General features: G+C 42.7%; 1 long non-coding RNA gene across 1 annotated transcript; it reads left to right on the top strand.

Annotated features, from left to right (window-relative positions):
- Positions 1 to 12,666: 12,666 nt before the first annotated feature.
- On the top strand, positions 12,667 to 41,792 carry LOC142831156 (uncharacterized). Its single transcript, XR_012906823.1, has 5 exons — positions 12,667 to 13,738; positions 13,811 to 13,926; positions 21,068 to 21,228; positions 39,080 to 39,188; positions 40,619 to 41,792. It is a non-coding gene; the product is annotated as an uncharacterized LOC142831156 (long non-coding RNA).
- Positions 41,793 to 63,881: the final 22,089 nt, after the last annotated feature.

Genomic DNA, 63,881 nt, shown 5'->3' with positions numbered 1-63,881 from the left:
CCTGGCATTGCTCGGATACTTCACTCAAATTTTGTGTGTGTTTTTCTAAGTAAACTAAAAATGTGCATGCTTCATTTGAATCATTGCGCTGGGGTGGGGTTGGGAACGAGGAGTTCAGTGTGCAGGCTGCCCCAGGGAGAGGTGTACCCCAGCCCACTCTCACTGAAGCAGCTTGGGGGTAGGTGAGAAGCATCTCTCCATGGCCACTGCAGCTCTAGTGGGCACAGCTTGGGGAGGGGTGCATGTCCCCTGGTTGGGGCAGGTCCAGGTTCATCTGCCCCCTGTGCTTCCCAGTCAGAGTTAGGAATGCAGCAAATTGAATACCCCCCCCCCCCCCCCCGGTTCCCTAATGAAGAAGAACAATCGTCAACTTCCCAATACAAAATAGGGGAGGGGCGTTTCAGCCCCTCCAGACTCGCTAAATGGTGCCTGGAAGGTGGGAGACTTGGGGCTGGAGCATTCCAGGGTGGGGAGGTGTGCCCTCAGTCAGCCCCTTTCACCTGCCCTGTGATTGTCTCTTTTCTGTATGGTTTTATCAGAAGCAATCCCATTCCCGGCACATCCCATTTTCCTGGAAGCTTGACGTAAGTTATAATAAGTGGAAGCTGCACACAGAGTTTGGTGGTCCTAGCTCTTATGCTTAGGAGACATTCTTGAACAGACAGACAGACCCACAGACAAACTCATGCACAGATGTAGAGACAAACAAACTCAAATATATAGTTGATATAGCCTCACAGTAAAATGTCTGACCAACTAGTCTACAATTGGTTAATAGCACTGTACAATCAATTTGAAGGGTTAATTACTTAGGTTGGTTAATAATTAAATCACACATTGTTCTAATATCATATGCAGCAAAGAGCTGCAGGAGACCTATCCCAGAGCTGCTTGTGGCTCCCAAGCCTCAATGTGAGTATCCCTGTTATAGTATAGAGCACACAGATGGTTCTGCTCAGCTCGCACCCATGTGGTTTTTCTCAAGGGAGGGTAGGATTTTGACCAGCAAATATCTTCATACCATGCATGTTGTGCTGCAAGTTCTTCTAATGGGGAACCATTGGGCTGGTCTTAGGACTAATGAAGTAATTTAGATTTTTTTGGAAGAAGGACACCAGGACTGTGCAAAGATGATAGAACTGCTTACAATGGCTTATGAGTTAATTCTGGAATTCATTTCCTGGAACACTGGTCATTTAATAAGTCAGGTGTGTTTATAATATGCACACCTGCCTTTTCAAGATTTGGAGATTTGAGGTCAAATTTTGCTCTGAGTTAGAAAATGTATATTACCTCTGAATCTAAGGCCCTAGTTACTGCACTGTTATCTGTGACACATTTACAAAATGCTTCTAATTTGGGTCTGTAGATGGGCCTTGTCATGTTTTAACTGTGGTAACCTCCTGGGTAAAGCCAAGGTTTTAGAATACTTCAAGCACATACTAAAATGATGGTGAAAAACGTTTTGTAACTGAGTCCCTTTGATAATTGTAATTAATGGATCGTTTGGCCCTTATCCCTGTTTAATGCAGGAGCAGTTTCACTGAAGTCAGCAGGCCAAATTCTTCTCTTAGTTATACTGGCACACAAGAGAAAAATTTGGGCCAGAATTGTTAATCACTCACTAGTGCTGAGGGATTTCTACTAGGGCTACAATCATGGAAAATAAAAATTCCTAAATTGTTCAGGCCCAAGTGCTAGCCAGAGAATTACAGTGCAAGCTTTTCTCTGCTCTTTTGCCAGTAATCACACTCCACTTCAGAGGGCTAGATTCTACACTTATTTACACCAGAGTAAGCCAGAGTTGCTCTACTGATGTGAAGAGGGTTACACTGGTGTAAAACCAGTGAGAGGGGAGAATCAGGCCTACCACATTTAAATCTGGAGGAAAAATTCAGCTTTCATCCAGATTTCATCATTGTGTCATTTCCTGTGCCATAGCTATCAGTTTGACAAGCGACATAGGGAGCTGTTGCCTATAAGCTGTACACCAAGCTCAGACTCCTTTCAGGCAAGCTGTGTTGGAATATGGTTTTGGCACTCAAAGATTTAGCCTCATTGATTGAACTAGCATGTCCCGAGGAGTAAAACTCTTTAGTGAATGTTGAAAAATAGAGGGAAAACTTTAGATGTGGAGTTCTGAGCAAGCAAGTGCTGATGCAGCATACGGTCAAATGAACAATGGTTAGATAAGTAAAACTTTCCCACAGAATTTGTTCTTTTTGGTTTTGAACATTTTTAAACATTTTGATTCATTTAAAGGAGCCCAAATGCATGAGGAGTAGGATTTTTAAAAGAGGATGAAGAAGTGCTAGTTTTCTGATAGTAGGGGGAAAAAAGGAGCTTTAAAAATGGGTATTTGCCATCCTAGACCTCTCCAGGAATAGTAGCAATTTCTGCATTATGAAATGATAGTCTATGTGACTGGTTTTGGTTAAATGAAGTAATGTAGTGAAGCTCACTTAAGTGATAAATAAAGAGCCAAATTTTCAGACAGGGCACCTCTTTTTGAGTTCCAGTAGAATTTGCATATGCAAGTCCTACTGCACAACTCTAGTAGATGTCCATCTGATAACCTGGTTAGGTGGACAACTCTTATTTCCATGGCCACATACTACAGTTTGCGACTCTACATGCAAAAAATATTGACAAAAAGTTATATATTACTGGTTAAAAATGAGACAGCATGAGTGGAGGTACCGTTAAAACACAGTTGCTATGTCTAGACTACATCTTTCTGTCGACAGAGAGATGTAGATTAGGCATGTCGAAATTGCTAATGAAGCAGGAATTTAAATATCCCGCACTTCATTAACATAAACATGGCTGCCATTTTTTTTCTTGAAAACCCCCCTGGCAGTCTAGACACGGATCTGTCAAAAAATAAACCCTTTTTTGAGAGATCCCATATTCCTCAAAAGATGAGGTTTACAGGATCTTTTGAAAAAGGGTTTATTTTTTGACAGATCCGCGTCTAGACTGCCGTTTTTTTAAAAGCTCCGTTTCGAAAAAAAGCGGTGGCCATGTTTTTGCTAATGAAGCATGGAATATTTAAATCTCTGCTTCATTAGCAATTTCAACATGCCTAATCTACATCTCTCTGTCGACAGAGAGATGTAGTCTAGATGTACCCAGGATGTTTCTGTATACCTGCCAATTAAACTGTTAAATAAACTACATAGTCATAGCTATGGTACAAAAGCAGAATGTCATGGATCCCCAATGGTGATGTAGGAGACATTTGGACCTCACAATCTGGCTGGTAATAGGAACCGATGAATACTTTGCCACCTCCCCCATCATCTCCATTGGAGTGGCTGTCAGCAACAGTACTAGTTCTGTGGTGACTCTACTGTGCCTGAGCTCAAAGGTGTATGTTGTACCCAGCATGAACATCCTGTGATCTAGCTTTGTTCATGAACATATTGTACCATTGCTGTGATCTGACGTGTGTTGTTATGGCTAATGGAAGAGGTCAAAGCAAATGGAAATGTACCGAGTTTAGCTTGGTGTTCGTATTCTTTCAGATTCTGCTAATTCTGAAAGAGCACACTACCTTCCCCATAGTCTCGCCATAGAAGAGGAGAAAAAAGTAGAGAAAGAAGGATACAAGTTCCTACGTGACTGGCCACAGCCACCCATTCCTTATCTCAGCCTTTTCATTGTACAGTTTCTTTGCTATTTGTGTGGAAAAAATCTTGCATTTCAAATGTCTGAATGTTTTCTTTCTTGAAAAGTCCTCCATTCTTTCAAAGTAAAAATAAATACTCTATTTACTGTGTCACTACCTGGCCCTCTCCCTTTCTTTGGATGGACTATTTCCATGGGAAAAATTAAAGTAAATGAAGTGAAATTAAATGAAAAATTAATTCTATTCTAAAGATGAATTTATATTTTGTTTGGTTCCCAGAAAAAAAATTACTTTTCTTATTGTCCCTCCTTTTCCTCTCCTCATTTTACTTGCCCTGGTTTTTCCACGGGAAGTAGGGGAAAGAGTATAAAGGAAGAAACAGAAGAAAAAAGACTAGAAAACAGATGTTTTTTCTTTTTTAAAAATGAAACACAAATTTCCATTTGAAATGAAATTGTTTAATTTGATTTGAAGTTTTTCTTTGAAAAAAATCTACATTTTATCAAATTTAACTATTTTGGTGAAACATTTTGATTTAAATGAAACTATTTTTCTATGTGAAAGTTGAAAATATTTCTGGTAGCTGTACCTACAGTTTCTGGACAAAAGGAGCTGAGAAATTTTGCTGGGAGTAGGAGCAGCATGCAAAGCCTCCTCCTTCTCCACCCATTCACCTCCCATTGGAGCAGAGCCACATGGAGCAGCCTGGGACTGCAGCAGATAGGCCTCAGGTTGCTGCAGGGCTGCTGTCTGGGAGCCATGTAGGTAAGCACCTTTCATCCAGAGCCTACCTCTGGCACCCCACCCCTTCTCACCCCCCCAACTACCTGCCCCAGGCCAACACCCCTCTTCTGCTCAAGGTCATCACCCAAATCCTCTGACCCACCTTTCCCCCCTTCTCCCAGGTCACAACTCCCTGCCAGATCTTGCACCCCCCTCACGCACTCTTCTCTAGTCCAGAATCCTCTCCTGCACCCATACCCTCCTCCTGGAACCTATACCCCAAACTCCCGCTCCAGATCACAGCCACCTCTTTCAATCAAATTCTCTCTCAGACTCCATGCCCTCTCCTGCACCACAGTCCCCAACCCCAAGCTCCCTTCTGCACCCGAACTCCATCCTAGACCCCAGACCCCTTCCATAGAAGTGCAGCCCTTGACTACTTATTAAAATCTTGGAATGGATCCCTACTAAAAGTTATTGCCCACCCCTGCTTTACAAATTTGTTCGTAGGTACCTGGAAGGGAGTAGAGCAGAGGGAAGTAACAGCTGAGTCATAGCAGAGCATGCTGGGCCCAGCAAGTATAAGTTTATTACACTTTCTCCAAAGAGGATGATGTACTAGTCTATAAGGAATCAGAGGAGTGAAGTTCTGGAACAGCCTTCCAAGGGAAGTAGTGGGGGAAAAAGACCTATCTGGCTTCAAGATTAAGCTAGATGGGTTTATGAAGGGGATGGTTTGATGGGATAACATGATCTTGGCAATTAATTGACCTTTCACTATCAGTGGTAAATAGGCCAATGGTGGGAAGACAGGAGTTACTATAGAGAACTTTTTTCCGGGTGTCTGGTTGGTGAGTCTTGCCCACATGCTCAGGATTCAGCTGATCGCCATATTTGGGGTCGGGAAGGAATTTTCCTCCAGGGTAAATTGGCAGAGGCCCTGGAGGTTTTTCGTCTTCCTCTGTAGCATGGGGCACGGGTCACTTTTGGGAGGATTCTCTGCCTCTTGGGGTCTTTAAACCATCGTTTGAGGACTTCAATATCTGAGATATAGGTGAGTAGTGGGTGGGTGAGATTCTGTGGCCTGCATTGTGCAGGGGGTCAGACTAGATGATCATAATGGTCCCTTCTGACCTTAAAGTCTATGGCTGTGTCTAGACTGGCAAGTTTTTCCGCAAAAGTAGCTGCTTTTGCGGAAAAACTTGCCAGCTGTCTACACTGGCCACTTGAATTTCCGCAAGAACACTGACGATCTCATGTAAGAAATCAGTGCTTCTTGCGGAAATACTATGCTGCTCCCGTTCGGGCAAAAGTCCTTTTGTGCAAAAGCTTTTGTGCAAATGGGCCAGTGTAGACAGCTCAGATTTGTTTTGCACAAAAAAGCCCCGATTGCGAAAATGGCGATCGGGGCTTTCTTGCGCAAAAGCGCGTCTAGATTGGCCATGGATGCTTTTGCGCAGAAGTGCTTTTGCAGAAAAGTATCTGTGCCAATCTAGATGCTCTTTTCTGCAAATGCTTTTAATGGAAAACTTTTCCGTTAAAAGCATTTGCGGAAAATCATGCCAGTCTAGACGTAGCCTATGAGTCTATGAATTCTGACTGGACCAGTCCTCCGTGCAGCTAGCTCCTTTTCACTCATTCGCATAAGCCTTGATCTCCACAGAGCCCGCCAGTGAATGTTGGACTGATATTCCTGGGATTAAAAAGAAACAGAGCCCCCCTCCCACCGCACCTCAAATACACAATTTTTCCATCCCCCAACTTTCAAACCTTTTTTATACATCTTAGCTAAGCCACAGACACTCACCCTTTTTTCCCTTTTGCAGATCATCTTTAATAGCATTTTTTTTGCAAGGTCAAACTTGAGATCAACAATGTTACTGCAAATTGATTTTAAAACACTTTATCACTCATAATGTACCAGTCAAATATGCAAATTCAATATCATACAGGAGGCTGAAAATACTGTGGCATAAGAGGTTTGGAAGATGTTTTTTATAGGTGCGAATACTGATAATTGTAATAATAGAGATTAACCTGTTCTAAAAAAGAATGGGAAAGGAGCTAGTTTAACCTTCAGAAAGGTTTATGTAGGAGGACTGCATGAATTAAAAAAACGAGACCTGCATAGTAAAATATCTAAGCTTCCAGAAGTGTGTTTATTCTGGCCATTAGGTATATAGAGCTACAACCTTCCACAAATCATAGTTAACTGAAGGATAAATGTCATGGGAGAAATCCTGGCCCAACTTAATTCAATGGGGCTAGGTCTACACTGTCTAGTCTTGTGCAAGAACATATGCAAATGAGGCATGGCGATGAATATCTCCACGCCCATTTGCATACTTAATGAGTTGCCATTTTGCGCAAGAGGCTTTTGTGCAAGAGCTGTTCTGCCGTTTATTTTCAGGCAGAACGGCTCTTGTGCAAGAGGGGGCTTTTGCACAAGAAGGAGCAGTGTAGACTGCTTCTTCTTGCGCAAAAGCCCCGTGCGCAAAAATGGTGGCTCATTAAGTATGCAAATGAGGCAGTGATATTCATTGCCATGCCTCATTTCCATATGTTCTTGCACAAGACTGGGCAGTGTAGACGTAGCCTTGTGGTTTGCCATCTAGTTGGCTAAGTTGAGTTCACTCCATCATAGCCATGATGAGTGCCATTCATTAATAACTTTTCTGAATATGGTATATTAAAAACCCCACGTTAGTTACTGACCATATTTTGTAACTGATGAAGAACAATTAGATTTATAGAGCCCCTCATTTAACAGGAGCTGTGAAAGGTTATTTTGAATGGTCATAAGGTTTCAGAATCAGCTATTTCCCCTCTCATAGCTTCCATTCTGATTTTTTTTGATGCCTGAGAGTTTTTGCTTCTGACAAATCTTTGCTGCAGCAAGAGGGCTGCATTAGGGGGCTACTGTGTCATAAACTTCTCTCTGTAGCATGCGACTATGCAGCAGCTGTCCAGAGTGTATTGAGAATGTCTAGCAAATACTGGTAGAAAACTGGTACCTTATTGACTGCTAGGGAGCTGTGGAGAGCTCTGCACAGTCCTAACACTTTCACGCGCTACCTAGCAGCATCAGTAACCACACATGGATTAATCAGTTGGCTGTATACTGTAGCAAGGTGAACACATGCCTATCATGCTGGTATGCCTGAAGCATGGAAACAGCCTTAAAAAGAAAGGATAAACAGGCAGTCCCCGGGTTACGTACAAGATAGGGACTGTAGGTTTGTTCTTAAGTTGAATCTGTATGTAAGTCGGAACTGGCGTCCAGATTCAGCCGCTGCTGAAACTGATCAGTTTCAACAGTGGCTGAATCTGGACGCCAGTTCTGACTTACATACAGATTCAACTTAAGAACCCCAGGCATCCCCAAGTCAGCTGCTGCTGAAACTGATCAGCGGCTGATTCCAGGAAGCCCGGGGCAGCGGCTTCCTGTAGTCAGCCACTGGTCATTTTCAGCAGCTGCTGACTTGGGGACACCTGGGGCAGAGCAGCTGGGGTGCTGCTGGGTTGGTCCAGTGGCGCCCAGAGCGGTGCTACGGGACCAACCGGCAGCGCCCCAGCTGCTGTACCACAGGCGTCCGGAGCAAAGCCGCGGAGCACGGGGCAGCGGGACAGCCCAGACGCGCCGTGGCTATCCTGCTGCCCTTGGGCTCCGCGGCTTTGCTCTGCTCTGCTCTGTTCCCGCTCCCCTTGGTCTGCAGACCAGGGGGAGGGGGAGCAGAGCAGAGCAGAGTGGCGGAACACGCGGCCAGCTGACAGCCCAGACGTGTCTGGGCTGTCAGCTGGCCGTGTGTTCCGCCGCTTTGCTTCCTCTCTCTGGTCTGCTGGAGACCAGGGAGAGGAAGGGCCCCGTTCGTAACTGGATCCGCGTCGGATACCGTCGGATCCGCATAACTCGGGGACTGCCTGTATGTCAAACTCTGGACAAACACTTGAATTCATAGTGGGTGCCCATCCTTCCTGCGCAAGTACTTGTATTTACTTTAGGGAGGACAAGAATTGATTCTATTACCAAGACAATATCTCCCAAAGACAAACCAAAATTCAATGTCATAAAACCAGTGTAATCACCCAGCATGCTGTAACACATGGCTTAGAATCACAGAATCCTAGAACTGGAAGGAACCTCGAGGGAATGTTGCTTTTGCTGAGGTCTAACCTAGTCAGTAGACTTCCAAAGCTTTCCTTTAAATGCCTAAAAAGCATATTATACCACCATTCTGCACTTTCTCAGTATGTAGTTGAACTGTTCCTTACTGCTGTCCAGACTGATATGGCTCTGAAATATTAAGGGACTTGGCAGCCAGCACTCAGTCCCTGATCCTGGGTCCCCTGCCAATCCACCTGCCCCCCCCCCCCACCCCCGGGCCACTGGCTTGCTTTATATATTCCTTAAGCAAGACAGACAATTCATTAAATACTTGATTCTGTCTTGGAATAACAGGGAATTTTTCCAAAGTAATTTCTTTATCCTTATGGGAAAAGCCTCAGCTGTGTCATGTGTTCTGGTTATGAAATTCACAAGACCCTTGCAGAATGTTCTCTCTCCACTGCTTCCCCACTTTTCTCCTGTAAATTGTTATACCTTATCTGAACAAATCAATGTTAGGCCTTCTCCAAACACTGAGCTTGGAAAGAGAAGACTCAATTTTTACTACTTATTTTGTGCAATTTTCATGGAAGAGAACTAAAACATACTTTGGGCACATTATTTTATCACAGTTTACCCCCTTTAATACCTTCAGGAAGCCCAGGACCCTTTTTTGGCATGTGCCAATAGCAACTAGCTTAACTCAGCAAGGCATGTCAGACTCTCTTTTGTTTGAAAAGGATAGGTTGGTCTGAATTGTAGGTCTACAAAGAAACAAGCACACAGTGTGGAGGGTCTTGGGGAGGACGGTCCTGCAGAAAGTGACTAGGACTGGACTTTCAATACTCTACTATGTCTCAGCGTTTTCCATAATCATCAAAGCCCCAGATTATCCCTTCCAAAGAAAAACCCATGGAAGGGATATCCAGGGGAAGGAAATGTCCATTGAAGTCTTGCCTAATGGGGAACCCATCAGTACTGCCCCCTCAGGGTGAAATAAGTTTTGCATATCCCCATTCCCCCCAAGTAAACAGTTACAGGGCACATCCCCAAAGTCAGAGGCCCCCCCAGGATATTATATAAATTAGGGACATTAGTGCAGAGGCCTGAGATCTCTATTCTTGCTCTGGCCTCTGTTACTCCAAACCTCCCCCCCCAGCTCCTTGGCAGTGCAACTCCATTGACTCTGTCTACCATCTGCCCTTGGCCATTGTGTCTCCCCCATATAGATTCTAGCCCCTTTGGAAATGGCTTCTGTGGGGTTCAGTGGGTGGGGGTGATATTGCAGCCACATATTAGCTTAAATTTATCCCATTACATTTTTCAAAACTTTGCAATTCCTTTTAAAATAAAGTTGTCCATTCCTGCCCCCAGCCATTATTCTCCATGGTGACACAATCTTTTTAGCTGACCTGTCTGCACACCATATAAACTTCACCCCCTTCAAGGCCTGTGTTAATTTATACTTTCCAGTAAAATCTCCCGGGTCCTAAACACTCTGTAAAACTAAAAAGACCTACTTTAACAAGCACTTCCAGCCTGACACTGTAGTGACAAAATTGCTGACTTGCAGCTGTTCTGAAATCATTGCTGAGACAGCACTGCTGGAAAAGAAATGGTTCAAAATCACAGCAGTGGTGTTGGAACAATTTTTATGGTTAGGGGTGCTAAAGACATAAGCCATGTATTTGGCTTGTTATTAAAATGTCAAGACAGGGGATGCAGCAGCACCCCCAGCACTCCCAGTTCCAGGAGCTATAGGTCACATGGTATTGCTTAAAGTGAGGTGTGTACCACATGGAGAGTATCAACAAATGGATATTTGCCAGTTACCTCATTGCCATCCATTTTCATTGGAGCTAAATAAACCATTTAAAAACACTTTCAAATCTTTGTATTAAATAGCCATGATTAACGAGCGCCCATATCACTGTTCAGTTCAATCTTTTGATCTACCTGATGCAGAATCACTGTTGGTTCAGCAACCTCAGATGGCATAAGGAAATCCTTAATTTATCTGATCCCCTCAAACCTTTCATGTTCTTAGTAGACTTCCTTGATATTTTTAGGACACCCATTGAAACTTTGCCATCTGCAAGTCTCCAGTTTGTCACTTGAATGACAACCATTGGTGGCCTTCTCGGTGCCCTTTTTGCCCTTTATGTTTGAAATGTGAAAAAGAGCCTTTGCTGCTTTTATATAATCTGGACTTTGTCCTTCAAGCCATCTGCTCATTACAAAATCCATATTATTAGTTGAAATGTGCCTTGCCAACATCTGGTCAAATGTCCATATATATCTTCAATGCACTATATCACCTTGAAGCGTCCTTTTAGCAAGTTTAGTGTTTTAGTCCTTTTATGCTAATAATGATGGATTTTTTTCAGTGCAAGAATTATTTTCCTCATTGTGAAGAGTTGTTCTTGGTTATGTGTTCATCTTTAAGATAAGATATATATATATGGAAAGTTGTAATAACAATGTGTCTCTTAGTTTTGTCTACATGGAAATTTTCTGGCCCTCACCCATCAAAGGAAATTTTTAACATCATATGCATTCTCCATAATTCCACTGACTACCAGTATGTTTCATATGGAACTCAAGGTATTGTTTTTTTACCTATACAGCTGTGAATAATATGTGACCTAGCTAAATCTAAGGAAGATGCAAATGAAGCAAGCAAAGTAATGAAGTAAAACTCAGAGAATGGCAAAATGGGATGTTGAGAAAGATGGTTAATTTAAAAAATGTAATAAAAAAATGGAAAAGCTAGAAAAGTGAAATTATTCTTTCTAGTGCCTGATAGGAGATGGTTAAGGAAAATTAATATAAACTAGATAAAAATCTGAAGTGCCTGTATTTTGAAAGATGACTAGTTGACAGTCTTGTCAAATAAAGATATGATTACCACTGATTAGGTCAACATTTTCTCAGTACATTTTGGGGGCGTTGCAGACTTAGGCTGTGTCTACATTGGCAAGATTTTGCGCAAAAGTGGCCGCTTTTGTGCAAAATCTTGCCACCTGTCTACACTAGCCGCGAGTACTTGTGCAAGAACACTGACATTCTAATGTATAAAATCAGTGCTTGTGCAAATACTCTGACACTCCCGCTCAGGGATAAGCCCTCTTGCGCAACTGTTCTTGCGCAAGAGGCCAGTGTAGACAGACAACATCAATTTCTTGCACAAGAAAGCCCGATGTTTAAAATGGCCATTGGAGCTTTCTTGCACAAGAGAGCGTCTACACTGGCACAGATGCTTTTGTGCAAAAGCACATCTCTTGCACAAAAGCACATGCCAGTGTAGACGCTCTCTTGCGCAAATACTTTAAGGCAAGAGTTTTTGCATCAAAAGGATTTGTGCAAAATCTTGCCAATGTAGACGTAGCCCCAGTGTTTATCACGTCCTGCCCATCCAACATGGGGTGGAAACCAAAGGTACAGGAGGTGCTGCAGCACCCCCAGGTTTTGTACCCTGCTTCCCCATGTCTAGGGATGGGCCCCTACTGCCAACCCTCTGCTGGGTTCACCAGACTCGGGTCCTGGCCTCTGGGTGGTCCCTCCGAGGTCCTGCTGTCCCTGCCACTTCCTGGGTTCCATTGCCCACTGACCCCATGTGCTCTGCAGCCTGCCAGTCCAAGGGTCTGGGCCACCAGACCTGGATGCTCTGCTGCTTCTCAAGGTCCTATTGCCAGCCTGGGGCTCCTTAGCTGCCTCTAGCTTTGGCTGGGGTTGCCAACTCTCCCAGATCGGACGCTATCTGAAGCAATGGCATCTGGTTCGGGAGAGCTGGCAGTCTGAGTTGTGATCCTAGCCTGGGGCTGTGAAGTACAGAAGTTTGGGGCGGGGCACAACTCAGCACTCCTCAATGGTTCCAATGCCGCTGTCATCCAATTCATCCTATAAGACCACAAATCTACTGAGAGCTAGAGAACGAAACAACTTCCGTTTAAACGCATTAATTCCCAGGCAAGTAGGCTGATTTCTCCCTGGGGCCAATCTTGGCTACCAAGTGAATCCAAAGGTTCTATCCTATATTGAAAACATTTTACAAGAAGGCAAAATTATTGCATTCTCCAGCAAGAATACCTACAGCCAATGGGAAAACTGAGGCCTGTGGATGGGGGGGGGGGGGGGGGGGGCAAAGGGAGCAATTGCCCCGGGGTCCTATGATTCAAAGGGATCCGGGGCTCCAGCCACTTATGCTGCTGCCCCGGGCCTTTAAATCACTGCTGAAACACTGTGTGGGAGTGGAGGGAGGGCACACTGCCTTCAGCCCTGCTTCTTCCACTCTCAGGCCTGTGTCTTCTGGGAGCATGGAGCCACCATCAGCACCCCATCTTGCCCAGGAGCCCACAGAGACTGTCAGCTCTGCTGGGAAAACTATAGCAGTAGATATTTCCCACCTACCCTTGTTCTAACAAAATGTACCACATTACCCCCCATCGTTCCATTCAACTCAAATGGAACTACTCCTGTAAAATAAGGCTGGTGTGTGCACAATTGGGCTTGACATGCGGAGTGGACCAGGAGTTGGATTTGTCCTCTCTGACTAATAGGATCATGACTGAAAAATAATGGTGCACAATGCTCATAAGCAGACCAAATGTCAAAATGCTCTTGTAGAAAAAATACGTTGATGGAGCTTAAGTAATCTCATGATGCTCCATGCAAATAAGAAACTGGATGTGTAGGTTGGCAGACTGAGACGTTGATGTTGCTTGCTGGGCATTTTTTAAGTCGCCCCGTTCGGTCTTTTGCTTATGAATATTTCAAAAGCCTCACCCTCCCATCCTGCCAAGGCACACCAGCCTGACTCCAGGACTGATTCTCCATAGGAATAACTTCAGGTTTGATCCCAAGGACCTCTTTCTCATTTACTTTGGCCTAATTCTTACCTTAAGGCCCCTTTACACTGCTGGAGTCTGGGTTTTCATAAAGTAACGGGGCCTTAGTGTAAATACGAATCAAGCTTCATGGCACCAAGATTTTCTGCTACTGCTCAAGCAGTTTTTAATGATCACTCACTTAATATGAGAATGCTGTTGAACTCACAGTAACTAAATAATTGTTGGTAGCAAACATTACAAGGCACTTCAGAATTTTGTCATGAATGGAAACTGATACCAACTGGTAGCTTTAGCACAGATGGGGCTGAGTCCTCTAATCTTCCCTCTTATCCAATTCTAGGTCTGTTTACTTGGAAATCAAACACAGCATAGCAAAAGTGCCACCAAGCCCTTCTGATCTGATCACCACCCTGAGCCATAGATTCACAGGTTTGGTTTGAATGTCTTAACATGAACTCACAAAGTTCCTTCCCTCACTCCCTGCCATTGCTGTTTCCTTAGACACCATCTGACAAAGCCCCAATGGTCAACTGGCTCCTGGTCAACTCTTTGCACAGAAGCTGAATTGTCTACTTGGGCCAGTGAAAAATGAGTCTTTTTTTTTCTCTGCCTGATTGGTAAATAAGGAGGGTCCATATAGGAATAATTGCGTTAGTTTTAGAAGAGCATGAAAAAACTCACCAATCCCAACTCTGAGCCCTAGTCAAACTAATCAGGATCGATGTCCCAATATCCGAGTGGTGCTCTGGTAAAGTCCCATCTTTTGGTACATTAGCGATATAAAAACACTGACTCAAAAGGTAAGAAAAACAAACTTCTCCAGTACAAATTAAGTTCTAAAAACTAAAGTGATTTAAATGGTATAAATCACAGTAAGAATATGTAAATTTGGCCATAACTTCAGCAGTTTTGCATATAGCATTACACGCCACCTGCATGATTAATGAAGGAAATGCTTCCCAATTATGGATTGCTGAAGGTGCAGGGATAGCTGCATGCATATAATTATAGACCCAACTGAACAGATGGAAATTTTGCAACATCAAACCCATCTCTTATTATTTGCTGTTCCTTGCTCTGTAAATTCTAAGAGACCATGGAGTGCTATACATCTTGATATATAATTTCTAAGCAAAACATAACGAAGATAAGATAAAGCTTTGGACATGACAGAGTGACTTATCAGAGCGATGTCATTGGTGATAATCTGAAAAGGATCCAGAAAGCAATGAAACAAGGGACAGATGCTGCTTTTACAATCAGCAGTAAAGCATAGCTGCAGGGTTATGATTGTAATGACATTTCCAGATATACTGTATAATTGGTATTTAAGGCCAAAGTTAGGCTAAAAGAGCCTGGCTCCACCATTGCATTGTCATTCAAACATGCAAGTTTCCCTCCCTCTCCCACTCCATTAGATAATTTCTGCACAAATAGAAACAACTCAGACACCTTTCCAAAAATCTGAATGTCAGCCCTTTGCCTAGCAGCATGATCACAGAAGAGAGGAACTGAAGAGACTTGTGATTGGACCCCAAAGCCAGCCTCATGGGCCTAACCAATAATGCTAAAGTTGGGTCTGCCTGGTTCTAAAGCCAGGTAAAAGTGTCCTCTGTGTTAAAGTGAATGTATGTTTCACATGTTTTGTAAAAGGGTGGTAAGTTTTGACCCTGTTATGAAATATGCCTGCTGAAAGCGTTCAGTTTGCTGAATCACTCGTAGTGCTGTGTCACACACCTATATGTCTAAACTAAACCTAAGGGACAGCTAAAAATTGCATGAAGAAAGAAATTAAAATAGGAGGCAAAGGAACATTTTAGGCAGATGATAGGCCAGGCAGTTTCAACGAAACAGGGTTGCCAGATGGTTTCAACAAAAATACCGGACATACTTGACATATTACAATCTATCTTTGGAAAATACCGGACATTTATATTTTCTCAATTTGTTTCCTGAACAGAAAGCTCAAATACTGGACTGTTCAGTTCAAAACGGGACACCTGGCAACCCTAAGGCCAGCTCTTCAGCTGGTGCAAATCGATGCAGTTGAAGATGTGGCCATAGTCTTAACTAGCTTCCAATGAACTCAAATGGGAGTTTTTCAGTTGACTCTAATCCATGTTGGATCAGAGCTTTTCTCCTCAGCATGCTGTTTGCTAACACAATTTATCTCTCTAAAATAATAAATGCTGTCATTTTTTCTGATTTGCTATCTCATTTGAATCTTTTTGCTTAGTATTTATTTTTTATATTTACTCAATAGGTCAAATATTTTCTATTCAAACATTTTTGGAGTGGAAAATAGGGTGGAAAATGGATTTTTTCAGTAAATGAATTTTTTGGGAGGATTCTTTTCATTAAATATTTTGGGGTTTTTGCCAAACCTTGCCTCCCTTTTTAAAATCAGGGTTGGTTTTTTTTTGAGTTGTGGTTGTGATAACACTGGCTGCAAATCTAGCTTTGGTCAATAGTTTGGGTCACACTTGATAGTGAAGTTTCATTTAGAGATGCTTTTTAAACGGGTTAATAAATAAACAGCTAATAGATGTTCTAAGTATTGTACCGGCATGAATTATAAGTGCATCAGTAAAAGGTGGAATAGAGGACGGTTAAACATAGCTATAAGCACCTTGTTAGACTCTGTCTATACCAATTGATTAACAATTAATATATCATTTATTAGCCCTTTATAAACTACTTACAAATGGAACCTCACTATGTAGTGCACAGTATGAAGTACTAGACTCTGTCTTTAAAACTTACCTGGCTCACATATGTCTAAGTAACTGATACCATCCAGGAAAGAAAATGAAATCACAGCATGAGAGGAATCAGTTCAGACTTGATCTGTACTGATTTGCTGTGCCAAGTCTACGTTTATACTCAGAGACTCTCTGATTCTTTGACCCATGGTCTTGAACCCCTGAAAAAATGATGGCTTAGACAATGTGAAGTTTGCCCTCCTCCTGCAGAACTCCATCATCTCTTCATCATCTTTATTACCACAGCTTCACCATCTTTTCCCCTTGTCCTCGTTTTATATTGATAGTGGAGTAGCTTCACGTGGATGAAATTTACAATTTTGCAGAAAGCTATTACAAGGCATATGCACTCTTTAAATGAGATGTATGCAGTATATCAGCCCTTGTACTGATCCTCTGCATTCATCCTCTGCAATTTTAGTACTTAAGCCTTTGACTTTTTACAGTGACTCTTGCTGCTCTAAAAACTGTAGCATAATGAGGAATAATCATAGAGTATGATAGCTCTATGTTAGTTTAAGGTTTAAGAGTTATAATATGTCAGCTGGTATTATTAGAATATCTATGTTGTAGGTTATTGAACAGAATATGATTAAAATACAATAATTTCAAGAGAGCCAATGTTTATGTACATTTAAAGGTTCAATGAAAAGTAAATTAAGAAATGATTTTTCAATGTTCACTGGATTAGAATCAGAGATACATAATTCCCCAGCTGCATCGTTGTCTTGAAATATTTCTGCAGTTTGTTACAAAGATGAATATCAAGTTCTTTGTTTAACAGCAGCTTGAAAAATGAGCTTAGATTTTATTTCCCATCCTAGACAAATTATGCCTTTTATCACATATTTTAAATGATAAGCTCTATTAATAACCCAAAGTCACCTCACAAACAGCTACAAGCTGGTACTAAAAATACAACATAATTGATTACACTTTCTTCTTTTTATAAGAAAGGTAAAGACATTAAGTAATTTTGCCCAAGTGTTTCTAATTTTCTAGCATTTGCAGGTTCCTTTACAAAGTCTTTTCTTTTTACACATTTTTTTCACATTTTCCAGTTCAGGATATCACTGGTGCCAGAAAAGGGAAATTGACACCAACCTGTTGTTTTCACATAAGAGCAGTTATAAATATAATAATCCATACCACACCTAGAGGCCCGCGGCCCAATCCTCCTACTGGATTCCTGAGGGCAAATCCATAAGCCCCACTGAGGTCTACATAAGCTCCGGGGTCAGCCTGCACAGAGCTAGTTACAGGATTGTGGCCTAAAATGGAAAATCAAGGTTGTATGCATGACACTCAAACACCAATGTGAAATGAATCAATTCACTGACTATTGTGGTTCCTATCCAATCCTAGTTGAACAAACTGAAGTTACATCATTTTTGTACCAGTGCCGAATTTGTTCTGATAGATGTAGTTGTTCTTGATGAGGGCTCTGTACAATTCTTCATATGTTGTGTCTAATAATTAAAATATATGCCGCTAAGTACTCTGCTCTCCTAGCTGTACCTGGGGAAAGTATGGCTTGGAGCTTTCTCTTGTGAATGGCAGAACTCTGAGCTTTTCCTATGTGCAATATTGTGTGAGGTACTTATGCTATGGACAGACAGTTCTCCTCCCCTCCCCCTGCCACACAGTGTGTCTAGAAATTCACTTTTTTTTCCTTCTGAGAACGAAACTGGCTGGTTAGGGAGAGATTTGTGGGGATTCATGACGTGATTTTTCACAGAGGCCATTTTATGTTGTTTTGTTCCCTCTATCACTGTCAAGCTAAAGCACGGTGTAACAACTCCACACTGGACCTGAAGGGGTTAATGAGTGCCTGTGGGCTTTATCAGCCTTAGCCTTCTTCTCCTGCAGTAGGTGTCAAGCCTGCAAGGAGGAGTTAAAAGAGCTGAAGGTGACTTGGAAGGGGGCTGACTGGGAAGGAAAGCAGAGTGTTGGCTCCACCTCAGCAGGGGAAAACTGACTTGCTGAATGTTCTGCGCTTTGGGACTAATGGGGGAAAGGGACCAGGTGAAGGAGAACTGGCTATGACCCTGCTGCTGGCCTAAGCTACAAATCCACCTCCAAGGAGGAAGCTGGTTGGAAAGGTGAAATTTGCCCCCTCCGCCCCTCTGACTTTCAAAAGATCCTAAATTATTGTCAAGAGACCAAAATATGTACAAAGTCCCCTAGTGTTAAGTAGTGGAATAGCAGCCATCCGAAGTCTTTGTCCTTTATACAAATTACAGCAACATACTGCTATAATAGTCAAATGTTAGCTTTTTGAGGAAAACTCTTAAGATCCAAATATTTCAGGAGCTTACTAGCCCCTGGATGCCCGGATGGCTGGTTATTGTTATTTTTTTCTTAAATAGCTAAAGTGTAGGGATTCCAAGATACCCTCTTGCACCTTAGTAATGGGCTCTGGCCGGGGGAGAGGAAAATGGGACAGACTGTTTAAAATAGAGCCCAGCTGCTGTCACAGAGCTTGGGAGTGGCTTTGAGGAAGCACCTCAGTAGCTATCTGAGAAGAAGCTTAGGGGCGCCATGTATCCATGGCAACATTCCCAGATCAGTGGAAGGTACTGACAAGAAAGGAAAGGCAAGTACATGTCAGAGAAGTATTTAGGGACTGAAAGAAAAGTCCTTAGCTGGATAAATAAGGTTCTTGGGCTTAGAGATGGTGGATGTGGGTTTCATTATTGCTTTCCAAACCAAGAGGAGAAGTACAATGAAAGACTGAAAGAAGACAGGAATGATAAATCTGATTGGGGTCAACAGCCTGGCACAGAAGCCATGAGACTTTGCGGTTTCCTGTGGGTTGGACTGAAAGGGATGGGACTCTAGATAACTTGGCCAGACAGCTGAGTCACAAGGGAGAAGTAGACCGCTCCAGGACTGAAACAACTGTCAACAAGGGATATAGAGGAGAGGATGCTATGCCAGCCTAGCTGCAACAGTCAAAGTAACATGCTTACCAGTGCCCATGAAGACTATGTGATTTCAGTTACCTTGGAGGAGGGGATCTTTACTTTATTAAACAGTTTTACATGCTCCTTTTTCTGCCCTAGTGAAACGTTTTGGTGTTTTGCCCAGAAGGGGCTGGAGTTTGTCCCATTCTCTCACTTGAATTTTTATAACAACCTTTTCCATGTAACAATGATATTCAAGTCACCTCTCTTGGGGGACTCCAACATGTGCTTGGGATTGTGGTATTTCCAGTGAATTTATCTGATCTATAAAGGCATATATTTGCAACATGTGTCCCCTGTAGCTGAACAATCGCTAACTGAGGCATAGCTGGGAAAAAATAACATCTTTAGAGATGAGCCCAACTTGCACATTTTCAAATCCAGGTCTGAATTTGAAACATTCAAATTCAGGAGTTTTCAGATTTGATACTTTTGTGTAAAGAGCACTTTGAATCTTTATCTAGATACCTAGTTCACAAAGTTTTTCACAGACCTAAAATTTTGATCCTGGGTTTTGATAGGGCTTTCAAAGTTTATTTGTTGGGTTGGGTTCTCTAGCATCCCCAAATTTAGGCCAGAAATAAGGTTCTAATCTGGATTCAAATCTGTATTAAATATTGTTTCTTCCCTGTATAAAACTGATTATAGAAAGTACTATGCCCATTTCAAGTTAGTTTCTTATATCTGACTATGTTTTTAAGCTAGCCCTTGGAGAGATAATATTTCTCCTTTGTAATGATTTTACTATTGAAAAAGTTCATTTTGGAAGACGCCTGAAAAACAATGGGGCCACTTGGGGAATTATTTTCTTCCTGAAGAATCTATCACTCTGTGGTAGCAGAGTCACTGAGATGTGTTATTTTGCTACATCCTATATCAATCTCTGTTTGATTATTATGTTATTGAGTTGCTTGTACCTTGAGAGATTAAAACACAGCTAGGTGAGTGAGAAGCAGAGAGCTACTGTGCACTTTGAATACAAGTCAGACATCAAAATAGTTTCTGAAGTATAGAACTACTGAGCTTTCGCTTTGTCACATGAGCAGAAGTTGCCTTAGGCAAAGAGGAAAGGAGCTATTTATTAAATCTGCTGCGGCTCTTTGCACTACCTGAAGAATCATACATTGTATGGAGCTATGGTTCAAACCCATCTTCTGCCTAAGGGCTATCAGATGTGGCGCTGAAGTGAAGAGAAAGGTTTTTCCCATTGTGAGTCTTTGTAAGCTGCGAACCTGCTGCTTGGTGCAGTAAGTCAATGGTTGGGCTGATTTAGAGCAGGACAGAGCTTTATTAATTTAGGACGATGGCAAGATTCTTCTTTCACTTTTCTCTAATTTAAGGAAGGCTGTTCTGTTCCAGGAAAATTTAGCAGAATGAGAATGAGTTGCTAATGAGCAAGGATGAAGCATCTCTCTGAAAAAAATTCTTTCTGCACAAAGCTATTCAAATCAGGGATCAGGTTAATTTAGCTTTAGAAATTTAGAAATCCCTACAATATTCTTCCCCCTCCACATTTCACTGTGATTAATTGTGGCTCTGCCATAGTATTCATACGCCATACTACTTCTGACAACTTTCTTCTCTTCTTCCCTAGGGCTGTGTCCAGACTCCATGCCTCCGTCGACGGAGGCATGTAGATTAGCCAGATCGGAAGAGGGAAATGAAGCCGCGATTAAAATAATCGCGGCTTCATTTAAATTTAAATGGCTGCCCCGATCTGCCGATCAGCTGTTTGTCGGCAGATCGGGGGAGTCTGGACGCGATGCCCCGACAAAGAAGCCTTTCTTCATCGACACAGGTAAGCCTCGTGAAACCAGGCTTACCTGTGTCGATGAAGAAAGGCTTCTTTGTCGGGGCATCGCGTCCAGACTCCCCCGATCTGCCGACAAACAGCTGATCGGCAGATCGGGGCAGCCATTTAAATTTAAATGAAGCCGCGATTATTTTAATCGCGGCTTCATTTCCCTCTTCCGATCTGGCTAATCTACATGCCTCCGTCGAAGGAGGCATGTAGTCTAGACACACCCTAGGTGTAACTTCTCTTTGCAGTACCTTAAAAAGCAAGCCTCCCCCTACTCGGAGAAGAGAGCCGCAAGGAGCAGACAGCTGTTTTGAGGAGCCTGGGGATGCTGGCAGGAGGCAGGGAGCCTGCCTCAGGGTTCTGCAGGGCTGCTGGCTGGGCACCACATACGTAAGTGCCCCTCGGGCACAGCCTGCCTTTAGCACTCTCTCTCTCCCCTCAACTCCCTTCCCCAGGCCACCCCCACTCCTGCCCCAGGTCACCACCCAAATTCTCTGTACCACCCTCCCTCCTCCTCCAGGTCACAACTACCTCTCAGAACCTGCAGCCCCTCTGACATTCCTCCCGCAGGCCAGAATCCTCTCCTGCACCCCTACTCCCTCCCAGGCCCTGCACCCCAAGAACCTGCCCCAGATCACAACACCCTCCTTTACCAAAACACTGTCTCAGACTCCACACCCTCTCCTACACCACAGTCCCCCACCCTGAGCTCCCTTCTACACTCAAAATCTGTCCCAGACTCTCCTGCTCCTACATAGAAAAATGGCCACTTACCAAAATCTTGGAGTGCCCTCTCCCCCTCCCAAAAAAACCCCTAGTGCCCACTCCTGGTATGTACAGACTGCTGCTGGGTTTTCTTGCTCTGCTTTATCTATCTGATTCTTGTCTTCCCCTTTATCTTTTTCACACAAAAACACACTCACCAGGTTGGAACAGTACCCAGTGGAATCCTCTGCCCACATAAGGCTAGTTCCTGGACAGATGCTATTAGGCCTTGTTTTAGAGGAGTCCCTTTTAACTTTCCCTTACAACTCTCTTATGAGAGGAGTGCATTCTTACCTGAGTTTCAAAAAAACCTAACAAGGCTTAAACCAGCTCATAATAATATCAAAAGGCATGATGTCAGAACAGAAGGTCTTAAATGAAGTAATGTAGACTATCTACAGACTTTTTAATTGCTACTAATTCATAATCTCCTATTAAGAGGTTACATTTTGCTCTTGTAACAATTTTGTTATGTTATTAAGTGTAATACTGGCAATTGGTACTATAAATATAATTGGTATCTCCTAAAAGCATGTTCACAATTTGGTTATTAACAAAATCTCCCCAACCTCCCCCACCCCCCAAAAAGCCATACCAAATAGAAGAAAAATAAATAAAACCTATGAAAATCAAAAGTATATGACTTGAAAAGATAGAGCCTGTTCAAAGCTTCAGACTTCATTAGACAGATGTCCTCCAGGCAAACATCCTAGCATTACTTATTGTCATAGTTTAATATTAGACTCCTCAGTCTAATTCACAAATGGTTTCTGCATAAATCTCCCTACATTATAAATGTTATAGTCATGAATATCAGTAGCAAGGATAGCCAAATTCATTCAGAATTTGAACCTACTCAATTGTAGTGAGGCTAGAAGTTCATAACCAAACCACATAGGCCTGGTCTATACTAGACCCAGCAGGTCAGCTTAAGGTATGCAACCCCAGCTACATAAAATGTGTAGCTAGATTCAGCTTGCCTTAAGCGGAGCCCTGGCAGTGTCCAAACAGTGGGAAGTTGACGTGAGCACATGCTCCTGTCAGCTTTCCTTACTCCTTGGAGACTGAGGAGATGCCAGTGGGGGCTGCTCTCAGCATTTGATTTATATGTCTATATTAGACCCACTAAATAGAACGCTAGACGATCAACCTCTGGAGGGTATAAGTATAGACATTCCCTTAGAGACAAAGAAAAACAGAGCAGATGAAGCGGGCTGTGTCCGTGAAAGCTCATGATACCATCTACATGTTTTGTTAATCTATAAAGTGCTACCAGACCATTTGTTATATTTGATCAGGTACTCATAATCCAAGCTCACCTACCAAATGAGGCTCTTGTCAGTGAACTTGCATAAAACACTCTGAAGCACAGGGAACACATCCCTCAACTCTTAGGCCAGTGATTAGGGTATTTTCCTTGGATACCCCTAGTTCAAGTTTCCCACCACTTGAGAGGTGGACATGCCACCTCTCAGGTGAGTGCTATAACGAATTAACTTTGGGATATTCTGGTCCTGGGCTTCCTTAGTCTGTTGGAACTGTTCTACTGCAGCTAAATAGTGAAAGAGTCATTGGACGAGAAAGAAAGAGCAAGCATGAGAATAACTTTGCAGCCTGGTGATTAGAGCACTGGCTGACAGGAGGAAGACCCAGGATCCATTTTCCCTGGTCCAATGACCCTTTAACTATTTATCCACAATCAAGCACCTTTACAGGGAGAGACTGATGGAGCCAGGATGATCTGACATGCCGATATTATCAGGATCATCCCCATATTAGGGCTTTGTCTCCTTGAGACATCTATACACCCACTCCCAGCAAAAAATAGTGTCCAGGTCACAAGTGTGAAAAATTGACAATCCTATAGGGAGCCCCCTATGAGAACAGCCCATAGCTTAGTGGTTATAGCACCCACCTAAGAAGTGGTAGTGCTCTGTTCATATCACTGAAGGGAAAAGACTAGGCAGGAGAGTACCCTATCCAGGGGGCTAAAAGTTATAGGGGAAGTTCACCTGCACAGCTGGATAAAACAGAGGAGGCACTTAACATCACAAGAGGGTTTATAGTTGAGAATCACAAGCAGCGGAAGGCACCTCCCTGTAGTTTGGATTTAGATGCTTATCTTGTATCCAGATAAACACAGACCCTTGCTGCCTCCCATTGCCTGGTTTGGGCAGGGAGGGTGTCTCAATTCCTGGCTTGTGTGAATTCCACTGGGAGATGCCCCTCCCTCTGATTGTTGCATAGGGAGCCCAGGTGTGGAACTCAGGCTTTAGGAATCCCAGTGACATTCAACCTCATCACACCTAAGCTTTGACAATGCAGTTAAACACACGTGGTTGGTCCGTGTCCACTGACTTGGGCTCAGGCTATGAGACTGTTTAGATGTTTGGTCTAGGGGCCCTCCATACTCACAAGGTCCAGTCAGAGCCCAAACGAATATACTGCAGTTAAACTGCCCTGTAGCCTGAGCCCCATGAGCCCAAGTCAAACGTGGGTGTTTATTTGCAGTGTAGACATGCCTGCAGTGAATCTGGTCCTTAGTGGCGCTTATCTTAGTTTCCCATCTGTAATGTGGGAGGTAAATACATTAAAGATTCTGAAGTGCTGAGAAACTATAGCAATGGGGTCCAGAGAAGTTCTTAAGACAGACGCCTCAAATGAGCTAGTTCTGTTGACTTCAATGGAGTTAGACCAGCAGAGATTCTGACCCTGTGTATGAGGTGTGTACTTGTGTGTGTGTGTGTGTGTGTGTGTGTGTGTGTGTGTGTGTGTGTGTAACATTTCATTTACTTAGGGATTTAGGGTGGTTGCATTTTTTAGTGTTTTTTTTGTGTGGGAGGGAGAAGGTATTATTTCTTAGCTTACAAAATGTCATGGGGTGAAATCCTGGCCCCATCAAAGTCAACGGGCAATGATCCTGTTTTAGATTGAATTAGTTGTCCAAACAATGGCTGTACACTACACATGAAATGGTTCATGAACTTGATCTAGATTTGTTTACCTGATACAGAGAGGGAGAAGTTCTGTGACCCTCAAGTTGCACAAGGTGCTCTCAGCTCTGATAAAGAGGGAATGGCTACAGTTTTCATAGGGGAGCGAGCGCGTCTCCCAGGGTGACTTGTCTCTAGTCACAAGAAACATTTTGCCTTGAGGGGGTCCAGCCCTCCAGCAGTGAGGTGTTTCCTTGAAGCATTCACCATCTCTGCAGCTAGGGAGGAGGCTGGTGCATCACCTGAGGGTGAGCATTTCCCAGCTCCTGCCTGCCCACAGAGTGACAACTTTGGAATTCCTTGCCTGTCAGGACACTGGATTTTACTAAGAGCCCAGAAAAGCTTTGTTTTAAATTTCATATTTATCACTGTGCATAATGAAAATGTATTTTACTAAGGTAATAAAGGAATAATATATACAGTAGCCAAATATAAAACTAATCTGAACAACTGGCACAGTAACAAAAGAGGTCTTTTTCTCAACATGGTTAACAGGGATATTAAATGCAAACAGGTTATCTCTTCTAGTGCATCTATTAGAGTCATTCCCATTCTTTGCTAAGTGCCTACCTATGAGACTCTGTGTGTGTGCAATAAAACACATACTTTATTAAGCATTTTTTCTATTTTGCTATGTCAGTCTAAATTCACTTTGAAGGCAGGGATGATGGAATTGTTCAATATATGGTGTGCAGAGGGTTATGACCTTTACAATCAACCTCAGAACACTATTGTCTCTTTACTTCTGGGACAGCTGAAATGAATTATAAAGTGGCCTCATAAATCCATAATATTTTGCTAAAGCTGAGGCATCTGATTTATGCAACATTTAAGAGGTTTTTTTTTCTCATTTCCAATTTCTTTTATTTATATAAACCTCAGTTTTGGTATTCATACTTCTGACCTCAGTGATGAAAATTGAAGAAGGGTAGTCTTTTAAAAATGATATCCTAATAATGGCCCTGATCCTCATGCATTGAGTCAGTGCACGTAAGTGAGCAGTTTGTCTGAGTTCAACACAGATCTTGTGTAAGGTTATAGATGTCTGTAGGCTCAGGGTCTTAAATTTGCAGAGTTATGTCACTGAGGGGGCTATTGCAAGCTTGGGAGTACTCTTATTTATGCTGGGGGAAGTGCAAGGATGATATAAGGCCAGCTTTGGTCCCCTGCCTTCCTGCACAAGGTGAATCTCAGGTAAGGTGGAGAATTGGAGGGCCAAAAATCTATTACTGCTCCCCCTCCGGTAAAACAAATGATAACATGCAATATCAAGACAGCAAAGAAAAAATGTTCACAATGCTGGGGTAATAAGCAAGTGTCTGGTAGTGCAGACTATTTAATTATTGTAAAGAGCCAAAGCACAAGCCTCACTCAATAGGACATCTCAGCTGGTTTCCTGGGGATGACAGTTCTTTCTTGACACCACATCACTGTGTGCCTTAATCAGCTCGAGACACAGACAGCAAGGGTGTGTCTAGACTGCCAAGATTTTGCGCAAAAGCAAACTTGCCAGCTGTCTACACTGGTTGCTTGACTTTGCGCAAGAGAACTGACTTTGTAATGTACAAAATCAGTGCTTCTTGCGCAAATACTTTCACACTCCCACTCAGGAAAAAGCCCTCTTGCGCAAGAATACTTGCGCAAGAGGGCCAGCGTAGTCAGGGAAGAACTGTTTTGTGCAAAAAAGCCCCGATGGCTAAAATGGCGATCAGGGCTTTCTGACTCAAAATCGCGTCTAGACTGGCCATGGATGCTTTTGCGCAAAAGCATCTGTGCCAATCTAGACGCGCTTTTGCGGAAATACTTTTAATGGAAAAACCTTTCAGTTAAAAGTATTTCCGCAAAATCATGCCAGTCTAGACGCAGTCCAAGTGTTTAAGCTCTTTGCTGATTCGAGGCCTTAAGCTGAAGTCATGGAAAATGTGGCACTACTAAAGCTGCTCCTCTCTTAGACCTCAGTGGAGGTTGTGCTTGCCTAAGCATCCGCCCATTACTATGCTGGTTAGTTCATGTGCCCCTCTGTATGCTGAGGTGAAAGCCTGGAAGAAGAAGAGGCAGTTGTGACCACGTCTCCAGCCACTGTCACTACCTCAGCTATAACTATTGGAGGTTTTGTCTCAAGACTGTGCCTTTACTAGCAGCAGTGAAAGCCTGCATCAGGGTGGCTGTCCCTAGCTCCAGGCCTGGGCTGGCGTTCAGGTCTGAGTAAATTTGGTGCTGAGTCCTTCAGAAAATAACACCTGGTCTGAAGTATTAAATTGAGAGGATAAGTCCAGGGAGTAAAAGTAATACTGGGCTAGGCTACGAGCAGCAGGGAAGTGTTTGTTCTGTGCTTTGCTTATTTCAGCACCCCGTGTCTGTGACACTGTCTGACACTGCTTGATTAAGACACAGACACTGTGGTGTTGTCAGGAAAGAATAAAGAGGCCTCTCAGTGCCCATGGTCACTCACAAATATTCAGCAGGGAAACTTCTAACCTCCAGTTTAGACCAGAGCAATAGAGCCCTGCAAATCCACACATATCTGCTTTATATGGGTGGGTATCTGTATCCACAGATGTGGATGCAGATATGAAATGCTCATTTTTGCGTAACTGTCTATACATTTTGTATCCACGCAGGCCTTTCCAGCACAGTGCTCTACCTCCACCATGCAATCTTATGGTCCAGCCTACCCTTACACAGTCAGAAATAGCCTTTTTTAAAAATATGGACGTTGCCTCTTGCCCCACACACAAGTTCCAAAGGCTAGTTTTTATTGGGAGATCTGATGTGCTGCATTTTGTTCTCCAAAAAGAAAAGGCGAGTAAGGGTTCGGTAAAGAGTGATCACAGAACCCCGTGCTACGTTGGCACCTAAGAAAAGGACTCAATGGGCAGGGAAATCAAGCTACCCACTTATCTTTCGAGGTGGTGCCTTCATAAGAGGGAGGAGGCATTTTTGTCAGGGTGTTGCAAAGAAGTGTCTGCTTCTTCTGCAAATAACGACAAGTCTTTAGTCTCACCAGCTCTCCACATGGCACTTCTTGCAAGCACTGAATTCACATTTCCTCACTTTTTTTGTTGGAGCTGTGCAACCAGCACCTCAAACTACACTTAGAAATTGGTTTGGCTGCTGACATTATTCAATATATTGAGGTTTATTTCTGCTCGTTTTGAGTGGTTGGAAAGGGCTTGGCTTTTTAGTTAGTTTACTTTCCGGACAAAACTTGGACAGGACATCCCCCGCCTACTTCTTTATATTCCTCTCACCTTTACAAAATGGTATGAAATATGAGTCTCTCCTCTCACTTAAGGTTGCGTAATTGCAGGCTCTGTCATCACAACCTTCAGCTGAATGAGGATTCAGAATGCGTACACATTTGCATGTCCTCAGTATCTGAGTAGCTATCTGACCAAAGTCTGTGTGTTCTGACTGTGACGGGTTTCATAGACTATAAAGCAAGAAGGAACCAATGAGTTCATCTAGTCTGTCCTCCAATGTAACACGGGTCATTTAACTTTCCTGAATTAATTCCTGTTTGGATGGATCGTTCTCTCTGCCTCACTGCCCTCATGTTAGGGCTGCAACTAGTGGGAAATGTTCTTCTCTTCCCACCTCTGACTCTTCCCTGCACATCCTGTCAGTGCCAGGTGTTTTCTCTCCCCTTACTTTTCTCCTGACCTATGGAGAGTTGGAGAGCCCAGAGGCATTCTGCTTCCCCTACCACCTATCATAGCTCCTCTTCATGACCCTTGAGATCCAGGGATCCATTTTCGCCAGTCCACTTCAGTTCTTCTCACCCCAACTCCTTTATGAAATACATGGTGGGTAATTCACCTTTTCCTCCTGCTCTGTACAATAGAGCTGATTACTGCCAGGGTCAGGTGGTTATCTGAGCTAATTAATATTTCCAGGAGCAGTAGGAAATATGTACAAACCTCATCTCCTTGGTTTTAATTACAATATCGGTGCAATCAAATTCCTTGTGGATATACCTCCCGCATCGGCTCCAAACAATTTTTGACTTGTTCATTAACGGTATCACCAATGTCTTTAACTCATGTTCTGCTGTCATTACAATATAATTACTCTAATGCATCTTTTCTGAGCAACAGCCTCCAAAGCCAAAAGCCACTGAACATCCTATGTAATTAGGGACTAGAGATATTAACATACAGTATCAGCTTATGTCAACAATACTCCTCTGGCTCCAGCGTTTTATATATGTAGGCAATCTGGCACAAATCTACTCTGCCATGTTCTCTTGTTGTAATAAAATATTTACCGCAACACTCAAAGAGCCCAGTGGAGCTTGAGATACCATTGTTCTGCGTGCTTTACACCCCTGTAAAAGTCATGGTCTGCTCTGAAGGGCTTACAATCTGGAACCAACAAGAAATGAATGGCAGGAAATGGCGGACAAGGAAATGACCCAGGTTAAGAATTGCCCAGCTTTGCTAGTTTCATGGACTGTGTTTTTAAGCAGGGTAGAGGTAAGGGAAAAGGAGTCAGAAAAAAGGAAAGAAGCAGAGGGTGAACAGTAACAGCTTTGTCCTCTGGCTAGCCATGATCAGCAGTCTGGGTTTTGGTAGACATCACAGCAGAGGAGTCGTGAGGAAGGATTAGAAGAAATACCAGGTAGTAACTGTTCAGATTACACCAGAGAGGATATCTCTGTGCAGTATGGGAGAATCATGGAGGTGTTTAAGGGGAAAGCTGACTGGTGAATGGTAAAAGCTGGTCATATGAGTGGAGCAAAGGCCAAGGTCAATGCCCAAATTGATACCAAATCAACTAGGTAGGATGGGGTTAAGTTATGAAGAGCCTTAAAGGTAATGACAAGAAGCTTTTGTTGGATGCAAGCTCAGAGAGGGATGCAAGCTGGTGTCTGAGGGAGCTCAGAGAGGGATGAAAACAAGCCAAGATGGACTGTTTGAACTGAAGCTTTTTTCTCCCCTCTCTTCCTACAGAATTAAGGAATAAAGGAAACATTTTGACTGTGTAACGATAAGCATGGGCTGAGATTTTCAAAGGAAGTTAGGGAATTTAAATAAAAATTATGTGCCTAACTCCCTTAGGTGCCTTGGAAAATGCTAGCCAGGATCATTATGTACATCTTGTAAACATGAATGTGTAGGACATTATGGAGTATATATTTGGGCTATTTTGGAATTTGACAAAAAATCATTAAGTCTTACCATTTAAAGAAAGTCGTACATTTAAAATTGTAAAATTATTTTTAAATGTACAAAAATGTGCTGCTCTGGATGCTTCTGGGAACACTTGCAATAATCCTAGTAGTCCCTGTAAGTGGAACATGTCCTATTATGAACTGAAAAAAGGAGTAAAAACAGGTAGGATCATATTTATGGCCTTTACAAAATGCAGCTGGGGCTTATACTCTCCTCTGCAGGAAGGCATAGAAAGATGAATTGAGGAGGACCCCTGGGTTGTTTTGCCTCAGAAAGCTACTAAGGAAGAGCAAGAAAACCAGGATGAGGTTGTCCCTGGAGCAGCTTTAGAGGAATTGGCCTCTAAGAGCATGTCTACACCAGGGACTTGTTTCAAAATAATTCCCCTTCTTTCAAAATAACAAGCAGAGCGTCCACAAAGCAAGCTTATTATTTTAAATAAAGGGCTGGTTATTTTGAAATAATAGCTCTTGCTTTCCTTGGGGAATAACAGGAGTTATTAATTCAAAATAAGTTATTTAGAAATAATTCCCTAATGCAGACATGCCCTAAGTGACTAGCTGCTAGCCTGGTGACCCTTCCACAAGGCCCTCCCAGACTAGGCAAAATAAAACTCCTGGATTGTAATGAATAAAACATCACTCCATCATAATTAATAAATGCAACATTTTGATCAGGGTCAATCAGCAAAATCTCACCTTTTCCCAGACATCACCAGCCTTTCTCCAAAAGGCCAAAGTAAAGAGTTGGGCTATAGATTGTGCTCTGAACACCTGACAGATCAAAGTCTGTTTAGGACAGTCATCCTGCCTCTAGGCCTTTAGGGACAACTAAGTGTCCCAGCTGATGTTAGCTGTCAGATTCAGATACTATATCTATACTGCAGCCGGTGGTGTGATTTGCAGTTTGTTTAAATATACCTGTACTAGCTTTAATCTACCTAGCTTGCTAAAAATAGTAATGAGGACATGGAAGCTTGGTATATCAGAGTTACCTGTGAAATCCTGCACTCCCCGTCCTACCAGATATGTACTTGCTTGTGCATTCCATATGGAAGCCTATGCTATAGCATCCTCGCTATTTTTAGTGCACCAGCTAGAGTAGAGTGAGAGCTCCAAATTGCACCCCCTAGCCCCCAATTTTAGATGTACTTAAAGTTTAGGAGCATTGGGATGTAGGACTTTGCTGTGAATCTATCCCTGATTTCAAGGAGCGCCCACTGTATCTACTGCAGACAGCAGAGAGTTTCAACATGTAAAAGGGAAATACTGTTCTATTATAACATCACATTGGCATTGTCAGATGATTCATGGGCTCTAGAGATCACAGACATTACTAGCTCAGCACATCTTTCCCAATCATCATTTGTCATGTGTGAAAACCTCCCATGGTCCTGAAATGGATTTGTTTTCTGTATTAGCTGCCGGAAATATAACCAACTTCTTACTGGAGAGCAAAATAAAAACAGCATTTTATTGTTTTATTGAATATTTAACTATTTATTTTGGAAAACGGCATCTTGTCGCTAGGAGAAAAACATGTCCACTTAAAAATACAGCTGCCTCCTTTCCTGAGAAAAGCTGTCAACACCCAATGTCATCTTCTGCATCTTGAGTGAAATATTTGCAAGTCCCAGTTCCATTTTAATATCCAAGGCTCTTTCCCATCTGTATGCAGCTGCAGAAAAGTAGTTTTTGCCTCATTTAGAAGAGCCAAATGATGGATTTCTCTCTCCAAAAAGCTGAACAAAGCAAAGCCATGGACTTTTCTATCCATTTTTCCTAGGACACTGCCATTCCTCATGTATATTTGCCCAATACTCATATCCTCATAAAGTGCTGATACCTGATTTGTCTTACTAAGGATTACACCTGATCCAATCAGCCATTTTTCCATTTTATTCTCTCTGCATAGCTACTCTGTCATGTAAGATTGCCTAGATTACTTATTTGTGTTAACCTCACTGTAATAAGGACTAAAGACCTGGGAACAGCCAGCCCTGTTTACTAATCAGATCCATCTGGGAATCTCTGCAAAGAGCCACAGGAAGGAGTGAAGGGGAAAGGTAACTTGGAACTACAACAAGAAGCTGCAGGAAAGGACAGCTTTTGCAGTAGTCCCTGAAGAAGGGATACTCCAGGTGGGAAGCCCTGTGGGTCACATGGAAGCCTGTGAGCCACACGGAAGCCTGTGCCATGGCATCCTCATTACTACTTTTGTGTGTTGGTGGTGGTTTGGACCAAACAATGTAACCTGGAGGGAAGGGCTAAAGACTGATTTGGGCATGGCTGAAAATTCCCCAAGCTGGTGAGGAAAGTTGCCACCATACACTTGCTTCTGGTAAACATACTGAACATGATTTCATCACATAACCTCCAGCAAGGAACATGTTGTCATTTGCTGAGTTTGCTATTTGGCTTCTCACAGTAACTCTGAGACAGCACACTAGGGCCCAGTGTCATTTCCTTCCTCTAAGTAGATTCATTGCAGCCAGAGCGATAATGCTAGTGATACAATACATAATACTCTTTTCTATGAATGGGTACCAAATCAATGTTCAGCCTTTGCCAGTGGGCAGGGTGTGTTCAGAGCTCACAGGAAAACAATAGTTCCATTCCTCTGCAGTTTTTCAAGGTTTCAAATTTAGTTTTGCATGTGCCTTTGAATGAGGTGGAGACACTCATCCTGAACAAAACTGACCCTTCAAACACTCCTGCATAATGGAATATGTTGAAATGTCTATTTTCAAAGGAAAAATCTGAGGTTTTAGGCAAAGGTTCTGAAAAGTCAGAGAGAGAGTGTGTCTGGCCTGGTAGTTAGGCATCATGCTTGGTTCAGAGCCCTACTCTGCCTGATTCAGAGCAAAGGTTTCCTATCCCTGATTACTCTGCTCAGAAAACACCAGGCCTTGAACCTAGCCAGTAAGCTGATCATGAGACTTTAGCATTAGCATCTTCCCTTTGACCCAAAATTTGTTTGGACAAAATCTTCTGCAAGCCGTTTTGGCATTGACAGAATATAATTTCAGGAGAAATTTTCTGCCCTATTCTAGGTGTGTTCCTCCCTATGCTGGCCCCAGCCTCATCCACCTGCAATGTGCCTGTCATTGCTAATGATCTCATTGGCCTTGCATTCCAAAAGCCAGATGTAGTAATGGAGAGGTAGCAGTGTTAGTCTGATCTTGCTAAAACAAAAGGAAAAACTATGTAGCACTTTAAAGACTAACAAGATGGTTTAATAGGTGATGAGCTTTCATGGGCTAGACCCACTCATCACCTATTAAACCATCTTGTTAGTCTTAAAAGCCAGAAGGGCTGAATTGTACGACCCTGGTGCAAGAGCATAGAGGGGTCAGAGGAGCAACTTGCTCTATCTGTTACCTCTACTCTTACACAGCCACCAGTATTAGGCACAATCTATCCCTTAATTTCTAATGACTACTGCATCATTCAATCATAATTGATTAATGCCAAATTATTAGAGTGCTAATCACCTCTATCACATGTGTATTTGGAGTGCCGTAATTCTATTCTTAACAAAAGCTGTATTAAACCCTCATTACATACAGACTGGTGAATGTTAATCTGCAGCACTGTTGGCCTTTTCCCTATCTACACGGGGGGAATGTGTAAAATTCAAAGCAGAAGTAGCTGTATTTCACAGTACAATAGGGAAGAGCTTAGTCTTTCCGCAGCTATTAACCCAGATGCAATGAAACATTGTTTTTATGGGTACTAGGGAGAGTTCTCAATAACTACAACTACATAATATTTCCAGTGTTTCTGTCAAGAGGAAGGATTACAGCTGTGAAGATGCAGAGAGATTTAGTGTAATAGAATCACAAAGCTTTGCACTCTGTACCCCCAATGATTTAACATAACGTACATCTGCTTTATCACATATCCACGCTATATACCAGAGAATGTCATGGTTCCAGAGCGGAATTTTTGAATGTTACAGAATATATAATAACTCCAGCATGAAAGAAATACTGCCACCAATACAATGAAACACCTGTCTCCATCACATCTCACAGGCCAAATAGGCATATCCTGGTCATACCTGGATGACAGACCCCTGAGGTGCAGCAGGGCATAATGCTGAAGGCTCTGCACACAGTATCCTTTCCTACAAACATCTTCTGAGCTTATTCCCAAATCAATGGTGGGAGACAGAATGTGGGAGTCATTACTCTGGTGGATATGACACCTTAGTGATGAGATGAGGGAGTGTAGTATTTTGTGTCTAGCGTAGTTGATCACCGTCTACCTTTCCACTTACATCCCTCTGGCATAGTCAATTGAGTGTTGTTTTTTTTCTTTCTGTCTTAAAGCTGTTTAACTGGTTTCTGCATTTCATCCCCTTTATAGCTGCCTTTCTGCAGGTTAAGATGTGTGAGTGCATGCTATACATGTAGATACACAAAGTACACTTTGGCTTCTGTAGTCTGCAAAGCAAATTTGGTTTTTCTCATATTGAAAGGTGTAATGTAAATATAAGCTATTACTCTTATTAGCTGAGAATTCATTGCTAGAGCCCTGCATAGATAGAAAATTTGTATCCACATATGCATCCATATCTGCCAAAATGAGCTGTGGATATCTGCAGGTAGCACAGATATAAACTGGATATCTATGGAGCTACTTATTGCATGTCAAGGTGTAATCCACAAATCCTGTGACTGTTCTGCAGGTTAATTCATGTTACTTCATTTTCGGAGTCTAGACTAGTATGAAATGTATGTGTACCTTCCTTGTTATATCTTTTCACCTTTTTACTGACAATTCAGTATTATTGTGAGGATGATTTGTATTCCCGTATTGCCTAGGGCCTCTAACCAAGACCAAGGTGCCACTGTGCTACTATAAAAAAAACCCTCATTGTAATAGACAATTTCTCCCCAAAAAACTTTCAGTCTAACTAGACAAGACAGACACAGGGGATTTAAGGGTGTTCTTTTCCTTGGCACAAAATAACTATAAGAAAATCAAATTCCATCATACTGAGAATTACGACGAGTGATTTATTCTACTAACTGGGGCATAAATCTTGATGTGTTAGTGGGAAACCCCAAGCCCACCAGAAAAGTCATAGATGAAATCCCAACCCCATTGAAGTAAGAATAACACTCTCATTAACTTCAATTTCACCTCTCATGCCTATTGCTGTGGTGTCCATAATGCTAGCCGCTAGTGTAGTGTGGCTATTTTCTATAGTGGCTACTTCTTCAGAATTGGTTGGATGCCAAGGCCCTATTGCAGGTCTACTCAACTTTGGAAGCCCTGGGGGCCACAATGATACTCACAGCACATGGCGAGGGCCGCAACTTAAGTGTGGTTGCATATACATGCAAATATATATGCAAATAGCTTCTTTCACGCTGACGGGCATGAATACAAAGCACTTCCCACAATGCCCCGGTGCTCCCGGCACCTCCTCCCTGGTGGCTAGAAATGCCGACACCCTGTACCCATCTGTTCCAGCAGCTCGCTCGCTTGCATCTTTCAATGTTCACCCTGTCTAGGAGACACCTCGCCGTTATGGAGAGTGTTCAAAGGATCCCACCCACAAGCTGCATGTTGAGCCCTGTGTAAACCCAAACTGCACATCGGGCCACAAACAAATGGGCCACAGGCTGCATGTGGCCCATGGGTCATGTATTGAGTAGCCCTGCCCTATTGTATGAAGCAGGGACACCACACCTGCTCTATGGTGGCTTGTCTTCTGTCTCACAGAATTCCCTGGGACTGGATTGTGTGCCATGGGTCCAAGAGCTGTGCAGATCCACACGTCCAAACAGAAACGCAGATATATGGCCTGTAGGCTGCAGAAGCAACCATGGTAAGGGTGATTCCTGTCATCCCTCTGGATTAGATAGCATGGTGTGGGCAGAAAAATTATCTGACCTCAGGTCTGCATACCTCTCCCTCACCAAACCATTTTTTCTAGGAAGGCAAGGATGGGAGTGAGGCAATCAGAGTGTAACTCAGGGGCAATGTCTATACTGTCTACACTGGCTATGTCTACACTCGCGGCTTCTTGTGCAAGAACATCTTGCTCAAGGGTTCTTGTGCAAGAAAACGTCCACTCTGCCATGTGCACGCTGTGCTTTTGCACAAGAGCTCCCATGGCAGTGTGGACGCTCTCTTGTGCAAGAAAGCTCCAACGGCCATTTTAGCCATAGGGCTTTCTTGCACAAGAAATCCCTGCCAAGCATCCACACTGCCCTCTTGCACAAGAGCTCCTGCGCAAGAGGGCTTACACCTGTTAAAAAAGAGTGTAGCTCTTGCGCAAGAAGCCCTCTCTTACCACGCCGTACTGTAAATGTCCTTGCGCAAGAGAGGGCGGGCAGTGTAGACGCTCTGTGGATTCTTGCGCAAGAACAGCCATAATTGCGCAAGAAGCCACGAGTGTAGACATAGCCTCCCTGTTTTGTGCAAACAATATGCAAATGAGGCAAAGGGTGGAATATCGCTGGGCCTCATTTGCATAATTAATGAGGCTCCATTTTTGCGCAAGACCCATTCTTCCTGAAAAAAATGCAGAACTGCTCTTGTGCAAGAGGGGGTTTTTGCGCAAAAGCCTCTTGCGCAAAAACGGAGCCTCATTAATTATGCAAAAGAGGTGTGGCCCTATTCCATGCTTATGTTCTTATGCATATTTTTTGCACAAGGGGCTATAGTGCAGAGACATAGCCTGAAAGTATTGCTCAATTAGAAATTACAACTCAAATTTTCTCCTCTTCTGATATTAATGATCTTACCGTGGAACATGCTGTCAGTTGATTGTATAAAATACTCCCCCACTCCCTACAGACAGAAGCCTTGGATAACGTTACCCTTGTCTTTTAGAATTTATTCAGTGCAAATTAAAATGTAAACTGTCATTACTTCCAAAGTTGTTAGGTGTGTTTTGTGTGTTTCCAGGCTATTTGAAAGTGATATAATAGAGGTTTAAATGTTACCCATTTCTGTGCCTCTCAGTTCATCATTAGATTAACTCTCTTTAGTATTTTGCAGCACAAGCAGAAGCACCTCACTGAGAGTACCATTGCCACAGTGAAAAGACAAATAAGCTCTTCACTGTAATGTGCTAAAAATATATAGCTGAGGCAGCTTCAGTCTCAAGCCATGTGATAAAATAGATCATGTTGACTGAGCAGCTCAGCAGCTGCTTTTTGGACTCTTTCACTTTGGCAATGCTTGTCTTTCTGTATCTTTGAGCATAGCCAACCCCAGGAGTTTGAAAATCAGAAAATGAACCAAAAATAGAATCAGAAAATTGATATTAAAGCCATGAGAATGGTTGAAACTGACTTGTGATTGGGTGTGTGTGTGTGTGTGTGTGTGTGTGTGTGTATGGGGGGGGGGAATCAATCTTTTGATTTTTTAAACACATAGGAGACTGTCTTCCCTATACTAGACCTGCCTTGTTCTTCCAGCCCTGTTTGATAAGTCTTATCTCACCCCAAATGAAAGGTACCACAGCCTAATGCTACGCTTTTTTAGAAAGGATTTTTATAAGGCGCTAGTCACCATGGTATCTAGGCCTCAATCCTGCATACATTCATGCACATGCTTATCTTTACTCCTATGAGGAGTCTCACTGAAGTCAATGGAACTACTCATGTACTTATGGTAAATACATGTGTACATTTTTTCAGCATCATCGTCCAAGTGCTGAGATTAAGAATGGACTAAGCATGTGGTTTGGGTGCTATTCCTGACTAGGCTATTCGACTCCTGTATCACCTTAGCTAAGTCACTTAACCAATCTGTAGATCAGGTTTTCTTTCTTTAAAACAGAATTATTAATTACTTTTGGAAAGTGCCTTGCAGCACAAAAATGAGAAAGTGCAAAGTATTATTGTAACTGCATTTCCTGAGAGGGGCTAAGCTGGAGGTAAGCATACCCAGCATCTTGCAGAAACCAAACTTACCATGCTGCAATAGGACAAGCAGGAGGGCTTTTTGGAAAGTAGTACAGTTTGCCATTTAGATTTTCTCATGCACAAGTTTGGCTTGGAGTTGAACATTTCTTCACTTTTTTGTGTGTGAAACAAAATGTTTGAATGCCACTGAATATTGTGAATTTACTTTCCATTATTTTTTGAGGCATCACTAAAAATGCTTTCAGATAAAACACCTTGTCAAAAGAGGAATGTGCGTCCCAGATAAAGGAAGTTTTTCATCTTTTATTAAACATTTAAAATGACTAAAAGATACCACCTTAGAGGGGTCTCATTTGAAGAGGCAAACTGATATATTTTATTAATTAGTCCATTAAAAAACTCATGCAGGTGTAAATAAGTGTAGGTCATTAAATCTTAATGTACAGTGTCAAAATGAAGCTTTAGACCGCACGTTCTTTAGTACATGTTAATTCATGACTCTAAAAACTGATTAAAAATAGAACTAATACCAAAGATGTTTCTATTTTGGCTGAGAATATGTGTAATAGTAGAGGCAATAATCCTGGCCAGTACTTGCTTTATACATGAGCCTCAGGACTATACCGGGCCCAGAAGGTGGTCGCTGAGAGCACCCGAGACTCAACCTCCCCTCCATGGGCCAGTCCTGCTGCAGCCAGCAAGAATTATTTAAGTAGTAATTTCTGAAGTTGATACTCAAGAGCTCCTGATACCCGTTGTTTTTGTTAATGTTCCAAGGCAAAGCCAGAGGTGGTGAAAAATCACCCCACCCACTCAGTGGCTGTAATAATCTGTGCTTTTGGCACTGATTTTTATGAGAGAAGGAGCAGACACATTGCGTAAAATGTTATAGCAGGATCTTCCATTATTAGTGTCTAATACAGTAGGTTTAAAAAATTCTAGATGGTACAATTATAGACAGGGCTACTTGCCCTATCTACTGTGAAGGTTACTTAACACTTCGCATTATAAGACCCTGTTTTCAGTTGTCTTTAGCTTTACCAAACTAAAATCCCCCCTCCCCAAGCCAGACGTAGGGCTATTAAGTCCCTTTAAATGATGCAAAGTCTCACAGTGGTGTAAAGGGGACAGTGGGCATATAACAGAGCTGAGCAAAATATAGCCCGTGGGCTGGATGTGGCCCTGCCAAGCTGCTGGATCTGGCCCATGAATGTGGCAGGGAGCCTCAAATAGGTGCCCTGCTCCCCACTCCCCTGCTCAGAAAAGTGGCTGCAGGACTGTTTGTCTTTGAGCCCGGGGGAGGGGGAAGAGGCTTCACATGCTACCTCCCACAAACTCATTGGCCAGAGTCCAGCCAAGGAAGCTGCCTGTTTGAAGAACAGGCAACATGTGCGAAACACTTTTTCCCCACCCCTCAGGCGCACAGTGACTCACAGATGCACATGGCCCCTGTAGCCTGGGCAGGGACAGGCCAAGCAAGGAGCCTTCCTGAGAAACCTACTGGGCTGATGTCTGGGAGTCACCCAGGTAAGTCTCCCACACAGAGCCTTCCTCTGGCACCCTAGCCCCTCCCTCCCTCCAATCCTCTCTTTCCCACTCCTGCCCCCCCAACCCACCTAAACCAAACCCTCTGCCCCGCTCCTGCACCCATACTTCACTCTGCTCCCCAATACCCTGACTCAGGTCACAATCCCCTCCTGGCCCACGGTCACAACCCAAACCCCTGCACCCCAGTCTGCAGGACACAACCGCCTCTTGCCCTAGGGCACACCCATAGTTCCCTGCAAGATGTGTGCCTGCACAGCCACGCACAAAAAATTCTAGGCCTGTCCATCTCCTTCACAGATATGCAGAGCAGCACTCCCCAATCACTTTCCTGCTAGAAGGTGAGCGGCGTGGTGGTGGGTTTGGTGGATGCCACGCGACTCAGCTGGCGGGACCATGTGTCGGGTGGCTGCCCCATGTATTGGGGATGGAGAAAGGGCACAGTGAAGCTGTCTGTACTGGGGCAGCCTTACTACCGCCCCAGTTCCAGCTCCAGCTGGTTCCACACGGCCGGGGCTGGGGCCACGTGATGGGTGACTGCTCCTGCGCCAAGGCCGGGGCTGGGGCCGGGGCTGGAGCCGCATGGTGGGTGGCTGCTCCTGCGCCAGGGTTGGGACTGGGGCCACGTGGTGGGTGGCTGCTCCTATACTAGGGTCAGGGTTGGGGCCATGTGGTGGGTGGCTGCTCCAGCAGCCAAAGGGGTGGCTGCGCTGGTGCCTGGGGCCGCATGGTGAGCAGCTGCTACAGCAGTCAGGGCCAGGACCACACGGCATGGGGTTGCTCTGGTGGCCGGCTGCTTATCCATTTATTTCTTTTGTTTCTCTTATTTTGTTTTACTGTTTAACTAATTGTGCTATAATTTGAAAAAAATAGAATGAAACCCTCAGAAACCAGTATTAGTACGCAGTATTAGTACGGTATTAGTGCGCTAAATGACATCATGCTGTTTGTAGTGGCAGAAATTTCTTTAAACTATGTGGGGGCTGAGCCACCAGGAGGCTTGCAGCTGGTGGGTGTTCCCTGCTTCTGCTCATTGAATTTTCGTTCCTGCTATTTCTGTGCTTAGTGCGGTGTCGTGGAAGCAATTTTAAATAATAATTTAGAAAATAATTTAGAAAAAAGTGTGCTTGGGTAGTAAAGCAAACTGCCAGTGTATGTCAACTTCTGCATAGCTATCTCTCTAGATATCTATCAATTGTCTTATATTATGTTCAATAATGTAGCATCTAGGATTCTGAAAAAAATATTGACTCCGCTGATGAAGTCAATAGCAAACTGCCATTAACTTTAGTGCGGTCTAGGTTCCATACCTGAGATGAAATGGCCTACAGGTGGATGTGGCTTTGGGAATAGACTGTTTATTCAAAGTGGCAATTTCTACATGGTTCATTATTATTTTTCTTCCTGTACAGCTGGTGCTAATGCCAGGCTTTTACATCGGTAAGGTGCTGCATCTCTCTTTCGATGTTGACTCCCGCAGCAACATGCCCCAGGCTCCCAGCACCACTGCAAAGGGGGCAAAGGAGCGCCTTTCCCTGGCTGTGCCAGTGGCTCTCCATGCAATTTGTGCAGCATTATGCAGTGCGGCCATGTGAAGGAGAAGGCTGGGAAAGGCATTTCCTGCACAGAGACACACAGCATCTCCAGATACAATGGCATGACGCTGGCCCTGGAGACACAGGGCATCCTCTTATCTGCTGGCCAGGAGCTGCACATGACACCAGTGGATGCCCTAGAACCATTTGATACTCCAGTGGTACAAAAGTACCCTGAAGGCAGTGATCTCATTTCTGTACTTGGGTCTTACCCCCAGTGTAGGTAGGGGGTGCTCTGTCTTATTTAGAGCCAATGAAATGGCTCTGTGGTGCCTCGCACAAAGCTCCCAGGATATGGGCATTCTGGAGGGACACTAGAGCAGTGCTATGCTGTGCTTATTCTTGGCCTCCTATGACTTCTGTGGAACTGTGGGCAGTGCGGACTTAGAGCAGCCTCGAGGCTGATCTCACATACAACAGCAGCTGGACTTGCTTCTGTCAAGATGGGAACTACAGAAGGCACAAAGGGGGCTTAGATACATCTTTCACTTTTCCAGCATTCCTGCATTGATGCACTGTGGTCATGACTTGGTATCCTAATACAAGTTGAGAGATGCTGTAGTTCACACTTTTCTGCTGGAGCTCAGACTCTTGCTATTGCTAGCAAACCCTCCAACATCCTTTTGGTGTTTTGAATTCTGACAGTAATCATAGGACTGGAAGGAAGCCCGAGAGATCATCTAGTCCAGCTGGGAAAGGGTCTGGGAGAGGGCTGTAAACAGAGGAAGTTGGCTACTTAAAATTTTGCAACATTAATTTTCTTTTTATTTTACTTCATATTAAATAAACACTTAAAGTTATGCACCTTGTTAATTATCCCTTGTTTTAGCATTCTTTCTTCCATAACATCCGCACAAGCGCACATGCCCTCGGTAGTGGTGCACAGGACAAAACAAACTCTGCTCATGGATGGAAAATCTTATAGGGAACACTGATCACAACCCAAACCCCTGCAACCCAGTCCCCTGTTCCAGGTCACAACCCCCACTGCCCAAAGTCACAGCCCAAACCTCTGCTTCCCTTCCTGGACCCTACTCCCTGCCCCAAGTCACAATCCACTTCCTGTCCTACATCACAACCCAAACCCATGCACCTCCTCCTAGATCCTGCACTCCAGTCTCCTGCCTCAGTCACAACTCCCTCCTTCACCCAAACTCCCTCCCAGACCCCACACTTCCTGCACTGCAAGCTCTCTTCTGCACCCAACATCTATCCCAGACCCCTTACCTTCTCCATTAATATTATGGAAGAGTGCAGATCGTGATCACTTTCAGAATTTTTGGAGTGGCTCCCTCCATCAAAAATTATTACCCATCTCTGGTGTCTGAGGATCTTACCCAGTGTGTTTGTCAGATTCAGAGTTCAGCCCAGGCACATAAAATTCCATCAAACACACTCTAGTTATTCACACAGCTGAGGAACTGGCAAATTTCATTCCTGCTTCTGGCCTCCCTGCCTTCCCCTTTCTTGCCCAGGCATGTCCTAATAGTTTCCTGACAGTATCTAAGATAAGGAAAGGAATATTGGGACATCTCTGGGGCAAAGAAAGGTCAGCAATTGTTGTACCTCTTGCAAGGCCTAATATATTAATAGATTTTAATCACATTGCGTTGGCACCCCCACCCTCTGCTCTGCCTCCCAACCCTGTTGGACCCAATCCTCTGGTCCCCTGCCCTGCCTCCCAGCCCTGCTGGACCCAGTCCCCCAGCCAATGGTCTCCCCACCACAATCCTCGGTCTCTCTCCTACCACTCCACCTGCTGTTCCAGCCGGCTGTGCCACTCTGCCTTCCACCTGCCCTGCTCTGCCTCCTGGCCCACAGCTCCAGCCAGCTGTGCCACTCAGTCTGCCTGCTCCCCCACCAGGCTGCCTCCTCTCCCCTCCCCTCCCAGCTTCTGTTCCCACAACCTCACCCTTGGAGTGACTGCTCCTGTCCCCCGCCCTCGGATCGAGTGTGCAGGTGCACAGACTGCATAGGGCACCAAAATAAATCTAGTTGGCTTCCCCTGTATTAAATTCTAGCCTGCAAATTAACCTTCAGGATTCACTCTGACCTAACTGTACTTCAGATAAGATACTTACTGAACAGTTTCAGTTCATTCTAAAGTAAGCCAAACAAAACTATAGGAAACGCAGAAGTACTTCCAGACCTGAACATCCACAAAGCTGCCTTCTTCTCCTTTTTCTGTGAAAACACCGATAGTAAGGCTTTGTGGATAATGAGGACATTCATCGTGCAGCTTAAACTGAAATGTGTAACTCAGAGCCAGAATAAATAGAGAATTGTACTAACTGCCATCATTAGGGATGTTGCCGCAATGCTACAGTGGTGCCTCTATTTACAATTATTCTCAGGGCCATTTGGTGACCCCAAAATACAAACACGTGACAACTGCCATTTTGATGTAAAAACTGGATCTTTCAAGAACCATTTTTTAAGACAAAGTTTTCTCTCAAAAATAGGTTATTTTTGCATGCAAATTTCACTCAAAAAAGCTAATTTCTAATTTCACTCAAAAAAGCTCCAACAAAATTTGGATATCAAGTGAAATTCAAATTTGGACTTTGCCAAAGTCTACAGGGAATTAGATTCTAAGTTTTGGTTTCACACATTTAAACTTCAGGTACTTGAAACTGATAATGGATATTCAATCACTTACATAAACCAAACATGCTACACCTACAACCACATAGGCCTGTATATATACTTTATATACAAACTCATTTCTTCCTTTGTGTTTAACAATTGCTCCTTAGTAAAAAGACTGACAAGGTATGATGTTTTATTACAGACATAGTACATTAACTATATTCGCTCTTGCGCAGATGACAGTGTAGCATGCAAACTACTGTGCATGGTCTATACACATGGCCAGAGTTATTACAGTTACACAGGAGAAATAATTGTTCCCATTGTACATGTTCTTTGGAAGTGTATGGCACATAGACAATCAAGCATGACATGAGAAAATTCATCAAAGGATATTTAAGGATACCTTTGGGAGCCACTGAGTTTTCTGATGCTTCTACAGAAAGAGAACTAATTGCATCTGCATAATGCTACCATTTCAGATGGTTTATTTTCCAGTGCTTTTATCTTTTTTCAGTGTATTAAATATTTATTATACATAGAGGAATTGGTAAAGGATGTCAGATAATTAAAGATTAATCAATCAGAAATGATTGAGTGGTTTAAATAACTACAATACTTTTCCATTTTAGTTACACATTTATTTGTATTGATACTATGTTATGATCAGAATGCATGGTTGCTCCAGCCATCTCAGGGTCCAATTGTTTCAGGTATTGTTGTACAGACATCTAGTAAAAGACAGTTACTACCTCAAACAGCTTATAATAGTATCACAACTCCCATGTGACATTTAATTATATGAACAGTCTTACATCTGCTTTTTGATATACTTTCATTTAAAATGTAGAGTTAATGTAAAAATGAAATCACTGATAACTGTTCCATTATATATTGTAATATTTATAGTTATAAACACGATGGATATTAATACAGGTACAAAGATTTCCTTTGAAATTGTGTAAACACCATACCCAACTGAATACATCCTTAGTGAGACGAGAAAAAATCAGTGGAGTTAATTGAGTAATAAAACACACCAGGTGGTGTGATTATTGTGTGTTGAACACACCCAGTGAGAATTAAGAGAAACAAGTTATGGCTGAATTCCTTCAATCCCCAGGTAATTGGTATGCCTCACATTAACAGTATAAATTGTTTCTTCGTACTTACTAAAAAGTTAATGATAATGGGATAAATATGTAATTTCCTACCCAAAGGTGATGCATTTTCTTGAACAGAGATTTTGTCTTTGATATTTATGCTGTTATGTGGTGGGGTTTTTTTTTGTTTGGACTTTTTTTTTTAAAGTTTTCTTCTTTTCCTCCCAGGAAACATAATAAATTCTGACAAATTTGAGGGGTCTCATTGAACATTCTTTTTCTTTTTGGGCAGTTTTGGAGAGTGTATAGTATGTACTAGGTTAATTCTGTTTTATTAATATTTTCTCATATCTATATTAGGTTCAGTTCTGAAACAAATATTTACCATAACTCATGGAATGACTAATACAACACACGTGTATTATGGATCTAGTCTTTCTATCACAAAAACCTCCATGAAAGAAGAATCAGGGCTTGTATAGTATTATTCATGTCACTTTTGAGAAAGTTTCTAGGCACTTGAATTTTCTTGGTGCTAAGCAATCTGGCCTCAGCCAAGAAAATGCTTAAAGATTTGTTTAACTTTAGGCAGGTGAGGAGTTCCAGTGTGGTCAATAGTCTTCCTCATGTGTTTAAGGGGTTTGTCTGATCAGAGCCAGGAAGTTTGAAAAATACTTGGTTTTTTTTTTCATTTTGTTTTGAAACACATAAACTGTAAAATAACTACTCATCCATCTCTCTGGGGTGATACAAGGGATGTGCTGCAATCAGCAATCTTGTCCATCCAGATTTGACATTGCTTGGCACTCATTTAGGCATCTTTTGATAGTTCATAAAAAAATTCTGGAGTAGAACTTGCTGGAATATATGATCTCATTTTACTGTTCACTAAAGATTCTTTTAGGCAAAGTGATTTATTGATTAATGATACACTGGAAACAGGTGATCCTATCACTGATCTATAGCCATAATCAGTATGCATCTCCTCTCGTTTACGCTTATGCCTTATACAAAGTGCATTTATGTTAGTTAGATCACACTCCAAATCAGGAGTAATTCCCTTGGGATGAATGACATGCACTGACGTAAGTGAGAGGAGGACCAGGCCCACTGTTCACAATGCTATGTGAATAAGTGCACTGGAATTAAAGGAGCAGGGGGTACGGTAGCACTGCTCGCTTGAAGTGGTTTCCATTAGATACAGGGTTGACAGTTTAATTCAATGGCTTTCTATATAAAATATAAAAAATTGTTCCACTGCCACTGCTTGTGGATGTGTCAGACTAGAGCATCATCCTAAAATTTCTAAATATCTTAATGATTCACCATTGGAACTGTCAAAGGGTTTGTAACAGCATTAGGCTGTGGCTCGGAGAGCAATTCTTTTAAAGAGTTTGACACTGAATATAGCTCTGGTGAATGATGCCCTCAATGCAAACCTATTAATGTGACAAAGCTTGTCCCAGAGCCTTTTACAAGGAATAAGCCTCAATACAAAGATGACAAGAGGCATTAGTGTCGGAACCTTTATATCATGGCAATGTCCCAGGAAGATCTAAACCCAAATCACCTTGTTAGTAGTACATTTGATCTAACTGTGGACCCTGAGGTCTGATTTCCCTATGCTCTTGCACAGTGGTGTAAATCAGGAATAACTACTGAAGTCAGTCAAATCATAGCAGTGTAAGATTCATGGTTTGTCGGAGAAGAAACAGGCCTTCATGTTACAATATCTTGGTCTGTTGTAATTTTTATTTATCTCATTGTCCAGAGCAACTTTCAAAATGGAAATTTTTGTTTCAGTGTGATAACAACGTGTGGTAACAACTTTAGGATGGGTCTTTACAGACACTATAGTATTGGATTAGCCATACAGATCACTGGTCTGTCTACTCACCTATTCTTTTAGTCTCTTACAATCCACAACCTCGTATTATTAACTTGATTGTAAATTATACCTTCTGGCTACGTCTACACTGGCCCCTTTTCCGGAAGGGGCATGTAAATTTCACTAGTCATCGTAGGGAAATCCGCGGGGGATTTAAATATCCCCCGCGGCATTTAAATAAAAATGTCCACCGCTTTTTTCCGGCTTTTAAAAAAGCCGGAAAAGAGCGTCTAGACTGGCCCCGATCCTCCGGAAAAAGTGCCCGGAAAAAGCGGTGGTTCAAAGTAGGAATAAGAGATCCTCCGGAAAAGGGCTTTATTCCGGAGGATTGCGCCAGTCTAGACGCTTTTTTCCGGCTTTTCCCCAAGCCGGAAAAAAAGCGGCAGCCATGTTTATTTAAATCCCGCGGGGGATATTTAAATCCCCCGTGGATTTCCCTATTCCCAAGTTCAAAATTAGCATGCCCCTTCCGAAGAAGGGGCCAGTGTAGATGTAGCCCTGATGTATATAAAGTGAGGGCAGGAGAGCAGCAGCTCTTGACACCTCACAGGGGAGACCAGGTGAGGCAAGTGACCTGGATTCAGGTAGACCTTGATGTTGCCCCTTGTTCCTCCTCCCCTTATAGTCTCCTAGGAAGGCATGGAGGAAAATCACTGCTCGCCACCTCTCTTCCCTATGTTCCTCTGCTAGGGAAATCTGAGAACTGTCCCTCCCTATGTGTCCCTCTCCACTCCTTGGGAAGTTTGCAGAACTCCCCTGTCAGCTGGCACCTTGCACCACTGTACTCCCACCGCTCCCCTACTCATGGTACCTTGGATGGTCAGTGGGTGGTCCGTCCCTGCTGCCTTTGCTTTTTAGCCTTTCTGCAGTAAACCACCCTACTGCTGGTATGAAATGGATTAGCTTCAGTAAGGCAAAGAAATGACATCAGCCTGCAGCATCTGAGGTTCTGGCCCATAGTCTTTGTGGTCACTCCTCATATGTAAATCTCATTGCACATCTCACAACCTCTGTTAGCTTTTTCTGAGCTTTTACAAATCTCTATTCTATTTCCTTAAGGCTTATTGACTAGCAATTGGGGATAGTATTCCAGAAAGGATCTGCTACGATTGCGCAGAATAATGAATGAACTATACCACACAACTATTGAGTTGCAGTATCACACATGGGAATAAAACAGCAAGAACTTCTTTATGTTGTACCAATCAAATGAAAAACTCTTACTCTTGCTACTTAAAATAAAATGTTTCAAGATGAGCATGCGGTCAGCTAAAAAAGCTTCTGGGAATTCATTTTCTGTGGTTTTGGTCCATTTTTTTGTTTTGTTGTTGTGATCAACAAATAAATTAACCCCTAAAAAAATAAGTTTCCTATTGTGTCATATTTCTCTGTTATAATGCCTGTAGGACAGAGCATTGGAACTAAGTATGGATTAAATAACAATGGATAACATTTTAAATTCTTTGCTTCGCCATCAATGCCCATTTCTCTGTAATCTAAATGTGAGGTCACTGATATGGTACATGCATAAACATCTAGGTTTAATTAAATAAAATGATATTCTGGAAAGGCAGCCTGGCTAATCATTGATTAACTGAGCAATTAACACTCTTGTTCAGATCATTGCTCTTTCCTGTTATGCTTCACGCTACTCCATGAGGCACTTCAACCTAGAAGAAAAAGATTCAAAGTGCCTCTTAGTTATAAACTAAGGACATGTATGATCACAGGTTGCCTTTTTAACCTCCTGTTGCTAGAATGCTTTCAAGCCTATTTACTGGATTTTCCCTGGTCAATTAAAAAGGTAATTAAAAAAACCAACTTTTCTTCATCCTTCATTGGTCACCTTTAATTGTACGTTTGAGTGACAGACCCCCCAGCAGTGTTTTAAATTTAAGAACAACTCTATGGGTATGTCTGCACCCCAACGTTATTTCAGAATAAATTATTTTGGAATAATAACTCATGAAATAACAACTTCCAAATAATGCATCCACACTACAAATTCCCATCAAAATAGCACAGATCTATATCGAAATAGCACGTCCATACCCATTGGAGCCTGAATCACATTTAAAGCACCCCTGGAAGCACTCTGGGCAGGGAATCAAGACAGCAGTCACTTCTTGTAGCTGCTGCCTGAGGCTATCTGAGGCCTAAAGGGATTCCCCTCTAAAGCCATGTCTCGGACTCCTTACTTTGCCTACCTCCTTGCGGGACAGCAAACACCACACTGTGTGCTCTGGTTGCCCTTGCAGATGCCACAGCACTCTCAACATGGAGCCAGCCCTGCTGCAAAGCAGTCACTGGCTCTTAGACTTCATGCTGCACTTCCTGGTGCTGTTTATGCAGGCTGCCCTCGTAGAACTGCTTGAGGATGATGACCAGCCTGGAATGGGGGATCGCCTCACCCAGGCCTGGGAGCTCCTCATACACCACAGTCCTTCACTTCTCCCCCTGCACACCGTGCACTGCTACTACTGGCAATGAGAAACCAGTGCCGACTGGTGGAACCGGATTGTCTTGGAGAGGTGGGACGACCAGCAGTGGCTCCAGAACTTCCGTATGTGGAAGGACACCTTCCTGGAGTGCTGTGAGTGGCTCATCCCTCCCCTCCTGTGACACGACACCTGCATGCGACCCGCTCTACCCCTTCAGAAATGTGTTGCCATTGCTGTTTGGAAGCTTGCCACACTGGACAGCTACTGCTCTGTCAGGAACCAGCTTGGTGTGGGGAGATCGACTGTTGGAGCCATCCAGGTATGACGCTCTTACTATTGTCCCAGGATGGTGGGCTATCACTGGATGAGGTTCCTTAGGGAGGGGTGTGTGTGGAATCTCCCTCCCTGGAGGTTTTCCAGTCCTGCTTTCACACAGCCCCACTGGGGATCGAGTAGTTGGGATTGCTCCTGCTGTGGGAAGGCTTGAGCTCAGTGAACTCCTGGGGGCTCTGGCACACTGTAATTCTATGCACCTATGTTTTTACAGGTGAGGGCCACCAACATCATCCTGCTGCGCAGGGTCATCATCCTGGATGATGTGGACCCCATCGGCTCTCGTTTTGCTGCCATGGGCTTCTCCAACTGTGGAAGAGCCATTAATGGCATCCATATTCCCATCTGGGTGCCTGACAATATCAATAGGAAGGGGTAACTTTTCAATGGTTTTGCAGGCCCTTGTGGATTACCCGGGCTGCTTCACCGACATTAACATTGAGTGGTTGGGGAAGGTACACAACTCCCACGTGTTTAGGAACTCCAAACTGCTCCAGAAGATGCACACTGGCACTTTTCCCCCTAACTTTACCATCAGGGTTGGGGACGTGGCATGGCTATGTGCATCGTGGGTGACGTAGCCTATCCCTTGATCCTCTGCCTGATGATGCGATACACAAGACTCCTGGGCCCTACCAAGGAATGGTTCAATACCAGGCTCAGCAGGTGCTGCATCATGATGGAGGGCACCTTCTGCTGCTTCAAAGGGAGGTGCCAGTGTCTCCTCACCTGCCTGGACCTCGGCACCCACAGGTAGTCTGTGCCCTCCACAACCTGTGTGAGAACCAGAGGGAGATGTTTCTGCCAGGGTGGGGGGCAGAGGCCGAGCAGCTCGTAAGGGCTTTTGAACAGCGTTCACAGCTGCCATCCGGCAAGCCCATCAGGGGGCTGTGTGCATCCAGGAAGCTGTGAGGGAGAGTTTCAGCCAAGGCCAGCTATGAGACTCTACCCCGGGCCTCCCTGCAAGGGGCCTCTGCATTGCCCCTCTGTGTCTTTTCTCTCCCACCCCTACCTTCTCTGTCATCCCTTCCCACCTTTCCCCCTTACCCTCCCGTGCAGATAAAATTAACCAGACTTTTTGTTTTGGAACAATAAACGGTGTGATATTTATTTGGGGAATATATAACTGGTGAGGAACTGGAGAAAGAACCTGGGAGGGTGAAGGAAGGGGGAGGAGGAAGAAGAGGGGCTAAGGGGTGGGGCTGGGACTGGTGCCTGCCATGGGTGGTTTCACCTTCTTGTGTGGAAGGTGGAGAAGTCATGGGAGCAGGGGCAGGGTGGGTGCTAGGGGGAATTGGAAGGGAGCGGGTACTGGAGGGGCTTGGGAGGGAGTGGCTGCTGGGAGGGTGGCTGCTGGACTGCTCCATGGCAGCAACCATGCACTCAGTGGTGTTGGAGTAAGCCACACACATCACCTCGTCCTGCTAGAACAGCTGCTGTCAGATGGTGAGCGCAGGTCCCGGTCAGTACACTGCTTCTGGAGGTCCTCCTCAAAGTTCCTGTTGAGGTGACGGAAGCACCTGAGGTGTTCCCTTGCCAGGTCATCCTGGGGTTGCCTCCACTAGCGGGTGTCACAGGGTTGGGAGGATGGCACGGCTGGCTCTGGGGACATATGGGAAATGTTAATCAAAGAAATAACGTGTTAAAATATTACATTCACAACTATTTATTTTTGTAGAAAAATCTCAACACTTTGCTCTCCTTAAACACAAATCCCCAAACTTCCCATGTAGACCATAGCAATGTAATTTCTCAGAGTATTTTAATTAAATTAATGACACTACACATGTGTCAAATATTGAGCAATTTTATTTACATCGCTGTCTCCTTATAACATGAGATTAATATCCACAATCACGTCTTCCTAATCAGTATATTTCTCTTTCCAGTTTCCCAAGATCTTGGGGAATTTTCACTGTCTTTGATCTTTGTCAATTCAGAATAAATACATGATGGCTGATAAGTATTTCAGTTAAAACAAAATGTTCTGCCATTTGAACAAAAGCTCAAGCAGGAGAAATAAAGGGTGAAATGCTGCTCATGTTACTTACCTGACTGGTCTCTTGGAACATAATTCATAGACTTCAGGGCCAAAAGAGATCACCAGAATTATCTGTCTGACTTTCTGCATAGCACAGGTCAGAGGACTACCCTTGCAAGTAAGGTCTAAGAAGAAGATCCATATCTTTGGAAATCACCAGAAAACAGCCAAAATATTAAGGATACTAGCCCCAAATCTTTTTTCCCTTAGTATGTACTTATGGAATGTCTTGCAACTTACATGAAATTATTTACAGCCTTAGGGCTAAACACAATCATTTGCAGAGCATATATTTCTAAAAGGAAGGGACTGGGACTTTTTAAGGGGCAAAAGCAGTTTACAGTGGAGTGGATGATGCAGGATCAAATGCCCTCTGCATATGTGGCAACACCTCTGAAGTCAAAGGTGTTGCACCGGAGTAACCAAGAAAAGAATTCCTCTCCGTCTCTACACCCAAGTCTTCAATGGTCAATTGGGGAGAGTCCCTTTTCTTTCAAAAGTAAGCAGAGCCAGAAAAATGTCTGAGACTGAATGAAAACACATTGGATGGACAAAAGTTTAGGTACAAAAACGCCCACTGAAACTGATTGGGTGTGGGATGCTTAACTCAGACACTTATGAAAAAGCTTTGCCATTGTATTCTGTACATTCAAGGAACTGTGTATGTAAGCATTGGCCAGATAACCACAGCCACTGTAGTTACTATTGTACAATTTAGGCATGATTGATTTTTGAAAACTTTTAATATTAAGATATATAATATGCTTGCCTATACATCAAAAGTAGAATTTCTTATAAATATACAAAATAATTCTGACACCATTAGGGACATAACCCCCATGAAATGCAAAGTAACCATGAAAACAATTGATTTAGCACATACTAGTATTACAAAAACCTGTGTCATCTTTTCCTCTCGGCAATGATTAACAATAGCTTCTTATCCCGGGAGGCCAGATTCTGCTACGTTTAGTCATGGGGAGTAGTTCCTGGCTGCATGAGAAGCCCTAAGAGTGTCAGCAATTACTCCTCATGTAATACGGTTCTACTCAATACGTTTAAGAGTGGTGGAATCTAGCCCCATGTCAGCAGACTATGTCAGACTGGAAATGCAGATTGAGAATGATTTTTAGAAGTCTGTATTCATGACCTTATTGGAACTAGGGACATTATGATGATTGATGTCCAAGAAGAGGGCACAGTGCTAGTTTCATGGCTTCACAGGGCAGGTGTCTTTAATGAGTTGGATGGTATCATCAAAAGAAATTACTGTATCCAGTCTCATGGCTTGCACAAATGTGCCCTGAAAGATGTTTGACATCAGTGGATGAGTTGTGGGCCAGAATGAAGTGTAATCACCCCAAACTTGGTTAGGATATTGAAAAGGTGTATTAGGGAGGTTCATGCTTCAGTGAGGCGCACCTGAAAAATCATGATAGAAAGTGAAGGCAAAGTAGGAAAAAGCCTAACATGAAACAAAAATTGGAAAGTATCAGTCAAGCACTTGGGAATAATCCAGGCACAAAATGGCTCTGGTATACAGCTCTTTCTAATGTTGCCTCTCTATGGGAAAAGAATGGTTTTAAATGTAGTGTGGGTCGGAAACCAAAATGTGTGAAATTGTTCAATTTTACTTGCAGAAAGGTTCAACTGATGACATTTGATAGCAAATTCAAATGAATACATTAGACAAGTTCTATATTAAAAGTGACACTTAAATTGTAAAGTTAAATGGCATTCACCCCTTCCTGACTATAAGAAAAGTGTCTATAATTAATTAAATAGTAATTAGATTGCACACCTATTTAATATTTGATGTGGAAATGGAAACTATGCTGACTAATCAATATCAAGACCTTATGAACTACAGTAAAAGCTTAAGAAATTTTGGAGTTTTACATACTGTAGCGTTTAAATAGCCCTATTGCCCTGATGGTCCATTGGTTCAATACTTTTCATTAACTAGGAAAGGCTCAATGCTTTTCATTAACTAGAAAGGGATTGTAACATTTTTTAAGGTGTGGGAAGAAGGTCTATAGCTTTGAAATAGCCAGAAATCAGCCAAAATATTAAGGATACTGGGCATATATTATGAATATCTTCTGAGGTACCCGACAGCCCACTATTATGTCATCTGAAGAAGTGGGTTGTGCCCACCAAAGCCTATGATACCATCTGCATGTTTTGTTATTCTTTAAGGTGCTGCTAGACTATTTGTTGTTTTTTAAGTGTTTCCAGTTACAGACTAACTTGGCTACCCCTCTGAAACTTTAGCCCACTATTAGTCATCTACAATACTTGAGCAACTTTGAACTCGGTGATCAAGGGTAAATCAGGTATCTTTAATCATGGAAGTAAGTAGTATCACCAGTCTTTCTGAGAATTACCTGTGGTCAGTAGTTATTGTAATACCCTATTAATCCCTCTTTAATATATACAGAAATAATCCTTATTAGACTTGGCCAAAGAACATACAAAAGGTTTCTCAAATATTTTCATGATCAGAATAATACATTTGGAACAAGATTTTCAGAAGTGATTAGTGAATGTGTATGTGCCTACCCTGAGAGATCTTCAAGGGACTTTATTTTCAGAAAATACTGTGCATCCAAACAGCCATTAAAAGGTGCCTCAAGCTCTGAACCCAAGTCACTTGTCATTTTTAAAATCTTGGTCTTGTTTCATAATTATTTGACATATTCATTGTTCATAAGTTGAGACCTTCCACAGATTTATGAAGAGACACACAAATATTTTTGTGATTTTTAGCACTCTTTACATTACATATATTCTCCTTCTGGAACTCCTTTTCTAGGCCTTTGTGCAGGAAGGAATTCACCTGATCCATTAAAAATAGCACCAACAAAATGTAGCCCATCATGGCTTATAAAAGAAAACGCTGCAATTATAACAACGCTCAATAAAATTTGAGAACTAAAATATGGAAGAAATCACATCTTGGATTAGACTATCCAAAGACTGGTTAGAGGGGTATTGTCCATAGCTGTAAGTATCTTGACGAAGTACAAATAAATAGATGAGCAATAGAAATAGATTTATATCCTATTCATTTTCAGGTCAGTTATATGGGTAATGACTATGGAATGTGGTTTGAGCTACTATTTTGTGGTTATTCTGTTGCTCATTGTACTGATTAATTTTTAACAAGCTTTACTTCAATACAACCCTTTTCACTTGAAACATGCCACAAGAAGGAAATAGTAGAACGAATTGGGGAACATAAATGTATTGTTTCTGAGGAATCATTGCTACTTACTTGAGCAAAATGTGTCATGATGAAGCAATAATGATTATTTTGAATCAATGTTGTGTTTCTTGCTCTGCCATTGGGAATATAAGACAGCTGAATGCCATGAAACAATAAAATAATTATAGTCATTCTGTAAGTACTTTACTTTCCAGAAAATTCCACTGCATTCTAAGAAATTCAGTTCTTATTAGACGTATTTGAATTACAATTTAAAAAACTGGTATGATTTACTTGGTAGAATATAATTTTCCATCATGTCAGAGCCTACTGAGAATTTTTAATTAGCTGATCATTAACCCAAGGGACGCTACTGACTCTGATAACACTATTAGTGTCTGTTGGGTCAATGCAGATGTTCTGCATGTGCTATAAATCCATAAGCTAAAACCTCTTATGAATCTACTTATAACCTGTTATGAAGGCTGGCTAAAATTCTATCCCTAGGGATTTCTAAGTTGTTGTTTTGACTTTAATTAAATTCTATTATGCATAAAAAGTGAAACCCTCAAGTAACCTTAAATGCAGGAATGGATGGGCGAACTGGATAGCTGAGGGGACTGGTAATGGACTATGGAGATTTTCACATGGTTTAAATCTGTTCTAGGTCAGCAGTAACTGAAGTCAAGCAGGTTAAATGAAATGAGTTTGCAGATTTATTTTGCACTGAACAGGAGTCCAAAAGCCCCATCACAAGCTGCACCATATTGACAGTCCTAGCAGAAAGGTCCAAAGGAGATCAGATTACACTCACACTCCTTGAAACGGCCTCTCCAGGTCTGAACTGATATTTAGTGAATAGGGAAACTTGTGCTCCTATCTAGTCTTTATCCATTCTGCTGGTAAATAAACACCAGCACTCATTTTCAAGGGCTTTTAAACTGGCACTTTACCCACTGCATTTACACACATTTTTTCCATATAAGCAAATGAGCACAAAAGGGTGAATTGAGTCAATCTGTCACAGCCATACTGGTGTGTGCCATCAGAATCCATCACATGCTACAGTTTGTGATCTCATTTGAATGACAGGCCTCCAAGGAATGCCATTTGTTCTAGGAGATGTTACAAGTGTATTATACAGCTGTACACATGTACATAGTTACTTAACTGATACACTGCCAGTAGATGACACTTAATATACAGCATTCATCCTGAGTTTTTGTAGGGCCCATATAACTTTTCTTTGTGAGCACTGTGAATGACTTCTTTGTGCTGCTCTTTATGCAGTGCTCTTACCAGAGGATGTGGTGTCAGCAATTCAGATAATACTCTTCTCAGTGAATTGCTGCTGAACCAAGCCAGAGAATAGTGATGAGCAGTGAGGTGTTTTGTCTCAAAACCGAGGTTTTGATTAGAGCTGTGAAAAAGTGGCATCATTTTTTAATTAGAGAGACAAGGTAGGCAAAGGAATAGATTTTATTGGACTAACCTCTGTTAGTGAGAGATATGAGGCTTTTGAATTTACACAGAACTATTTTTTCAGGTCGTACATTTTTGTATCATAATTTTCATTATTTCATTTCAAGTCATTTTGTCAACATTGGTTTCTATGGTATTTTTTACTTCCTACCCCAAAATTGTTATTGCTGTACTGTATTATACCGCTACCACAGTCATAGGGAATTAAAGATGTATTACTAATAGTTGTATGCAGTATTGTTATAGCTGTGCTGGTTCCAGGAGATTGGAAAGACAAGGTGGGTGAGGCATTACCCTTTGTTGGACCAACTTCTGTAGGTTCGAGATAAGATATACTTAAGATACACTCTTGATATTTTCATCTGCCAGACAGATGACCTATACTCCTTGATAGATTTCTACCATAACTTCAACAACCACTATTAAACTTTCTCTAGAACACTACCACCCAAGCATAAACTTCTTGAATACCATAATCAGCTGTAACAATGGAATCACAGACACACAAATATACAAAGAAACCCACACATCCCCACACCTATTTTCAGAGATCAAGTAACAGTATTAATGGGCCATTTCATCTTGAAGTGTCCATTGAAATATGTGTTACCTACTCTTATTCTAAACTATCTGTTTCGCCTTCTATTTAGCTTTGACAATGAGTACATTCCCTAGGCCTGAAGAACTCTGTAAGCTTGAAGGCTTTTCTCTCTACCAATAGTATTCCAATTAAATATATTACCTCAACCACCTTGTTCCTCAAGGACCAATTGTGTCATTTTTTACTGTGGGCTAGGGAAAGTAAGATACAGCAGAAGCAATGGCACGATATAGATCTATTGAAAGAACATTTAATATATATATATAATTTACAATAAAAATATTCCTTTTCTGTATTACATATGTATTAGCACTTCCTGGTCCTATCTAAAATTTTACTTTCTCTATTTTATGTACATGATGTGCATAATATTTCTGAACACTAGAGAGATTTCCTTTAAATATGTGACTGAATGAGAGATTTGGAACTTCCAGATCTTCCCCTCAAATGCTGTCTCAAACAAAGACCCTAATCTGGATTTTTGAGCCTTGCCAGACGATAGCAATTATTTTCATACAATACTTCCACTCTTAACATGACAGCATGTAACAAATCCCAGCTGCATAGATACATCTGGCCAACATAAGGTCAAGCTTCTCTTGATACATCTGCTCTATTCAAAGTTAAACCCACAAGTGATCTATCTGAGCTTCTTTAGATTAAGAAATATTTCCAATTCACTTGTCTGTCCCTGGGCGTTCCCATGATTATTATTTTGTTACTGTACTGCTATTGAATCCCAGGTGTGGACCAGAACTCCTATGTGCTAGCTAGGTGCTGGACCAAAACAGGATAAAAAGATAGATAGCCAATAACTTGGCTTACCTGATATTCTAGCCCATGGAGAACCCGAACACCATTTTCACTGGCAAAGTTTGTTTTTTAAGAAGCAGCTTTTATAAAACATAATACAGGAAAGCAGAAAAGCATCTACATTAATTCTGTTTTTAGTTGATTGGGTTATTATAATAGTATTATTAACCTAAAATGACTGAACGGCTTTCTTCCCTTCATCTTTCAACATCAACAAAAACCACATTTTCTATGGACTCTGAGACCTCAACTGCCAAAGTTGTATCTCAATGCAAATTTTAATGGTCACGTTATAAATCCTGAACCTGGGGTTTATAAGTCCAGCAGATCTTTACTATAGCTATGCAGATAGTACTTCTGTAATAAAACACATCTTTGATATTAAATTGTAAAAGGCATTACATGCACATTAAATACATGTTTTAAAGCTCTTTCTTATAAGTGGCAGATGTTATAAATAGTAATCCATAAAATCCTTTTGAATTCTAAAAATGGAGTATTCCATAAAGCTTTCATATAAATCTTTACTAGAACTGTGGCATATTGCACAGTGATTATGGTAAATCTCTAAGGCTATGTCTACACAGCAACGTTAGTTTGGAATAACTCATGTTATTCCAAAATAGCATAGTGTGCATCTACACTACAATTTTTTATTTTGAAATAATGTCTGACTCATGGTAACCCTCATTTCATGAGGAGTAAGGAAAGTTGACACAAGAGTGTTCTTCCTTTGACTTCCTTCTGTGTATATAGCGCCAAAAGTAGAGTTAAGCTATTTTGACTTCAGCCACGCAATTGACATAGTTGAAGTTGCGTATCTTAATTTGACTTTAGCCCTGCTGTGTAGATGTGCCCTAATAGTATTAAACTATTAGAGTTAACTGAAACAACATTTGATAGTGTAAAATAATTATTTTTGGTAGTAGCAACTTCTTTTTCATCCACATCATTTCACTGTGCCTATTTTAAGGTAAGCAAATATATACGATGTACGTTTTGAATCTTTGCAATTTTTGTTCCACAAGCAGAAGCTTATGTAAATTTCCACACATGCTTTTGCATGAAACGATGTGCAACATCTGCCCTTCATTTACGCAACAGAATGTAATGTAGTCATCATAAGAAAGAGAGTCAACAACAGTGACCGTATCCTTTTTATCCTCAGAGTATCTATAAAAACCAAATAAAATAAAATATAAGTTACTAGAAGACTAAACAGTTTTGAAAATATTGTCCCAGTGGATCTTGGAGTTTAGTGGTTCAGTAGTGTTTAAGGATGAAGACAAGAGCCAGCTACATTAAACTGCTTCAATAAAAGATAATTAGCCCCTCGGGCTTGCAGTTGCAAACTGCCAACAATTTCATGTGCACCAGGAGATGATGCTTTCAACCATTTAAGGGTTAAATGAATACTACAAGAGTATTTACATACAGTGATGATACTATTTGGGAATGTACATGTGAGAGCAAATGTTGTGCTCCATTGTGGCTTCAAAAACAGATTGTAAACACAGTAAAGAGTATCTATTTTTCTGCCCATGCACACATACCTCCCATAAAGGGTATGGCAGAATAAATAAAAATATGAAAAACTTGTTTACATTTTATTTAGAGTGTCGTTATTCATACTAGTCTCGCTAGTCCTTCCCCACATGCAGAGAGGCTCAGTGACTATGATCAGGACCCAGTTGTGCATCCAAAAGACCAGACCAGACCTCCAAACTGGACCAGACCCATATCCCTCTCCAGAACAGACTGGACCTGATCCTCATCTCTCCCCAGAACAGGGACACTGGTGATTGTGGGAGGACGGTGAACTGGCGGTCTCCACCAGAGGTTCTGCTGTGGATGAAGAAGGGGGGACTGTGTTACCCCAGAGTCTCAGTAACAAGCAGAATTTTTGAATTATTTAGAATTTAGGATAAGGGATCTGATTGATGTTAAATGCTCTGGTTACCAGAAGGGAGGCCCCTGACACCGTATCTGATCACTGGTGATTTCTCTCCAAAAGAAACACGCTTGGAGTCCAGATTAAAGTTCACTAATATATTGTAAGAATTTAAATTGACAAGTGCATGAACAAAAACAAGAACAAGAACCAACAAATCCAACCCGCACCCCAAAACAGAAGAGAAGAAAGACAGAAAGATCCCCAATACAGGTAAGGTATTTATATGTTACAAAAGTCTCTGTGTTGCCGATGGTGGTACTGGTGCTTGCGACCTTCTACTTCTGGGCTCAGGTTAACCCTCAGGGAGGAACCACACGTGATCCCTTGCAGATGGATCAATTGTCCTCAGTGGAATCCTAGGCTGTTTCCACAGGAGCCAAGGCTGATGATAAATGGTGGTATAGTTCTGGTACGATTCTCAGTGGGCCTTCACCACAATGGAGTGTTTCAGGGATGATGACAAGGCGGGTAGAGATCAAACACTCTGCTTGGTGTATCCGAGATCACCAGTGCTGAGCCTTCACCAGAGCATGGTGTGGGAACCCTCTATAGTTGTGAATGATCCCTATGCCTTTTCCTTCTGTGGCACTGTCAGGTTGGAACGCTACTCTTGAAGGATAACCGTCATAGGATCCTGATCCTTCGATACAGGGAAGTGGGCCCTCGATGGGGTAGACACTCCCTCTCTGACACACGCTGTCCTCACAGATACAGAGGGAACACTGACCACACCCTTCCTTGGTGTGCAGTGCTTTTGTAGAACCTTTGTCGAGAAAAACTTGTGTAGGGTGGTGTGCACAATTTCGGGCTGGGTGCAAAGGATCTGCGTGCCTCGTGGAAGCCTCTTTGTGCCTTCTGCACAGCTTTCGCATGCCATGTGCATAAGTTGGTAAAGAGCGCAAAGACTTCTGGCAGGAAACAAGTCCAGATCTTTCCACCGAGTTCTGATGGTAATCTCCATTTTGTTTTCCAGTCACTGATGACAATTGCCATCTTAAGTGTGTACCTTACCCAAATTCTGTACACAGCAATTGCACTATAACCATTATGAACAGATCAACATTATAACATTAAAGTCCCTCTAACAACTGGGTTGCCAGTTGTTGTGTGGGGCCCCGGCTGAGGGGATTTGCTTGGATCAGGCAGCATCCATCCACAGGGTGGTGGTGCCACCTTCTGCCCCACATTTCCTGGAACCCTCAGGCTCTTCAGCTCCCACATTCAAATACTGGTGGGGCTGGAGCTGACATAAGTTCATGGGCAGGAGTGAGGGTGGTTTCATTGCAGCAACCTCCATCAGTGCTGTCCCTGGCCCAGCAGGGGGCCCATAGAGCAGGGAGGAGGGTGCCATGGGGCAGCCCTTCTGTCTGTGGTGAAAAGCAGCCAGACTCCCCTGGGACTGCTGTCGAGCTTTCCCTTCCCCCCTCCCCACCTCACCCCACACCACCAAGTGGTACAAGCCTCTCGGGGAAGGAGGTGGGGCTGGAGCAGACAGAGTGGCTCAGCAGGGCTTCTCTCTGCTCTGGCCTGGCTGAGAGGAACAGGGGAGTCAGGAGGGGGGGGCAGGTACGGGGCCAGGGCAGCCCAAGGCACACAGCACACAACTGTGTTGGGCATGCAAAAATTTGGTGCCCAAAATTTTTCTGTGCCCCTCACAGCTGCATATTTTGCATATGTGTAGGGATGGCCCTATATAGACCCTATATTACATCTTCCCCACCCCAATTTTTCACACCTGCTATCTGGTTGCCCTAACTGAAATATGAACACTGCTTTCCTTCAGCCTACTGGGTTTTCATTAATGGTTTCCAAACAATATATCGATGAGAACTTTCTCTGCTTAGTCTCAGAGGGTATGTCTACACTTGTTCCCTAGTTCGAGCTAGGGATGCAAATGTAGGAGACCGAAATTGCTAATGAAGCAGGCATTTAAAGGGATTTTTTGAGGAGTAATGTTAGTTCGAACCACGGGGTTTGGTCCGGACTAACGCGTCCAGGAGCACACTGCCTGGTTCGAATCAGCTGTCGAGCAGAGTAACACACTGGCGAGATCATACTAATGAAGCACGGGATATTTAAATCCCTGTTTCATTAGCAATTTCATTCGCCTACATTTGCATCCCTAGCTCGAATTAGGGAGCAAGTGTAGATGTACCCAGATTTAATAATACTGGGTAAAACATTTACATATTTTCAGCTACAAATCAGATTCTAAGTCATATTCCATTGCTAGTGCCTACAGCTGAGGTACATGGAAAAGAGGAGGTGCAAAACCTGGAATTTTAAAATTGTGGGTTCAAGATTAGTTGTCTAATTCAGACTTTTTCAATGTATACCTCAAGATATTTGAACAGTTACATTCTTTTGCTATTTAGCCATTATTAAAAGAATGGTGAAAATTGTTCAGTGATCCCTGAAACTGGACTCTACAGCCATTTATTTATGACCTCCCCACGGACAACTCTTCACATGGAGGCCGCAAGACTGGACGGTTGAGGTAGAGCAGCTACACCATGTGAAGTGGAATGCAGTTATAGAGGTTAGCATTATATTGGTTTTGCTAATTTATTGCTCATTAAAGGTACAGATTTAAGTGTGGTGTGTCTGCTCTTTATGCTGTTAACAGAGGCCAGGCATGTAGGGATAGTTTGCTGCACACTTGGTAAAAGGCAAGTGAATTAATTACTCCAGTGGCTATATTGCTTTTATACATTCAGGGGTACATATAGGCTATGTCTATACTGCAGCCTTCTTCCGCAAAAGCTTATGCAAATGAAGCAAGGAGTACAATATCGCCATACCTCATTTGCATAATTAATTAGCAGACATTTTTGCACAACAGGCTTTTGCTCAAAAAGAAGCTGTGTAGACGGCTCCCTTTTGCGCAAAAAACCCCTTATTCAAGCGCTGTTCTTCCTCATTTTTTCAGGAAGAATGGCTCTTGCACAAGAGGGGGTTTTTGCACAAAAAGGAGCCGTCTACACAGCTCCTTTTTGTGCAAAAGCCTCTTGTGCAAAAACGGCTGATAATTAATTATGCAAATGAAGTGCAGCGATATTGTACTCCACGTGTCATTTGCATAAGCTTTTGTGGAAGAAGGCTTCAGTATAGATGTAGCCCTAGACTGTGGCGCTATTTTGGGATACCAGAAGTATTCCAAAATAGCAACACTGCATTTTTAAATGCACCTGCTATCTCCAGAAATAGTGGGCACACTATTCTAGCATCCCTATAACCCTCATTCCATGAGGGTTAAGGTATTTGTTGGAACGGTGCCTTATTTTGAAATTTGGCACTGTCCACATACAGCCAAATTTCAAAATAAACTCTTTCTACCTAGACTCGGAATAGGCAACACAATTTGCGTAGTGCAAATTGCGTAGCTTATTTCAACAGACGGGTGCTGGCTAGACACAAGCCAGACTAGTTTCTTCCTTCAGTTAGCTCAACTTGACCCCAGTTAGTTCAGTGGAATTGCACAGATGTGTTGACCAGACATACCAATATTACGAAGACCATTCCAATATTAGGGGCTTTGTCTTATATAAACAATTATTACTGCTCCCTCGCAGACCTCAAAAAAGAAAGTGTCCCAATTTTTCATCCTTGCCGTTTGGTCACTATATGAACAGAGATAACTGAATTGAGATTTTGGCCCCATATTTTTTTTCAGTTCCTCCTGGATTTAACTAAAAGAAAATTCTCTTCTGAATTGCATGTGTGTAAAATGGGAGTATGCACACAGAGCTACCTTCCTAGATTGTATACAAAGAGCAGAATTGGCCCTGACTACTCAACAATAGAGATGACTCTTGACCTGGAGGGCCATTTTGTGCATTCCATTTTTTGCCTTATTCATTAACGAGCTGGAGTTACCCAGCGTTGCTCGGGTAACCGGAGGAACAAAATGTAGAAAAAGTCCATTATCTTTTTTTGAATGGTAGCAAAGTTGCACTGATTTCTATAGGGATTAAAATATAGGTCCACGTCATCCCTGGAGGGGGGGGTGTGACCCTGGATGGAGGGGAGGTTACACACAGGAGGGGCCCTCCAGCTTGCGCCCGGGGCTGCAGGTGCTGCGAGGGGCAGGGCGGGTGCCTGAGCCGGTGCGCATGTGAAGGTCGGGCACTGCATGCCAGCGGGAGGGGGAGGGGAGGGCGAAGAGGGTTGCTTATGTAACCTCATGGGCGGGAGGGGATGAGTCCCAGATGGTGCTGGGGGCCTCAGGCGGCGGGCCTGGGACTTAGGGTGGGCGGGGTGGCTCCTGCAGTACAACGCGGCAAGTTACTTTTTGATTTTTACAGCTTGAGTTTGGGCCCGATTGGGTCCAAAGTACCTTAAAACCTTCTCCTGGATGGAAGGTTATCCCATGCAAAGTTTGGTTGCGGTAGGTCTTATAGTGTCCAAGTTTTTAGCGCACAAACTTACAAACATTCTTCTTTATATATTAGATAAGAGTGCATGAGAGAGATGAGTGCTGCTTTAGAGATTGGTGTGAATCCCATTGTGGATGAATTTGACCTTAAAAGGACAAGGGCTGAGGACATTAAAATCAATCCGTGACATTTCTGACAAAGATTTCCTTCCTTCCTAACTGCAGGAAGGAAAATTTTGGCAACATGATGCC

The sequence above is a fragment of the Pelodiscus sinensis genome, chromosome 12 (assembly GCF_049634645.1).
Source record: "Pelodiscus sinensis isolate JC-2024 chromosome 12, ASM4963464v1, whole genome shotgun sequence".
NCBI classification, from domain to species: Eukaryota; Metazoa; Chordata; order Testudines; family Trionychidae; genus Pelodiscus; species Pelodiscus sinensis.
The sequence above is the reverse complement of the archived record's forward strand: the minus strand, read 5'-3'. Positions and strand labels throughout refer to the sequence as shown.